This window comes from Miniopterus schreibersii (genome assembly GCF_964146895.1).
Source record: "Miniopterus schreibersii genome assembly, chromosome: 18".
NCBI lineage: Eukaryota > Metazoa > Chordata > Mammalia > Chiroptera > Miniopteridae > Miniopterus > Miniopterus schreibersii.
Window position 1 is genome coordinate 38,640,379 of NC_138121.1, and position 53,645 is coordinate 38,694,023.

The 53,645-nt window shown below is 57.1% G+C and overlaps 2 protein-coding genes across 4 annotated transcripts; both read left to right on the plus strand.

Moving 5' to 3' along the window:
- The first annotated feature begins 14,929 nt into the window (after positions 1-14,929).
- Positions 14,930-31,213, plus strand: VSTM2B (V-set and transmembrane domain containing 2B). Its single transcript, XM_081117702.1, has 5 exons — positions 14,930-15,523; positions 15,990-16,174; positions 17,099-17,128; positions 18,264-18,741; positions 30,529-31,213. Exons 1-5 carry the CDS (start codon positions 15,442-15,444, stop codon positions 30,615-30,617), a joined length of 864 nt encoding a protein of 287 aa, XP_080973828.1. The 5' UTR covers positions 14,930-15,441; the 3' UTR covers positions 30,618-31,213.
- An 11,137-nt stretch (positions 31,214-42,350) lies between these two features.
- On the plus strand, positions 42,351-51,138 carry POP4 (POP4 homolog, ribonuclease P/MRP subunit). 3 transcript variants are annotated; one of them, XM_081118068.1, is made up of 7 exons: positions 42,351-42,609; positions 44,833-44,885; positions 45,852-46,075; positions 47,418-47,495; positions 47,627-47,688; positions 49,147-49,248; positions 50,005-51,138. In XM_081118068.1, exons 1-7 carry the CDS (start codon positions 42,603-42,605, stop codon positions 50,139-50,141), a joined length of 663 nt encoding a protein of 220 aa, XP_080974194.1. In that variant the 5' UTR covers positions 42,351-42,602; the 3' UTR covers positions 50,142-51,138. The 3 variants fall into 3 exon arrangements, with proteins under 3 accessions (XP_080974194.1, XP_080974195.1, XP_080974193.1); XM_081118069.1 differs by having other exon boundaries at positions 42,366-42,609; positions 45,474-46,075; positions 50,005-50,494; XM_081118067.1 differs by having other exon boundaries at positions 42,600-43,159; positions 50,005-50,494.
- The last annotated feature ends 2,507 nt before the right edge of the window (positions 51,139-53,645 follow it).

Below are 53,645 nucleotides of genomic sequence, written 5' to 3' on the forward strand. Positions count from 1 at the left end.
CACCATTTCCTCCAACCGCAGGCTCCTGACCGCCTGCCGTGAGTGTGAGAAGCTACCTGCCAACGGAGGCTGCTCAAAAGTAACACTTGCCCCAGAGCAGATTCCCTCCCTGCAGGGCAGAGACACCGACTCCATCCACCGTGTGAAATCAAGTCCCTCGTCTGCAGCATAATTAACTTTCTCCAGAGGGGCCCATCACCACAAAGGCTGGAGACTTCTTTTCTCAAAGAAAAGCCATTTTCCTCACTCATATTATTTTTAATGAGCTAAGTGGTATTAATTTTTAAATTGAGATAGAGCGAAGCGCGCGCACACACACACGGAGTGATCGACACTTAATTTTCAACAACTGTGATTGTGAGCACTGCTAAGAGCCTCCCCGGCCGTTCCTAGTCACTTGGCTAGAAGCCCCGCCCAGACTTCCACGCTGAAGAATCCAGGCCCTGCTGCCCAGTGTGTGCGCCCTGGGCCTCCCAGGGCCCGTTTCTGCACAGCATTCTGTGCTGTGCCCATTTCTCAGAATCTGGCATGGATTCTGGCCCCTTGCTGGGAAATTTAGGGAAAGAGGTTAAATTTAGACCCACTGTCTCAGGACCTGGATAGAATATCAGAGGCCATTCATGGCAAACGACTCTCACCACCAAGAAGACACGCTCCAACACGGAACATTCAAAGGGACAGCAGCAACCACCGGCTGCGGCTCCTTTCAAAACAAGGCCCATTGTTCCCCCAACCGCCTATTAATAGCCTGAAGAGACATCTGTTCCTAATTTGGTCTTCTCAAATCAAGAAATCTTCCCTCACTTCCCTCCAGGGCCGGAATGAAATCAATCAAGCTGTAAGACTTATCAAGCACTAGACGCAATCGCGCCCAGAGCTCAGAGCCAACTGTCCTCTGAGCCAAGCTACCCAAAGGCCCGGGTCTGCAGGGGCTTGCCCCTTTCTCCAGGACATTCTTCCACATTCAAGCCACACAGAGGCCACCAAGGGAGACAACGGAGTCAGCAAGTCCCACCCCCTTGGTACCTAAGACACCTCTGCTCCATCATCACCAAAGGTCAGCTGTCCCACCAGACTTGACTCCAAGCTTAGCTCCCCTTGGACTCTGCCAGTGACAGATGACTCACCACCTCACAGAGTGACCATTCTCATCCCTGAAGATCTATGACGTTAAACACACCTAAAACCCATCTCCCGATAGGTCTGATTCTGCTCCCCAGGGCCACATACAGCAAATCGAGTCTCTTCCCGTGACAGTCCTTCAGCTACTTGAGTAGAAATGTCGCCACAACTCCTCCAGCTTTGATACCTGGGTAGAAGAAGCTGTTACCCCAAGGTCCAGACAGGACAACTGAGTCTACCAATAAATTCACGTGGTGGATTCCCTCATTCCTGGGAAGCACCCAAGTGTACAGGTGTCCCCCATGCCACACCCACAGCCCACGTCTGGCAGCCATGCTCACTTATCCCAGGGCCTTTGCCCAGTCCTTCTCTTGAGCAGAGGCAGAGGAGCCTGGGCTGGGTATGGGGGATAGGAGGCTTCTGCCTGGTGACAGCACAGCAGGAGGGACGGTCCAGCCCCAGAGCTGAAGGTGTAAGAGCCAGAAATAAATGCCACCACCGAGGCCAGACTGGAACCGGCCCCACAGTACAGCCCTGAGCTCCAGGAGGCTGCTGGAGGGGAGGAACCCACAGCTCACATTCCCCTGGGGCCAGTAAAAGAGGTTCCTGCGGGCTCTTCCCCTGCAGCCTCCATTCAGCACCCCTTTCAGAGCGCCAGGGGGACCCCCTCCGGTAGCACAGGTCCCAGTCTGCAAGGCTGTGAAAGAAAAAGAGGCCCCGCCTCCAGCCTCACGTGCCCAACACCCCCCACTGCGCCTGGGCCCCAGCCAAGCTGCTTCCGTTGGCTCCTGGTTCCCCAGAACACAGCTGGGATTGTCCAGCCCACTGCAGGCTCCGGGCCACAGCTGAGGGGACAAGGCCCAGCTGTTCCTGGAGACAAGCATCAGCTTTCTACCCCCAATGAAAAGGGAACCTGTGTCACTGGGGGAGCAGGAGGGGAGGAGGCGGGGGAGGCCCAAGCTGGGCTATGAGCATCCCTCCTCCGGGTCCCCTGTGCCCTGGGGGGACCAGGTGGGGCCAGCAAATGGAAGGCTGAGGGATCCTGAACGAGCCTCCCAGGCCCTGCCCTGATGCAGCCAGAGGCCCGGCCTCTGCCCGTGACCGCTGTGCGACCCCTGTGCCACCCCGGGCAGCCCTTCCCCACTCTGGCTTAGGCTTCTCCACCGACCAGGAGGCAGTTGAAGAGTTTCCCCTGTGATCCTTTCAAGGGTGGGTGTGGGCTGTTTCCTAGAAAGTGGGGACCCTATGAAGAGGGAGCAGGACACAGGACAGCCCGGCTGCAGGACCATGTCTGCCTGCAAGGTCAGCCAGCAGGTCCAGGGAACAGTGTGGCCAGCCACCCCGCATGTGGTCCCCCGAAAGGAGGCCCTGATGGTAGGATTAAGATAAATTCTGCTCCTGGAACCCAAATGCATCATCACAGAATACAGGGCCTCGGAGCCCCCTGAAAACAGATGAAAAATATCCAAGGGGGGGTCTCTTTCTGTCTCCTCTTCCCCGGGCCTTATCGTTAACCCTGCATCTCACTCTTCGGGAGGGAATGCACGTATTTCTATCCCAGTCTTCCTGCCCTCCCCAGGGCGAGACAGGCCCTCCCCTTGGGCTCTGCCGCAGGTGCAGACTGGAGGGAGACAGGATGGCTTTGGAGACCCTCCCAGGACGGCACAGTCTGTGTCACCACGAGGGACCGATGACATGCCAACACAGCTGGAAGATGAAACCATGCACACATCAGCAAGGGCTTCTAGAAGGAGGGCTCCTGCAAGCTGAGCCTATTAGAAACGGCAGTGGCTGCTATCTGACACAGGAGTTTTAATCTGGGATAAAGACCAGCACAGATACTGCCGGCAGAAAACTGAGCTCCCACTGGAGAGTAAAAGGTTGGGTACTGGAGCTGGGGAGTCTGGGGTGCACCTCCCTGCAGGCCTGATGCACAGGGGCACATGGAGGGCCATCTGTCTCAGCACTGGCTTCTCCCCAGGTGGTGCCAGGACAGCCCAGGCTGTCCTTACAGCCCATCATCCTGGGGACTGAAGAGTGTGCCTTCCTGGTGACTCTGGCCAGACTCATTATGCCTGGACATCATGTCCAGCCAGGACCCTGAGCAGCCCTGGACCTACTTCTGTGGTCGGGAGCCAGGGCATCCCGGTGGGCAAGCTCTGAAGCTGGGAGGAAGGACGTGGTGTGAAGGGAGGGTCATCTCCATATCAGAAGACCCGCAGGCTTTTTCCTTTAAAAACAGCCGTTCCTTGTGAATGTGAACAGCATGCCCGTATCAGCCTTCCCCACAAAGTGGGGATGCGTGGGGGGGACACAACCTGAAAGAGTAGAGATGAGCCTAGGGAAAGAGACAGACAGGACAAGGGTCCTGATGGATTCGCTGGAGTCCCTAAATCAAGCTCTGCCTGAAACTTACTCCACATGAGACAGCAGATTTCTTTTTTCTCTGTTCATTTTAGATTGCGTAAATTGTTTTTCTGTCACTTGCAACCAAAATAAAGACATGTTTAAAGTCTGTCCCTCCCCCCTAGGTGGTGAAGTCCAAGGATTGGAAACTTGACCTTTGCCGTCTCCGCACACCTGGCCTGTGAATGGATATAAATACTGACAATGAGCAGATGCAGCTTCTGCTCTGGGGCCTCTGCAAACTCGAGAGAGCTCAGAGCACATCCATGCCTCAGGCACCTGCACTCACCACAGCTTCCCAACAGCCCTGGGATGGGGGGGGGGGGCTGGCCCCACTCTGCAGGAAGACCGAGGGCTGAGGAAATTGTCACCCAGGCTCCTTTACTCAGAGGCTGTCATCTGTTACACATTGATGAAGATGTTTTTGAGTGACTGGTTCACGGAACGAGAGAGCCCCCTTTTGGACAGGTGGTGTCTGCACCTCCTCAGAGGGCATCCCCTCTCCAGGGTGCCCCTACAGAGCGGCTGATGCAGCTGGGCTCCCCTGTAGAGCAGGGCAGGCTGAGCCTCGAGCCTCGGACACATTGAAGGAGTGAGATGCGAGTCGTTAGCTCTCGTAATTTAACAAGCCCAATTTTATAAATAAGAGTGAATTTTCCCAGGCTATTATTTCTAATTATGCATTTACATCAATTCACATTATGTGGCTGATGAAATGTTAATACCAAAGGCAATTTTCTGCTGACGGGTGGCATGGAGAAGAGCTTTCTCTCTACTACAAGTCAATATTTTTGGAAATAATTAGCTAGTTACTCGGCAGAGTCTGCGCTGACTACCCACTGGCTGTGTCTACGCAGCCTCCATCCTGGGACCCTCTGACAGGGAACCCTGGATACGAAAGACGGTAGAGGGGACCAGGGCTCAGGAACTGAAGAGGGACCCTAGACGGCCCGGGCTGGCGACCTCGCTGGCTGGTGGAACAGGTTTCACCTTGGCTCCACCTAGCACCAGTCCTGAGTCCTGGGATTCTGTTAGGAAACCGCTCCAGCCCCCAGACTTGTCTTCTACAAGATGAGAGTGATGACAGCCAGTCTCTCGTAGGAAGCCAATGCATTCATGCCTTCAATCATTTAGGTGTTTAAGAAATGGTTTCTGGCCCAGCTGGTGTGGCTCAGTGGTTGAGCATCGACCCACAGACCAAGAGGTCACCGGTTCGATTCCCGGTCAGGGCACATGCCCTGGTTGCCAGCTTGATCTCCAGTAGGGGGCGTGCAGGAGGCAGCGAATCGATGTTTCTCTCTCACCATCTCTCTCCCTCCCTCTCTAAAATCAGTAAAAACATATTTTAAAATACAGAAAGATATGGTTCCTGCAGGCCTGCTCTCTGTTGGGCACACAGTGGACATTCAGTAAATGTGGTGATGGCGAGGAGGAAGCGAGGGAGCGGACGGGAGGGGGGCAGTCTCCTCCCTGTTCGCCCATAAGAGCCGCAGGGCTGCCTCCTGCCCGTCTTTGTGGGTACCACTCACGCCTGCACACACGCCTCGGGCGGGCGCCCCATCCTCGCACACACACATTTCCACACACCTCTGCTGTCTGCTCACCCACTGGTCAGGCGCGCACACACTGGCACGCCCTCTGCACACGGAGATGCTGCCTGCACGCACACGTGCACATAAACACACCCCATAGCTGCCCACCACCCATGTCCTGAGGGCTCACCCCCGGAACTCCAGCCCCAGGAAGAAAGGGTCGGGGTCGGAGTCTGGGGCCAGTTTGAACAGGTGCTCACGCCAGACCGTCTCTGAGGAGACAATACACAAGAGCAAGCAGCAGGGTTGGCACAGCAAGGCGGGGCTGGCGCAGCCATCCTCCGAGTCCCTGCCCAGGCCCAGAGGCGGCGGGCAGGTGTGGGAGAGCTGCATCCCTCGGCCGACCCTCCAGTTCACCCAGGTGCGTGCTGCCACTCTTTCCATGAAGCTCGCCCAGCTCTGCCCCCTAAGCTCTGTCATCTTCTACGATGGCGCCATCCCTCACCTGGCCACCCTGGTCTCCCTCTACCCACCCTCAGCTGGCTGTACCCCAGGCCTCTCCCAGGGCTCAATATGCCAAGGGCCCCCACCAGAGCTGCCCCTGGTCCAGGCTTGCCCCCAGAGCCACCCACACAGCAGGCGCCCCCTGAAGCTTGCCAAGCCAGGCTGAGTCTCTGCATATTACCTTTTTAAAAGCCAGGGGGCAAGATGGAAACCTGACAAAGCTTCGTGCACCCACCCTCCACCCTCGGCACCCTGGGCCTGAATAAGCAGGGCAGGTGCTCACTCTCTGGGGAGAGCAGAGGGCCAAACCCCAGAGAGCACGAGGCACACAGCCCAGCATGGCCGCTGCCTGGGCTTTCCCCAACCTCAGGCCTGACCAACCAGAATTTCACTCAACAGCTTTTTTTTCTGAAAGGGAAAGACGACATTTAGAAACCATTTAGAAACATTACTGTGAAAAATTAACTTAGGTCTGAAGCATCAAAAACATTTTGCAAACAAAACCAGGGCATTTTGTGGCTGGTGATTGCCCAGTTTAAACCCCTGGTGCCTCCGCCCAGCCAGCAGGCCCCCGGGGTCAATGCCCGCACCCAGCTGGAACTGTTGTCCCTGGAAGAAGCAAGGCCCGACTCCAGGCCCCCCGGCGGCCGAGGAATCACACACGGGCAGAGCCACGGCCTCCCCTGGCTCCCCAGGCATGGTGACCTTCTGTCAACTTCAATGGGAACAGAAATCTACCGTCACTCTGGATTGGCCTTGATTGGATTAAATCCCATTGGAAAGGGGGAGGGAGGCCATAAAACCTCCAGAATTGATATTAAGCCACTGACATTTCACAAGCCGAGCAGTGCTGGCAGCTGCCAGTCTATCGGCAGGAGAAACTCTAAAGGGGCAAGTGAGGCGTGAAGGTCATGGAAAGGCCGAGATGCCGCTCCCAGGACCAGCGTCAGCCCGAGGGCCAGGAGCCTAGACGCTAGGGCCCAGCTTGCCCAGGCCGGGGATGAAAGCCCCTGCATGGCAACCCTGTCCCTCCCGGGCCCTGCCATGCATGTGCCAGGTGCCCCATCAGGGGAGATGAGCTGACCTCCAGGGCCTCCCAGGAGCTCTGGGGTCTGAAGCCAAAGAAGATGTTAAACCCAGAGCTTGGGCCTGTCCCCTCCCCCTCCACGCTGCACTTACTGTAGCTCCACAGTGGAGACAGGCCACCATCCAGGATGAAGCCAGAAAAGACAGAGGTCCTCTGAAAACAACCTGGACTGGAAACTCACCAGGTGCCCCATCTTCCTGCCAAGGCACCCATCGAACACTAGCCAGGTGCCAGGCAAGGTGTCCAGCAGGTACGAACCACTGCAGGTAACCTCACCTGGGCAGAAGGAGGGAGGCAGACCCCCACCCCCAGGCACCTGTCCCTGCTACCAAGTGTGGACAGTGAGGGGAACCACAGAGCTCTCCTGTTCACCCCCGGACTTGGCCAAGCCCAGGCACAGACCCATGCATGGTGGCCTCAAGAGGAGAGTGAGAGGAGGAAGCTCTGTCCGGAGCCCAGAGAGCTGGGAAGCCAATCCAGAAGTGACTGGTCCTGCTGCCTCCGTGTCGGCCCCCGCCCCCGGGCCAACGGCGGGTGTCACTAATCCATGACAAAACACTGGCTGCTGAGCCAGACTGTGGCCTCAGGGCACTTGTCCACACTGAGCCCCTGGCGTCACCAGCACTGCACGGAGTCAATCTGTGAGATGAAAGCAGGTTGGGGCCTTTGGGCAATGAGAGCTTGGCCCAGGCATGAGGACAACACACAAGAGCAACCAAACGTGGACGAAGGGACCGTGAGGAAGGCTTCCTGGAGGAAGAAGGTGCAACAGGAGGGTGGGGTGGACATGCAGGGGAGCAAACCCACCCTGGAGCCGGGCTGGGGGGCAGGACCAGGGGAAGCCATGAGATGGAACTCAAGTCTGCACCCTTAAACCAGCCCTGGGTGGACACCTAGGTGAGCCTGCCTCAGGCCCAGTAGATGGAGCCCTTGCCACTGCCCTCACTGGTCAGAGCCAATCACAAGTCCCGCACTACTTGGGGTGCCCAAGAGTGCCAGGGAGCCTCCTGTGGGCCACAGTGCCTCCCACTGGCCCCGGGCCCCTGTGGGGATGCTGTGCTCAGAAATTTCTAGGTGGTGACCCAGAAAGATGTGGAAGGGTGCTAAATCTTGGGGTCCTAGAAATGGAGCCATCTGTCAGCCCTACTGGCATTTCCCGAGTGGCTCCTGGGACTAAGTAATGCAAGGACTCAGCACCATTAGTATGAATTCACCCCTCAAGAACTCACAAAACTACTTCCTGGCCAACAGCTCATGTGACTCCACAAGCGGCCCTGGAAGTAAGGGTCCCAGTGCCCTCTGACGGGGGAGCTGAGGCTCAGCTCGACGTGGTGGAGAAATTCACGAGTCCCAGGCTTGGACCACCCTGGCACTGCCTGCACCCACAGTGCCAGCGCCTCAGTGCCCTGCACTCACTTTGGTTCTCTGACCAATGAGGCAACTCTTCAGAAGGCTGGCTGTTCAGATGCCTCTGCCCCGCACGCATCTCCACTGGGACCCTCCAGTGACATCGCGTCATGGGGAGACCTCTCCTGGTGTCTGGAGGAAGCCTGGGAGAGAGACCGGACCCTCTAGCTGACCCTGGTCGGTCTCAGCCAGCCCCTGCTTTCTAATCACCATCCTCACCATCAAGGTGAAGAAAGCACATAGAGAAATGACAGAATTTTATTTCAAACGGATCGATCCACTCCGATCCGTCAGCTCCAGCCTCTTAATTCTCCATAATGTCAAAGCAATTTTTGGTTAAGTACACAGTCTGTCCTCTACTAAATTAAACGAAAGATCTAGTGGGAAATAAACCCCTGAGTATATTGAGAATATTAAAAATTAAAAAATAAACTCTCCATGGGTCTGTAAGATTTACTCTGGCAAATGATTAAATAAATCACACACACAGAGGCAGTAATAAAATCCATTAGGGGACACTCAGCTCCACTGGTCACCTCCCGCCAATCACATTCCTTCCCAAGCACTCAGATTCAATGATGATGGCCAGACAACATCCTGAAGTCCCCCCACAGCCTCACGACAGCAAGGCCAGCAGGGCTCACGCCTCAGCATGTGGCGTTGCTGTTATTGCAACGCCCCTGGTGATCTCAAAACCAAGCCTCCCATTCACCCTCTGCATGGGCACAGCTGGTACCCTGTTTACAGATGTGAAAACTGAGGCTACCTGAGGCCAAGGCAAGACCAGGGTCTGAACCAGAGCCCATCTGACTCCACAGCCCTGGACACCACCTGCACCGCTTAGCTGTTTCCATTGAGCCATGGACGAGGCACGAGACAGGGTCTTGCTCTGACAAGCCTCATCGGGGATGGCGTCTGGCCAGCTGCTGTTTCTGCCAACCCTGGCCCGGCCTCTTTGAGTGTCTCCACGGGAGGTGGGGGAGGGAAAAAAGGGGCAAGGCAGGAACTAAAGTCCCACATTACAGCTGGAGAAACTGAGGCTCAGGGCTTTCTCAATGAAACCCAGAAGTCCAAGGCACCTCAGGCAGGTTGGGGAACCAGGAAGGGTGGCAGGATGAGGCACTCTGCCCGAGACTCAGGGCCCATGGGGCCAGCCCTGAAACCCTCACCCCTTCCTTGTGCAAAGCATCTGCTGTTTGTCAGGGCCAATGTCACAGACAAGCCAGTGGGGAGGAGAGAAAGGCGGGAGGTGAGGACACATCAGAAGACCTCTGCTCAGAGCTGGGTCCAAATAAGGAGGGTCTGGGGCAACAGCCTGGCTCCTGCACTGGGCTCCCAGCCCAGGCCCCCCGACAGACCCCCAGGTTCCCTGCTCCCACTCCTACCTTACGCTGCTATCGGGGTCAGACCTCCTCCTTGTCACCTTCAAGTACAAAGCCTTAGCTTTTCCTGTCCCTCACCTCATCCAATGACCCTGTCACTCTGGACTCCTGTGTCCCAGTCAAGTCCCCACCTCTCCTGCCTCTACACAGGCGCACAAGGGGCTGCTCACCTGGGATGCTGGTACACCCTGACCCCACCCACCACAGTCAGTCCAGATTCCGCTCTGCGCTCAGAGCTGAAAGATGTCATGTGAGGAAGTCTTCCAGCTGGGACTCGCCTCCTTGAAGGCCCTGGCCGGGGCCGGGATCGCTCTCTGCCTGATTAGCTTCCCGAGGCTTCAAGCCCCCCTGTTCCGTGCACAGAAACCCAGAGTAGCCATGAGGCGCCATGTGCCTTCGCCTGCTGCCCTGACTCCCTATTGCCACCATGCACCCCTCACTCAGGACACTCTGCCGCCTTCTACCCTCTGAAACCCCACCTTACTCACACTTGGCCTTGGCCTTCTGCCTGAAGCACGCTTCCTCTCTGGGTCTTCCCATGGCCCCCAGGACTCCCACTACTTGCATTTGTGTGTGTGCACGTGTGTCTGTGTGTGAGTGAACATGTGTCTGTGTGCATGTGTGTGCATGTCTGTGCACACATGCATGTCTGTATGCATGTGTGCATGTGTATGTCTGGACGTGTGCATGCTGCATGTCAGTATCACTGCCTGAGATCAGGCTTGGTCTTTGCTTTCTCTTTGCAGGTGTGTCCCTGCCCCTCTGGGCTGAAATGCAGGTGCCCTGCGGGCAGGATGCTGCGGGTCCCCAGCACCAGGTACACGGTGAATCGTGTCCACAGACGTCTGCTGGACTAATTAATGAATGATCAGGTTCTCCGGACATGTGGCTAAATAAATGTTTGAGGTGAAACAAGCTCTGCCAGGAGTTTCTCCCCCCTGCAGACAGTCTCCAAGCCCAATCAATACTGTCTCTGACAAGCAAGCAAACAGCCCCAGGCTGAGGGGACTCAGCCTGGTGACACCAACACAGCAGTGATGGGCAGATCCTGGGGCCTGACACCTGTGGGTCCTTAACTGCTGCCAGCCTGACACAGGCTGACTGCCACCCAGGCCTGTTCTGTGGGTGCACACGCAGGGAGGCCGGCCTCCTGATGGCCCTGAGACAGGGGCCTTCTTTTGTTTCCTGCGATTCGGGGGCAGGAGCCCTCTGTCCTCTTCGGATGGAAGGGAGGGCAGAAGACAGCGACAGGAACCCAAACTGTGAGCTTTTCCACTTGCCTCCCTCACGCCTTAGGGGCGGTCAGCCATCAGCTCCATGTCTATCATTCAGGGCACAGACAGGGCCATGCCTCTGCCACCCCGGGCCCCAAGCTGGAGCAGCCAACCTGCCGTGGACCAGGGAGGGGCATCTTCCCGGGGCCAACGTCAGGCCTTTATCCTGACACTGACGGCTAGCGAATGACTAAACTGGCCAAAAATGAAAGATCTCATAAATCTGGTATTTTCCTTTAAGCTGTCGAGTACACAGAGTGAGCCGAGATTACTGATAGAAAAGTTTATGGATGGATGGTCTGCATCTTAAAATCAAAATACATTACCCCAAATCAATGTTCCTGTACGAGGCACAGAAAAGACAAGAAAGGTCACCAAGGAAAGAACATGGAAACCAACACTCTGAGAGGACCTGAGCATTACAACAAATACATTTTGAAAGTGAGCTCCAGGAAAAACATTCACGTAGGTGCACTCACAAGAGGCGGTCTTTTTAAGGGGCACTTTGGATGTGCCTTTGAGAGTTCAGTAAATCTGTCCACAAAATGGTATCTCCAATCGGTGAAGATCCCAACTCTCAGCCCGATCACGGCACACAGTAACGGCCAGTGAGAGGGAGAGGGCTGAGGGTGGGCACAGCCCAATGGGAGGGTCAGGTAGACTGCGGCCTGTGATGGAGTTACAGGAGTTCCCCCCTCCTCCCACCAGGTCCGTGCAAAGCTGTGCAGAGCGGTCCTACAAGCATTTCATAGTCTGTGGGTGGAGAGGAGGGAAAACCCTGTAGCCCTAAGGTTGTCTGAACTACCTCCGCTGAACACTAGGGACTGGACACAAAAGTCCTGAAATGTTCAAACTGGCTTCGCTCTAAACAGGCCATTGTTGAGGGAGCCCAAGGGACACAGGCAGCGGTTAGGGCCAAGTGGCTGTGGCCCCAGAGAGAAGTCTTCTTTTGGGGAAGCCACACACATGCTCCATCACAGGCGCCTCTTTTGCAGCCTCCTGTTGAGTCCCCACCCCAGCAGGATACAGGGACCCTGAAGGAGGGGCCGGCCAGGCACTGGCGAGGACTGCAGTCTGGTTTCAGCTCACCAATCCTCCAGCTGGCCAAAGGGCTGGTCAAAGAGGCAGAAGTCCCTGCCCTGCCCACCAGGAAACCCCAGCAACAGAGAGGCAAAGTGCCCCTTTCCAACACCCCCAAAGTGCTCCCAGTTCCAACTCTCACTGAGGCCTAAGGATGGGTCAGGCCCAGCGGGGAGTTAAAGACACAGAGAAGAAATTCAGAGCAGCTGCTGCCCTCACAGTCCACAGTGGGGACAGCAGAGCAAGCAGATCCCGCCCATACAGAGGTGCTGGGACACCAGCTCACAAGCAGGGAAGCTACCAGGCTAGGTCAGGCTGCCTCGGGCTGCCACTAGTCAAAGGGGGAGGAGCCTTGCTCTCTACACATGCTCCAGGTACAGCGACCAGAGTCTCATCCAGAGTGGGGGAAATAGGGTGTTGGATTAAGAATTAGGACACAGGAGTAAGACAGACCTGGACGCAGGGTAACCAGCTGTGTGGCCTTGGGCAAGCTTCTTAACCTCTCAGAGCTTTAGCCACCTCCTCTCTGGAATGGGGTGAAATACTGCGTCTACTCACAGGGTTGTTGTAGGGGTTAAATGGGCTCATTCATTCACTCCACAAGTATTTACTGAAGTTCCTACTCTATGCCTGGCCCTGTCCTCGGTGCCGGAGACATGAGTGAGCAAAGCAGTCAAAAAGGCCCATCCCACAAATAGAAAGCCCATACACAATGATGTTGTTCTACACATGTGAAAAGACAGTTAGTGCTAAGGACAGGAGAAAAGGGGGGGGGGGGGTAAACAGCAGTAGTAGAATGGAGGTCCCTGGGCCTCGTGGAGGAGTGTGATGGAGTCATCGATCCGGAGGAGCAGCCCGGCAAGGTGATAAAGCTGGTGCAAAGACCCGGGGGTAGGAGCACACCTGCTGCCCTGTCTTATAGGAAGGAGGCCAGGGTGGCCAGAGGAACGTGGGCAGAGGAAGGACAGAAAACACAGATGAGGAGAGAGCAGCTGGAGGGAAGGCAGAGGGTTTGACCTTGTCAGCCACTGCAAGGCCGCTGGGGTTAGTCCTGAGTGGAAGGGAGCCGCTGCAGGGTCTGAGTGAGGAAAAGGGATCTGATTTCTGTGCGAGAAAAAGGCTTGCTCAGTGGTCATGCTGAGAACTAACTTGTGGAGAGTGTGTAGCAGCGCCTGGTAAGTGGAAAGCATGCAGGGAAGCATAGCTATTCTTAGTCATAGGAACCCCAACTCGTGTAGTGGGCGAGAAACACCTTACCCCACAAGGCGGTTCAGGTTTAGAAGATTCGCTGACCTTAAAGGTAATCGAGGTGTGGCTCCCTCTAGTGCAGGAATTCCCCGACGTGCACCCCTATCCCTGGCCATTCACCCCGGGTTCAAGACCGGAGACCACACTGGGCCAGCTCTTGCCATCAGGGCCTGCTTGGAACCAGTCCCCAGTGACTCCCCTGGGGGCCTGCTCCTGGGAAGCACAGTGCAAGTCTGTCCTCCCTTCAGAAGCCAAGGACAGCAACGGCCCAGCCGGGTCTTGCAGTCACAATCCAAGGGAGTTTCTAGAGGAAGGTGGGATTTCTAAAGGAAGGATCCTGGCCCAGGGGGATGAAAAGAAAGACAGCAGCTTGCCACTGCCTCCTTGGGCCCCCTAGAGAGAAACTGCAGAAGAGAAGGCCCTGGACATTCCTCCCGGTCCTGGCCAGAGATCAGGGCAAACAGGGGCTCAATTGATGGCCTGAGGGCATGGGAGTGACTCCTCGGCCACAGGTGAGAATCCTGAAACCCAGGCCTGGGAGGGGTAACGAGCACTGTCCCGGGCCACCCCGGGGAAGGACAAAGCTTCCAGAGGGCCTGTAGCTTCCTCTCTGAGGCCTGGGCAGGTGGGCTGCTGGGCAGTACATGCCTCCAGGCTTCCTTCTGGGCTGGCTCTTGGGCGCCCGACGGCGGTGCCTCCGGAGGGCTGGTGAGCCGGGCAAACAGACTGCGAATCCACAGGGTCTTTTCACCCGGCCTCAGGTCCGAGCTGAGGGGTCAGGGGCAGCGGGATGAAGGGCAGAGCCACTGAAATGCGCTGACTGGGGATTCCCGTGGGGAACGGAAGCCGAGCTGTGGGACTCGCCCCCTCCGACTGGGTGCCAGGCCGAACCACACGCCCGCCGCACGCTCCCCTCTGGGGACCAGCGGCACTCCCGCAGGGGGCTGGGGAGGGGTCCAGGCTCCGGGACGCGGGGCGCGGGGGTGCGGGCGCGGGGGATGGGCCCCGGAACGCGATGTGGACGCCACCTTCGCCTCTCCGCGCGCCCTCCCCCGCCTCCCAGGGAATCCCCCTTACACCCAGTCAGCAGTAAGCGCGGGGCGCAGACCGGCGAGAAACGATTAGGGGCGCAGGGGCCTGAGCCCGAGGCGCGGGAGCCCCGCCCCGCCCGAGACCGCCGGGCCCCGCGCCGCGCGGGCCCCCCCCGCCCCCGCCGCCCCCGCAGGCACTCACGGCCTCCGCTCGCCGGCTCCCGTGCGCTCCGCGCCGCGGGCACCTGCCCGGGCCGTCCGCGCTCCCTTCTCGCTCGCACACCGCGGCCTCCCGGTGTCGCCACCGTCACCCAGCCTCGTCCCCGGGCCGGCAGAGCGCACTCCCCCGTCCTCCCGGACCCAGGGCGCCCACCGGCCGCCATGGCCTGGGCCTGGGACAAAGAGCGGTGCGGCTCCTCGCCCAGACCCGGGTAAGGAGTTACGGGCGGGGGTCTGCGGAGACGGCCGCCGGACCCCCGGCGTTCGGGCACAGGCGGTGGAGATTGGGAAGGAGCCAGGGAGAGTTTGGGCGGGAGGACCCCCAGCCGAAGCGGGGGCGGGGCGGGGCTGCGCTCCAGCCCGAGAGACTGTGGTTCCAGCCGGCGCCCCCCGCGGGGGAGGGGCGCCCGGGGCGGCGGTGCGCGCGGTGCAGGGGCGGGGAGGGCGGGTGGTGCAGCCCCGAGGCAGCTCCGCTCTCCGTCACTGACCGCCCCCTCCCCCCTCCCCTCCCCCCCTCCCCTCCCCCCTCCCCCCTCCCCTCCCCTCCCCCGCCTCTCCCCCTCCCCCCGTCTCTCTCGGGCTCCGGGTCCGCCGCGCCGGGCCCGCTCTCCCCGCGCTCCGCTGGGTCCGACGCCAGGGCTGCGCGCCGCGGCTGAGCGCGCACTCGCCCTGCGGAAAGAGCCGCGGAGGCACCGGCGGGGGCGGCGACGGGGCAGCTCGGCCGCAGCCGGAGGAGGGGCAGTCGGGAGCCACACCAGGAGGAGACCGGGAGGCAGAATTCCGCTCGCGGCTCCGAGGCGCGCGCTCCCTTGGCCGGGGATGGGTCCGGGCGCGGCCCAGCCCCTGCCTGGCCCGCCGGGCACAGACTGACCTGCGGTTCCCCATCGTCCAGTGGGCGCCGGGAGGAAGGGAGGCGCTGGCCGGTGGTCAGCAGCCTCCGGGCGGGACCTCGCTTTCTGGAGCCGCGCCGGGCGAGCGGGCGAGCGGGCGAGGGAGCGGGGCTGATTGGCGGCCGCTGCCGCCGGGAAGGGGCGCCGCGCGGGGCCATGGCCGGGTCGGAGGCGTCCTAGCGCGAACCCCGGCAGAAACCGAGCCCACGCTGCCGCCGCGTCTCCGCGCCCGGGCCCCGCCGCCGCGCCCCCGCGGGAGATGGAACAGCGGAGCCAGCTCGGCGCCCTCGGACACCTGCCGCCGCTGCTGCTGCACGCCCTGCTGCTCTTCGCGGCCGACGGTGAGCGCGGGAACTTTGCTGCGTGGGCGCTGGGGGTCCGCGCCCGGGTCGCCGCGGAGGACGGGGGGCTCGCGGGCTCCGGCGCCCCGGCGGGCGGCCCGGGCCCCGGGGGGTAGGCGGAGGGAGCAGCGAGGGGTCGCGGCCGCGGCGCCGCCGGGGCGTTCGCAGTGGGGCCGGGGCTCCGGCTTCGGAGAGGCGGGGCGCGGGAGTTGGGGGCCCCGGCTGGCGCGGGGTGCGGCCGCGCGGGGGAGAAGCGTGAGCCTCTCTCGGTGCCCCGACCGGAGGGAAGCCGCCTGCGGCGTGGCCGGTCTCTCGGCGGCCGGCACCTGCTCCAGCGAACTTTGCCGGCGTCTGGGCCGCGCGGAGCCGCAGGGTGGGAAGCGCCCCGCCAGCGAGCCGGGGCTGAGCGTTTTGCCCCAGGCTTCCGCCCCACAATTGGTCACGCCTCTCTCTTCCCCGCCCCTAGCTACATTTACCGAAGTCCCCAAAGATGTGACTGTACGGGAGGGCGACGACATCGAAATGCCCTGTGCATTCCGGGCTAGCGGAGCCACCTCGTATTCCCTGGAGATTCAGTGGTGGTACCTGAAGGAACCATCTGGGGAGCTGCTGCACGAGCTGGCCCTCAGCGTGCCCGGCGCCCAGAGCAAGGTAACCCGGCTGCCCCATCAGGGCCTGGGTGGCAGGGGTCACAGGCAGGAAAGCAGAGAGACACCCTGTGGCACAGCCCATCTCCCACCCTCTCCATCCCCATGGCATCTTCAACAGCAGTTGTTACCCCAAAATCCCATACTTCCATTCATTCTCCTGAAACCTCCGGGAAGTCCCCACCTTGCCCCTAAAAAGCCACACCTCATCCAGTTTGCCTGCTCTTGCTTGCTGGCTTCGGGCCCAGAGTCTGATGGGTGCTGGCTGGTGAAAGGCCACTTGGTCCACTCAGCTTTCCTTGCCCTCTGCCACTCAGTTCCCCAGTGCACTGGGACAGAGTTAAGCTCTTCTGGGCCTGGATTTCAGAGGCTAGCGGAGCACCGTGTATAGGGAAGTCCTCAGGTCACCTCCAATCCCCACAGGATCAGAGGGAGGGTGCCCAGGGCCCCTATGCCTCTGAACCCAGTAGCACATGCAGCATCGCCCGCTTACAGACACATTCGCACACACCTCCCCTGTGTCTAGCGTCCCACCTGGAGAAACTGTTCGCTGATCCCCAACCAGATACACTGGCCCTTCCGTCTAGTTTCACAAGCTTTAGAAAAACACAGCAGGGACAGGGATGCTCCAAGGGGCGAAGACGGGCCTTCCTTCCCACCCGGTGGCATTCTGGCCTCCCGTCTTTGGCTGGCAGGTGTACTAGGGCAGCCCTTCCTTGGCCAGGCACCATGCTTATCTGCAGACCCGCTTCCTTCCAGCAACACTCCTAGAAATCCCACATCCTCTGTGCACTCAGTCCCGGCCACATCCGAGAGGTTTCCAGTCCCAGCCCACCTGCGGAAGGTCCCTTGTCAGAGGCTTATCTGAGTTCCCCAAGCCTGAAGGCCGAGAGCCTAATGTCTCCCTCTCTCCCTCTTTGCATTTTAGGTAACAAATAAGGATGCAACTAAAATCAGCGTAAGTGTGGAGCCCAGCGCGGGCTGCGGGAGACCCCTTCTGGCCGCTTCTCACCCCGCAGCTTCCTTCCTCCCTGTTAGGCTCAGCCCGATGTAGGGACTTTCTCGCAGCCTCAGCCTCACATTGGCGGCTGCTGTATCCCGGCGCCATCTGTCGCCAGTAGCAGGATTAGTTTCTCCTTGGTATAAATAGAGGGTTCCAGGCTTGACTCTCCTTCCTCCCCTCGGCGCTCACCTGTAAAACTCTCCTTCATCCACCCCCGCTCAGGCCCAGCATGTCGCTTGCATCTCCTCTGCTGGCATTTCTCCGAGCAACTGGGGGGGGGCTGCACCTCACCCTGGCCAAGAAGACCCTGTTCTGGCTAGTGGACCCCACTTGGCGCCTTCGCCTACAGTCCTCTCCTCTGGCTGGTCTCAGTGCCAAGTGTTGTTTTGGGGGGACAGTCTTGCCAGGCTTCGAGGGGTTTGTGACTCAGGGAGGAGGTGCGCCCAAGCTTTCCCAGATGGACTGTGCAAATATCAGGGCCTCAAGACTGCCAGGGCCTCCTCTTGGGCTAGGTTCACAGGTGAGGGTTCCCTGGGTGCAAGATGAGGGCCACAAATCTGGTGCTTCCTCAAGTCCCCACCAGGCCATGTGGTGGGGTGAGCACTTTGTTGTTGGGAGCATCAGGCTGACCTGGAGAAGGGCAGTTTCCTAAGAAGCAGGGGCCGGGGGGCCAGCAGCAGCCTCAGTGTCTCCTGCCTCCTTGGGAGGGTGGAGGGGTTGCTATGTAGGGCTCAGGGACGGGAGCAGATATATGTATGTCCTCTGAGGGCAGGATAGTGTGCCTGCATTCTACGCCCTCCAGGTTCTAGAATAAATGTTAGTCGGGACTAAAGGCCAGACCTCAGAGCCCATGCTGTCTGTTGAACTCCAGCGTTAGGTTAAGGCGGTGGGAACTGGGCAGGGCCATTCTGTGTCCAATCAGAGTTGGGAGGCCCATGTCACTGGGGAGACAAGGGCAGAAGGAAACCTGGCTCTTGGTGGTGGACACACCCCATGGGGAAGTGTTGGGGTGCTGTGGCATGGTCACGCATTGGGGTTGTGGGGCTGCCTGCCCACCGTGGCCTCTGGCCCCAGCCCCTCTCTCTTGCAGACCGTGCGCGTCCAGGGCAATGATATCTCGCACCGCCTGCGGCTGTCGGCTGTGCGGCGGCAGGACCAGGGTGTGTACGAGTGCCGGGTGTCCGACTATGGCGACGACGACACGCAGGAGCACAAGGCCCAGGCGCTGCTGCGAGTGCTCTCACGCTTCACTCCGCCCAACATGCAGGCTGCCGAGGCCGTGTCCCACATTCAGAGCAGTGGTCCCCGTCGCCATGGCCCTGCCAGCACCTCCAACGCCAACCACTTGGGCGCCACCGGCACCCCGGGCCACCCCACATCGGAGCCCAGCCGCGGAGACAAGAGCCTGCCTCTTGGGAGCCCTCCTGCGGCACTGGGTCCCAGAGTCCCCGAGGCTGCCGCTTCCTCCACAGCCGGTGCAGCCACCACCACGGTCGCTGCTGCAGCCGCTCCTTCATCCGCTTCACCACCCGGCCAGGTGGTCCTTCTGCGCCAGAGGCATGGTTCCGGTAAGGGTGTGCACCCCGAGGGGGCGCACGGGCAGGGCTGTGGGGTGACATCCAGCTTGGTGCTGAGCCCAGGATGGCCCCGATGGGGTCATTTGCGCATGCATCCTCATGGTAGTTGGTAACGGGCAGCCTCACTGGGGTTCTCTTCGCTGTTTTCCTGTCTTTACTGTTGGCTGCTAGAAGTGTTCATGCCATGTATTTGTGGGTGTGGGGACTGGAGTGTGGGGGGCCCTCTCTAAGGTGCAAGCTGTGTGTCTGGATGCTGCCTGACTCTATTGACCACACTGTCCGCGCAGCATGGATGGGCCTGGCTAGGTAGCCTGTGCTGTCTTTGTGGAGGTCCAGGGTGGTCCTAGACACAGGCCATGCTATAAATCATCACTCTGGTACCGTTGGGTCCTCATGGCGGGGGGCGGGGGGGGCGGTAAGGATGGAGCTCTGCCATTGTTGGGAGGGCACCCAGAGTTTGAGGACTGCTCTCCTAGGGAGCTGAGAGGGGAGTCAGAGCAGGTCAGGAAAATGGATTGACTGCAGGGTAGAAGGGGTTGCTGGCAGCTCTGGGGAGGAGAGGCTGCTGGCAGCAGTGGAGATTATGGAGGCTGGGCACATGGCTTCCCAGTGTGACTCTCCTCCCAAAGCATCCCCCATTCCCCCACCCCTCAAAGACAGGTCTCAGAGCTGTGCCCAGCTCCAGTGCTCACTCCCTAAGTCTGATTTCAGGCCAGCCATACCCTCTCTGAACCCACCGCTCAGTTTTGTTTGGTACCTAGTTGTGTTTGCAGGGAGCATCTCACTGGCCTTGCTCCGGGCAGCACGTGAACCTTCCCGGTACATGGACTACCCTGTCCTGCTCTCCTGGTTCTAAGGGTGCTGTGCACCTGCCGCCAGCCAGCATCAGTGCTTGATAAGGAAGTAGGCTCTGGGCTCCCCTGCGGGGTCTGTGGTGATAGACATCCTAGTCTACCTCCCTGGCTGATTCTTCAGCTTTCCAACAGTTGAGACCCTCCCGGTCTGTCTTCCACATCAGTTTGGTTGGTCCTCACATTACACCCTGGTGGGGACCTCTACATGTGGGTCAGGCTGCTGGCTGGATGGGGAGGAACCACACAGACCCATCTCAGAAAGAAGCCCAGGCTTTTCTCAGCTCCTGTCCAGGAGGCCAGGAAGGCAGGCCTGCAGCTGAGAGTAGAATGCCTGTGTCTTCTGCTCTCCAGATGATGCTCGTGAGAGAGCACTGTGCTACGGCACCTCTGTGTCCCGCCCTGGGCATGCAGACATGGGTGAGGTGACTTCTTCTGTGTCCCACCCTGGGCATGCAGAGGTAGGTGAGGTGACTTCCTCTGTGTCCCACCCTGGGCATGCAGAGGTAGGTGAGGTGACTTCCTCTGTGTCCCACCCTGGGCATGCAGAGGTAGGTGAGGTGACTTCCTCTGTGTCCCACCGTGGGCATCCAGAGGTAGGTTAGGTGACTTCCTGTGTCCCGCCCTGGGCATGCAGAGGTGGGCGAGATGACTTCTAGTCCACAAACATACCAAAATGGCTATGATCCCTCGGAGAGAACAGTGCCATCTTGAGTGTCCCAGTTCCCCCCACTCCCAAAGGCCACTGAGGTGTAGGCTCTAGATGGGTGGAGCTTGCACACCGTATCCGGGTGGCAGGCATGGATAAACTTCCTGCGGAGCGTCCCTGGGATGCAGCAGGCCAGCTGATCGCTCAGAGCCACCAGCAGCATGAGCCAGAGAGGGAGCTCAAGGCAGCGACCTCTGACTTGGCCTCCTGAGCTCACAGTTCTGAGCAGCTGAGAGGAGAGGGGACCAGGAAGGGCTATTGCCACTTGGTTTACAGGCAAGAGTGTTTGCAGAGTGTTTCTGTCAGGGTGCTGGCAAAGCAGATGACACATTCGAACAGGGTCACAGAGAAATAGCTATGAACGAGGTTTTTAAAGGTGTAGACAAAGGTAGGGTGGCCAAGGAAGGAAGAGCATGTCCCCAGGGCCAGCAGCAGGGGGTCCCTGGAGTAAGGGGAGAAGGCAGTTAGCAGAACCCAGAAAGGCCAGCCTGATAGGAGCTGTGCCTTGGTAGAGGGACACAGCCAACCCCTGGTGGCCCAGCAAGGGGCTCACTGTCCTCCTGCCCTCCAGTCTCCTGTCAGGGCCTCCCACTGGGAGCTGGGGGCAAGGGTGCCCTGGGGGTACAGCCTGTGGGGGCAGCCTCCAGGGCTCAGGACAGAGTGGAGGAAAGGAGATGGTAGATCTGGGGGCAGAAAGAGAATACCCCAGCTCTCAGAAGGAGGGGGAGGGATTCCAGCCCCACCCCCTAGGCTTCAGGACAAGCCCAGAGCTGAGTTTCCAATTAACAAGGTGGTCCAGGCCTGGGTAAGGTGGACACACGGGCTTTTTCAGATTGGCAACTTCAGGGATGGTCCCAGGCCACCTCCCCAGACAGTCCTCCATTAAGCAATTGCTCCTAAAGGGAAGTCAGAAGTCCCGGACACGGTTGTGTTGGTGTGTCTTTAAGTGATCTGCTTTGTCAGTGTGGGGTCTGGGGATGGGGTTCGCTTGCATGAATCCCCACCCTTTGGGTACTGCACAGCCGGCCAGAAAACCCTTCTTGCACCCCCTGTGTGCCCAAAGCATCCAAAGGCATATTTTGCACTAAATATTTATGTGCAAAAACTCATTCATTTCACATCTCATTTGTCAAGAAACAGTTTGATATTTGTGCTTAAAAATAACATGAGCTGGATTCGCACAGCAGCATCAGCTCAGGAGATGGGGTCCCGCCTTAGCTGTGTTCTTAAATCTGACTCCTAATTAACCTGAATGCCGACCCATTTTTTTGTGTGAGCACTTTGTTGCTAGTTGCTGTTTCTAGGAAAAAAGAAAATAAAACAGAGTGCCTTCCAGACAAGCCCTTTAAACCCGGAAAGGCGCCTAGGTGGAGCTAAGCTCAGCCTCAGAAGAATACCATTTGCAACCGAATGGCTTGTATGTTGGCAAGAGGTTCCCCTCTGCAAGGAACCTGGGGACCAGATCTGTGGAGTGTGACCCTCTAATTAGCTTTGGGGCTCTGGCTGCAAGGAGAGGTGCTTGGATGTGGCACACAGCTGCCTGGTGCCCACACAGAGAGCTGGCTCTCAGTATTTCAATTAACAATGACAGAAAGACAGCCAAGGCCATGGGTGTGACTGCGTTAGAGAGGCTGTTGCTTCTGGGAGCCATCCAGGGAAGTGTCCTTGGGTGTCACCATGGCAACCGTAAACCATGAGCAGAGGGGGCTCTGGGCAAGGTGAAGGCACTCACTCTGACCCATGTCCTCAGTGGGTGACAGTGCTTGCAGAAATGGTGCTGCAGGGCCAGGTGCAGTCCCCTGGTCTTCCCATCTCCCTGGACACACGAGGACCTGAAAACCATCACCTTAAATCAACAATCTACCCTTCCCTCAAGCTCTGATGTGACTGGAGGGTCCTAAGGAAAGAGAAAGTAAATCTGGTGGAAGTTGCCCCAGAGAAGAGAAGGCGAGGTTCTCTGAGCATCTGAAAGAGGAAAGGAAAGGATTCTGTAAAGGGCATGGCTGGGCCTCACAGCTCGCAAGAGATGCCGGCATCTTCCTGACAGCGGCCAACGTGGGTGGTTGTCAGCCACATGCCATCTTCTCATCAGCCAGTCACGTGGCAGCCACAGACCCAGCTCAAGAGCAGCAGGCTACCCATGGAACTCCAGGACAGAGCCGTCTGTGTCAGTAGGAGTCCCAAACAGGGATCGCCCGTATCCGGGTGAGGCAATCAGAGGAGGCTTCCTGTAGGTGGTGTGTGTCTTCAGAGGTTTGGTCTTCTAGCTTAGGAAAACTTCCGAAGACCTCCCCTTCCCTCCCCACCCTGCACTCCATGGAATGAGAGTCACACCAAATGCAGTGAGTGGCCTTTGTCCGTCACTGAGTGGCCAGTCAGCTCACTGCAGAGCCTTTCTCTCAGCAGCAGGGAGACCCCCAACTTAAGGGCAAAACAGCTGCACTGTGGATTAGGGGTTTCCCTCCTCTGTAGTTTTGCCTAACTCCCCCTGGCTCAGTTCATCAAACACTTCCTTCCCTGGAGTCCATACCCCTTCCCCAGCTGAGTGGCAGCCTCCATGAGACTAGATGAGTGGAGCACCAGCCTTTCTAAATGTCACCAGGAGCCAAACCCAGCAAGAAGCTTCTCATCAAATCCACCAGGTGCACCTTTTTGAAGCTCTGGATATAGAGGCTTCCCCAGGCCTCCGCGGGGATGCCTGAGGTCAAGTGCTTTTGTAGTGTGACATCAATTAGTTCTGCCCTGAGTGGGTGGGCAAGGGCTTGGCTGTGGCCTAAACCCCTGGGCTGTATGGGGGATGCCAGCTTGGTTTTAAGACGCCTTTGCAGCACAGGGGAAAGTATCATCTTCTCTGCCAGCCCCGCCCCCGTGCTTTGCTGACTATTACCAGGCACCTCTTGGAAACTCATTCAAAGCAGTGAGGAGCTTCCCTCTGTCCTACAGAAGGCCCGCGGGCAAGTATAGGGTGACCGGCAGACAGGCCAGCCCAGGAACTCCGATCCCTTCCTGTTCCTGCTTATCCTTGGTGTTGGTGCTCTCAGGGAAGGTGCGTTGTTGCACCACAAGGGGTACCCAGTTTGGCTCCTCCAGGTCAGGGTTGAGCTGCTGTTGAGCAGTGAGCATGGAAGGGGCTCAGGAGGGGCCCAGCAAGAGCATGAGGCCTACACGTTTCAAAGCTTTTCCCCACTCGTCCCCACGCCCGTGGGCCCTGCTCTACGCAACTCAGATGTGACGGCTTTGCCAGAAGGGCTGGCATGCCCATGAAGGCCGACTCAGCAGGGCACCGCCTGAGTGCACCCGGCAGGACGCTCAGTGCCCACTAAGGGATGAGGCCCAGGGAAGTGACCGAGGCAGGGCCAGTCCCCCTGGGGGCCGTCCACTGAGGTGGAAGAGACGGAGTATAAACCCGGGAGTGGCCAAGTCCACAGGAAGCTTGACTTCTGACCGTCTCATTCTGACTTTTCAGAGCTTCCTTTCTGCTCAGCTGGTCAGCTCCGAGGCCGCCTCTGCCCAGCACAGGAAGCCGAGTCTCCCAGGAGGAGGCCTCGGGGGCAAGGGCCCAGTGGCGGCTGGCACAGCCCTTCTTTGCCCAGATTCCAAGGCAGCCATTTCTGCCTGCAGTCCCTGAGCCTCGGGAGGGATGGTGGCACTAGAGAGCACAGCCAGTCGCCAGCCTGCCCCAGCTCCCCTCCTCCACCTTCAGGGGGCCCCCACCCACCACCTCTCCCGTGAGGCAGGAGCCGCGGGCCCTGCCCTGCTGGACACCAGGCTTTCTGGGAGGGGACGGGTGGTGGAGATGTGGCCAGGCCATTCTGATGGTTATTATCCATGTCAGAGTTCGGGTAGATGTGTATTTTTTCAAGCATTTAACAAATTAAATCTCCAGGTGTGCAGATGAATCACTGTATCGCATTAAAGACTAATGTTAGGAAAATACACAAGGCAGTAATTCATCCTGGAGCCTGCTCTACGGTCGTGTTGCAGTGCGTGGCAGGTCCCTGGCAGCTTCTCTGCGCTAACTTTATTTCATGAGCACGTTACAGAATTTTCAGTGCAGTATCCCTGGGCAATTAAAATGTGATAACCTTTTCAGTTAAACTGTATTTCTAAAGATAAGTCCTCTGTGTGAAACAGAAAGACAGACCCAGGCACCCTCGGGGCAGAAGCTGGAGGAAAGCGCTGTTGTGTCCTGGCCGCTGGCCAGCTGTCCGTGCTCACCTCGAGGACTGGGCCCTTCCCTCCTGCCCTTCCTTCCCGCCTTTGCGTGGCGGGGCCCAGCTGTGCTGAATGGGACAAGGAGTCCGAGGCCTGGGCCTGCACACTGAGCAGGCGTTCACTGGGTGCCCACTGTTTGCCTAGCCAGAGGGCTCTGCGTCACATCCCACCATGAGGGACACAAAGGCCATGGAGGGGATGAGTTGGATTTAAATACGGCTATTTCACCCCAAGGAGGGGTAGGGCCCAGTCATGTGAAAGCCTGCAGGTCTCCCATTCCCCATCTGTGAAGTGGGCATACTGGCACTGCAGCATCCACTAGTCCAGGAGTTTTAGCCTAGGGCCTGACCAGGGAGCCAAGCAAAGGCCCCTGCAAGAAAGGAGCCCGGACTGCATTTGTAGGAGCCAGGGCATCGCACCCTACCACCACGCTCATCACCTCTCCAGGCCGAGGAGCATGTCCTCTCCTCCCCTGGAGCCTCCGCCTGCCCCTCGCCCAGGCTGCTTCCAAGAGAGAAAGCGAGGGTGAGATTTTATTCATGTTTTAACATTCCTAATGACTTTTTAATCTCCCACCTTCATTGCTAGCTCCTTTCCAGCTCCTGTGTTTTTTTTAAATGAAGTCTTGCCCCAAATGATCCTTTAATGGTATCACTTAATGAAAATGGTGACCAGGTGGCTGGTGTCGGCAGGGCTGGGGCAGCCCTGACCATAGTGAGACCTTCTGGCACATGGGCCACCACCATGGCTGCAGAGGTAGGACTTGAGGTGAGAAAGGTGTTTGTGGGGTGGGGGGAGAAGGAGGCAGAAGCAAGGGCCACATGAACAGCACATATATTCCTTAGAGCCCAGTCCTGTGTGTCTGGGTGCTTACAGAGGGCTTCCTGGAGGAGGCAGCAGTTCTGGGCTTGAGGCTCGGGTCAGACCTGGACACGGGAAAACAGGTGGGTTAGTGGTTCTGCAGGGTGAGCCTGGAGCCCGAGGTGCTCACAGGGAAAGGAGGGCTGGAACGCAGGGCTGGTGGAGGTGAGCAGTGGGGGGTGTTGGAGAGGATGTGTGGCCCTGAGACAATGGTTCTTTCTCCTGTGGGCGGAAGGAACCCATAAAGTTTCCGTACCTTAGGTGAGTTCTCCAAGAGTGTGTGAGGCAGGAGGTGGGCACGAGGGCAGGGAAATGCTTCAGAAGGTCACTGCTGAACTCGGGCCATGCGAGTGGAGAACACAGGCAGCGATCGCTAAAACCTGTGCAGCAGGAGCCTCTGCCCTGCTCCCCGGCCTCTCCCACTGCTTCCCTGAGGCTGTCGTGGGCCTCACCCCTGTGGACACCTCCTACCAAGAGGTTTGTCTTCAAACCCAGGGGCCAGCTGCCTAAGGTTGGGGTGGGACGGGCCAGGAGGGTGGAGCCGCATAGCATTGAGGGACCCACATCTCACCCGCTGTCCTGCACCCCTGCCTCTCCATTCAACTTTTCTGTCAAATATCTGTTTCCTCTAAAACCGATAGCATTTGTTGTTCCCAGTCTTTGCCCTAGTTACCAGCTCACATTAATTTTACAGCAGAAATTCTACCCAATTTTGTTAGCTCCACTATTCCTCGCTGACTCCCTCTGAATAAATATCCACGAAGAGGCTTTAATTAAAACGCCAGCAAGGGAAGCAGCCTCCTCCCAAGGTGACATCTTTCCACTCAGCTGCGGCTGGGCCACCTGGCCCGCCCAGCACAGCGTCTGGGGACGTCAGAGAGCCAGGGCAGGGTGGGCATGGGTAGCCATCAGGAATGTCAGGGTGAGGAGAGCCAGCCCCCCGTCGTCATCACAGCAGCGTAGGGGCAAAGGTGGGACGAAAGCCTGGCCTCCTGGATCCTGCACCAGAGCTGGCTCCGAGATGGCAAACTCAGCCAGCCACCAAGGGCCAGGCTGGGGGTGGAGACAAGTGAGCGGCTGGGCAAAGGGAGGCCAACTGCATGGGGGCCAGGGCAATACCTGGCAGCCACCCTGGGCCCAAGTTGGGGTCAAGGGAGCAGCAAGTGGGGAATCTTTTCTAAGAAGAGCAGAGGCTGTTGGTTGTGTAGCTCAGGGGGAAGACAGGCCCAGGGTGCTGGGTTTGGGGCCTCCTGGTCAACACTGAATCTGTGCTTTTATGTAAATGCCTCCTTCTGCATAATGTTGGATTATAATTTACAATTCTTAAGACTGTGTGCACTAAGCCGAACCCCTCTGCAGGCTAGTCTGAATCCTCGCTTGGCCACCTGGTCCTGGGCTCTGTAGGAGATGCCAGCCAACCTCAGTGTTGCCACTTGGGGTTGGCCCTCTCAGACACGGCAAAAGGGGAACTGATCAGCATGCTGAAAGGGCTCACCAGGTTTGCTAAATGCTCTAGCCAAGAAGCCCTTACTCAAAAGACGTGTTGTGACAGCAAGTGGCCTTGCTCTGGGACACTGGATGGGCCTGCACTGGAGACCCTTGTCATTGTCCTGTGTTAGGACAGCTATGCTTACTGGGGCAGCCGCTCTGTCCTGAGGCTGGTACTTGCACAAGTGTGTGGGTATTGCAGCGCAGTGCTGGATGGGGCAAGGCCAAGCTCCCACCCGGCCCGGACTGCCAGCGCCAGAGCCGGCCTGTTGAGCAGAGCCAGGCCTCAATTGTATTTGAATTTTGCTCACTCATCTCAAACTTGAAATAAATCTTAGTTGTTAAGCTATCACAACAACAACAAAAAGCAGCCTCTGAGCAATCCCAGACTGAGGGGTACTGTCTCCTGGCTGCAGTTCCTGGGCCACCAGCAGGCCTGAAATGGTGATAGAACCAGCCAGGTCTGGGGCTGCAGCTCGGTCCTGTCCACAGCCAGTGTGACAGGCTGCAGACCACAGCAGAGGCCGAGGGGACCGTCCATGGTCCTGGAACGGCGGGCAGGACAGGTGGTGGGAGAGGAGCCCTGGCAGGCTGTCCCCAGTGGTCATCAGAGCAGCCCACTGTGATCCAGATGCCCATAGGGTGGGGGTCGCCCATTCAGTGCCCCATGTCTGTGGGAGTCCAGGTCAGAGGGCGTGACCAGCTGCCACCCTTGCACCCCCCAGAGCCTGGCTCAGGTCTGGCCTGAGGATAGTGTGGTCAGAGAGAGGGTCCCAGAGGATGGCCTAGGCAAAGCCTCCTCCCTCACTTACATCCCGAGATGCTGAGTGACCTCAGAGGTTCCTGGATCTGATGGGGCCTTTGGAATTCTGCTCTGGCTGAATGGAAACGCCTTTGCTCTCGGTGGGGGCTGGGCGCTATGCTCTTCCCAGATGAGTGCAAAAGGCCACTTACCCTGCTCACCATCCAAACGATAGAAGTCCATATTCACAGGGCTTTCATTTCTTTAAGATGATTAGCAAACTAGTGATACTTGTGTAGTGTAAAGAATGAGCCCAACCGAGCGTAGCTCAGCAGTTGAGCGTCGACCTAGGATCCAGGCGATCAGGGTTCGATTCCCGGTCAGGGCACATGCCTGCGTTGCGGGCTAAGCAGCCGATCAATGACTCTCATCATTGATGTTTCTATCTCTCTCTCCCCCTCTCCTTTCCTCTCTCTGAAATCAATAAAGATATATTTAAAAAAGAAAAAAAGATTGAATCAGCACCCAGCCCTTCAGAGGCCTCCCTGACTCTCGAGCAGCCTGATGGTGCAGTGTAATCCTGAGAGATGACCTCGGTGCCCCAGGTCTATTCTTGGTGCCTCTTAGGAAAAGATGAAGTGGAGAAAGATGAAGTGCATCCAGCCAGCATGCAGCCCCCACGCCCCCTGTCCCCAGGAACACAGACACATCATAAAAGAGGCCAGGACAGGAGACTCCCTCAGCTGAGCCCAGGGTACCCTCCACCCTGCCTTGAGGGGCCAGGTGAGCCCCAGGCAGCAGGGGGCAGCCCAGGCTTACTCCAGGAAACAGGGACTGGGGGCCCAGCAGCCAAGTGCCAGACAATTGTCCCTGTCCCTCCAAGGAGACAGCACGTGGGGAGAGGAGATACTGAGCTGCCAGACTCCTGAATTCTAACCCATTCAGCTGTCAAGACCCGTCTTTCAGGGCCACCCCTCCAGCCCCAGCTGCTCCTGCCCTGGCCCAGCACAGAGCAGCAGGCCTGCTGTTTCCATCCAGGGTCTTTCGAAAGCTTTCTGCAGCTTTGAAACTTTTATTAGAGGTGAGACTATAATAATGGGAAAGACCCGTCTGCAGTATTTGCAGGTAAATTAAAATGTGTCCTTCCTGTGCTGCGCCCACGGCTCCCCAGGCCGTGTCCACCTGCCTCTCAGCCCATTTGCCGTCCTGTCCCCTGCACACCTGGAGGGTCCAGAGCTCACACATGTACTTCTAAACTCCTCCTGTGGCTACTGTGTCTCAGCTGCACCGCCTGAGTGTCAGGGTTTTTGGGGCATAAAGACCTGAGCCAGGAGATCTGGGTGCCGGTAAGCCCTGTGTGCCCAGAAGGCATCTCTCTGCCGGCCACACCCCTGTTTTCTGAGCACCTGATCCCAGGCGAATTCCACCAGGCACCTGGCCATCCATCAACTCATCCGTCCCCACGTCCACCCTCATCCGTCCCAATGATAGGCCACAGTGAATGCAGCAAAGGAGGACCCGTGTTTGGGGGGCAACACTGCACCCCTGTGCTTCCCGCTGGTGAATGGCATCGAGCAAGTGTCGACTTGAGGCAGGTTTCGGGGAAAGCCAGGGTCACGACTATCTGAATATCCAGCGGGGAGTGTGAGCGCATTTGGATGCATCCTGTCCTGTGCTGCTCAGGGGACGCAGAACTGTGTTTGGAAATGAGATGGGCACGGTGGGCAGGTCTGCCCCCCTTTCATTGAGATTATTGAGCATACCCTTGTTTCCCAAAATGAGATATGGAGCCCTGGCATCACAAGGACGCAGGTCATTGGTCTGACCCCTCCTTTTACAGGGGAGACTGGGGCCTGGGGAGCAAACCCTGGGACAAGGACAGTTACCACCAGAGCAAGGATGATTAGGGATTGGGGGGAACGCCTTGGTTAGAAAGACTAATGGCTCTTGCACATGGAGAAAGGAGTTGTGGGTTCAGGAAAGCCACAGGGCAGCAGCTCCCATGGGCAGCTAAGCGGAGGCGGTTCTACATCTGCTCCGCACAGGAAGGGCCTCCTGCGCCGCCTCCTGGAGGTGGAGCTCCAGCCTGGCGAGGGGGGGGGGTCTCATGGGCCAGGTGAGTTGCAGCGGTTTCCATGGATGCGGCCAGCTCAGCGGGCTAGCACTGCTGTCTGGGTTTGGGCAGCTTCAGCACCCCTCCTCTCAATAACCCTGGGGGAAGCACCCTGCCTTCCAGGTGAGAAGCCTGGGGTTCCTGGGCAGGCTTTCCTCTACTTCCAGTGAATGAAGACCCCAGTGACTGACAGATGGGGAGCTGGGCAGGCAGCTCTGGTGCGGCAGGAGGAAGGCACATGTGACCATCCCAGTGGCAGGCCAAGGGCCCGAGTTAATGACTGCATTGGAGACCAGGTGGCAGTGACCTCCCACCCGAATGTGCTAGGACCACTCCTCAGGGACCCTAACCCACCCACCACCAACTAGTGATTTCTGAGCTCCCTACTTTGACCCCAAGCGCTGGACTGGCATGGAAACATCGGGATGCTTGAGACAGCGTTAGCAAGCATCTAGGCAGTTCAGACGAGTTGGAGGGGCTGAAGTTATGTGCAATCCTGGAGTCTTCCTGGAGGAGGGGAAGTTGGGCCTTAAATGCAGAAGTTGGGAACTTTGCAGCATAGTATTAGGGACGGGTTGGAAAGGGAGCATACTGTCTCTCTATTCAATGAAAATAATGACTTGGACTTGATTTTTAATCTAGCACACCTGCCTGAAGCCAGGTGCCAGTGTCCAGCAGGCTCCTGAAACAGCAGTCAGTCCAGAGGCCCAGCCTGTGGGAAGTTTCATGAGCCTGTCTGCTCCCCCGCTAGGTTCTCGTGAATCAGGTGCTAACCGTGATGTTTTCTCGTCCTCTGCAGGCACCGGCCCCACCTACACCACAGACCCGCTCCTGTCCCTGCTCCTGTTAGCTCTGCATAAGTTCCTTGGCCTGCTGGTGGGGCACTGACATCCACTGCATCCTGCATCCTGGGCGCCTCGGCGGGGCCACACCACCGCCCAGACCCCAGGTGAGGACCATGTTGCCGGATAAACACAGAGCCTGAGAAGCATGACAGAGTCCACGTGGAAATCAAATAAATCATATTGGGGGAGTTGCACAAATGTAGAACACCTGGGGAGCGCATCCAGTTTCCGAGGAAGTGGAGGCTGGCCGTGCCCTGCGCCAGGGCCCGTGACTCCCGTGCCGTGTACTTTTCTTTTTTCAACTTCGCCTCCACGTCTTCATTTTGCACGAACTGTTGAGCGATTATGTCTAGGATATGATATGAAAATGTTGGGCCACAGCCTTTCTGACAAAGCAGAATATTTTTAGTAGGTTATTGTGTTTAGGAATTTTTTTAATTTTTTTTCCTTTGGGGGCTTACCTTTTTTATTAAATTATTTCTTTTGAGACATTTGATTAAAAAAAGATACATCTTATCATAATTAAAATTCACTGTCAATAATATTTATTTTTAAATAAACATTGGAAACAAAGTCAGACACTTGTTTATACACTGTATTGTATATTGCTGAATAACAGTTGAATAAAAAACGACTTTGAAATAAGCTTTCTACAGGCATGTATGAATGTTGAGCCTCGGGGCCTGGTGCAGCCCCGATTTCGTGGCCTCCTATTCCCTGACGCCGGCTCTGCCCTCTGCGGAGGACAGCCCAGGACACCTGGCTGAGGCCACACAGCAGACAGGAGCGCTCATCCAGCTCCCATAGGGGCCGGGGACCTCAGGGAGCAGGAGTCACAGGAGCACCCAGCCCGAGTCCTGAGGAGAGGGGTTCTCTGGGAAGAGGTATGATAGTAATCGAGTCAGCCTTTCTCCTTTTGACTGAAACTAACCACCCAGCCCATTTGCCCGCCTGGAGATTACACACCCAGGCGGTTCAGTGTTACCGGAGTCACTGCCAGTGGAGGGGAAGTTTGGGGACGAGATGGGGCCTTCCACACTCTCTTGGCGCATCTAGAGATTGCTTTGAGCCTCTGAAACGCGTGTGTTTGGGGCAGGTCACACACGTCTTAAAGAAATAGACACGCCTCGGGGGCTGTTTTTCTTTAATCCCCGACAGGATTGCACTAAATAGCCGATCTCTTGGATTTGTCCGAGACCCAGCCGGTTCTTACACCAGCGTGTTTTGCACTGATGCTGCTCACCGGCGCCTGCAGCTCTCCGCCGACGGCTCGGGGTCCGGGCTCCGTTCCTGGTGGCCACGTAAGGAGCTCCGCCAGCGAGCTGTGCGTGGAAGGGCGGCGTGACTTGAGCCCAGGCGTTTGGTTGCTGGTCTGAAGCACGACCCGCAAGACCAGCAACGACCCGCACAGCAAACGCCGGGCGGCCAGTCCCGCGTTCCCGCGGCGCAGAGCCCCTGCTGGCCAGCCCTGGGCCTGCAGCACCATGCGCCAGCCTGAGCCGCGGGGGCGCGTTCCTGCGGCACAGTCCAGCCCCCTGGGCGGCCTGGGCAAGGACATCCTGCTTGTGCGGGGAAAGGGAAAAGAGCAGTGCACCTGGACCATCCCACACTTGCAGAGCTCCCCCTGTGGAGCTGAGGGGCTGGGCTGCTGAGGAGGGGACCCGGGGCCTGCTGTTTCCGGTGATGGAGACATTAAATTGTCTCACATTTCATTTCTATTGATCAGCACCATTTGAGCTGTACATGTAATCATTTTGCCTGGTGGGTAGTGTTCTGTCCAGGAGGATAACCGCTCTTTACAGCTAATGCTGCGGCGGGCTAACCTCAGCTCAGATACGGGCCCTCTGAGCTGAAACCAGCAAGGCGCTTCCCTGACGCAGGTGCAGTGGAGAGGACCAGTCAGCGATGGGCTGGGCTGGTGCCGGATCACTCTAGGGACCGGGAGTTGGGGAGCCATCTCCCATCACACGAACCAGCCCCTCTGCAGGTGCGCCTCGTCAGCCAGGCCCCTGGGGGAAGCCACTGGCCCCGTGTGATGCCGCAGGGAGAGGAGGCAGGTGTGCTCTGGGGAGCTGCTCTCCGGGCCGCCCTGTGCTCTGCATCCACAGGCAGCACTTCACACACAGAGGAACAAGCCTAGGTCTCCTCCTGGGGACCAGGGATTTAGGGGAAGTCGTAGATGAGGTTGGGCAAGTTCCCTAATGTGGGAGCATAGACCCCCCCGAACAGAAGTGAATGGAAGTCAGACTGAGGCTGAGGAGGAAGTTGGGTCCACAGGAGGCCAGAGCAAACCCCTCTGGTCCCTGCTGGTTCAGTGCCCTGGACTTGAGGGAGGGGGCAGTCAGGTGTGCACCTGCGGGTCCACAAGCAGATGGATGGCACCTGGGTGCGAGCTCTCTGGGGTCCCGCACCAGCACTCCCAGGACAGAGTGGGCAGCCTGCATGGAATGTAAGGGGTACATGCAAACCAGGAGGGACAAGTACCCACCAAAAACAAAAGCCATGGGTTCAAACTCACCACCCAAAGGACCTTTTCCTTGGGATTTTGTTCTCAGCCCAGAGCAGACGAGTTCAAGGACAAGATGGTTTATTTCAGTTTAGGATGAATGCAGGGTGGTTGGCAATGCAGCCGCTCTGGTCCCAGCCTGTGAGGACCGCCCGTCAGCTTGAAGGGACTGCAAAACTATGGGTCAGCGTCATGCCTAACACCGAAAGGAGAGCAGGGGGGTAGGGAGGGCAGGAGGTCAAACGCCACCCCTGCTGCAGGCTGAGCAAGAGGCAGGCGAGGAGAACATGCTGGGGAGAGTGAGCCCGGCCCCACGCCCACGGAAGGAGCCCCTGCATTCGACAGGGTGATACCCGGTGCCTGGTTACGGCACCTCATGTTGCTGACCCACGCGGGCCTTCAGGCAGCATGCAGCAGCTGTCCCCTGTGAGGCAGCAGTCCCCACACTGCCCTCCAAGCCCAAGCACTCCTGCCCCCTGCCATTCTGTGCCCTCAGGCACACAGTCTGTGAGCGCCTGTGGGCAACTCCGTGCGCACTCAGGTAGCCTTTGCTGCCCCATCCTGCCCTGCCCCACGCTGACAGCGTGGTCACTTGGCTGGCCCTACGGGGCCAGGAGGCAGCGCAGCCATCCAGAATGCAGAGGCCTGGAGCAAAGAAGGCTGGAGGCTAACCAGACTCCCATTCCCAAAGCGAGTAACTGATGTTTCAAACAACCGTATCCAGTCTCCTATTTAAGAACATGGCAAAGATATAAAATTGGATTGTAGATAACCTGAGTTTTCTTTTCCTTGCAAATGTTGATTTTTTTCTGTGTTGTTGTTTTTTTTTAGTAAATGGGAGTATTCAAAATTTTCTGTTTTGCTTTTGAAAGTCTGTAGTGTGTCTATAGTGCAATCTACCAACATACTCGTATCTACATAACCAACTAATTCCCCGTTCAGCTGTTGCAGCTGAACATATTCTTATGCCCTAAATGCCAAAAGGCGCCCGCTGGGCGTGGCTTAGAGGTTGAGCATTGCCCTGGGATCCAGGCGATCGGGGTTCGATTCCCGGTCAGGGCACATGCCCTGGTTGTGGGCTCGATCAATGACCCTCTCTCTCATCATTGATGTTTCTATCTCTCTCTCTCTCCCCCTCCTTTCCTCAAGATATATTTTTAAAAAATAAAATAAAATAAATACCAAAAGGCGTGGGGTTGATGCCCTAACCCCCCTCCGCTGACCCAGCACTACGACCCTCGAGGGTAAAAATGACCCTCCCACAGCTTGTCCACACGGGGCCCCAGTGAATGGGTGCTCTCCACTCCGGCAGACACAGCCTCTCTTCAGAACGCTAATGCCCATTAAACGGACTGTCGGCTTCGCAGGGAAGGCTCTCCTTTATCAGCAGAAACTCATTCCATTTGAGTGATTAACTGTCTTTAGAGCTGCAAAAGGCTTCCTGACCAGAGGTGACTGCTGGGGAGGCGGCAGCCACGCAGTGTTTCAATGCAGGGCACTCTTCCTGGGCAGGAGAAGCCAGATTACAAATGCACAAATAATTAATTCAAATCAATACAGTGAGGGGTTCAGGCTGAGAGACATTCAATTATGTTGTTCAAAGAGAAGATGCTGATCTTCAGCCAGTCTGCTCTGTGCTGCACGTAATGGAGCGATTTTAATTTGTGCGGCAGGGAGGGAGGTCCCCCGGGCCCTCTGACCCAGCCCTGGGGGAACGCCATGAGTATGCAGCCTGGGTGCGTGGCTCCCGCCGAGGGCACCCCCCAAGCCACCCGCTCCCCTGCGCTTCTCTCTCACTCTCCACGCTGAATGGGAGATCCATGACAGGCCAGCGGATGGGTGGATGGACGGCTGGACGGGAGATGGGCAGGTGTACCGATACGGAGGCAGAGAGAGAGGAATTTTCAGATTGTCAGGCTCACACCCGCCCAGCCATAAATACTTTATGACTTCCAGATTTTGCCTGAGCCAGTACCACAAAAAATCCCAGGGGAATTATTCACATCCCAAAGGAATCATTTCAGAATTCTCTTAAGTAGCAAGCTCCCGCAGCACGTTTAAATAGGGTTTGAGTCCGATTTTATACAAGGAGGAAGAGAAGCGGGCGTGCATGTACACACGCGCACACATGCACACGTGCACATACACTCACGCACACACTCGCACATGCGCACACACGCACACACGGGCACCAAGGTTTAGAAGGTTGTGCACCGGGGTGTTGAAAGTTTGTCTCCGCGACAGGTGGGGTTGTGTGCACTTTAATGACTGTGAGGTTTGACTTTTCTGTGATGAACATTTATTACTTCTGTAATAAGCTAAAAGCGATAAAATATTCTTTAATTAAAGAAAAGGCAATCTACCAAAAAAAGGGAAAATTCAATTTATAAAGATGTAACTTCCCAGCGTTTTTCAGAAGAACATTTATTCTGTGGAAAGAGGCTCTCAGGGCGCTCGATGCTTCTCAAAACTGGCCCCAGGGCGGCTGGGGTGGAGGCATGGAGCAGGTGAGGCGGGAGCCCGCACATCTGAGTGGGCAACCTGCACACCCACGGCCCCAAAAGATGGCACAAAGGAGTTGGCTCTGTTTGGCCCAAACACTGGAGGGGTGGCAAGCAGGACTCAGGGGAAAAGGGGGCTGGGGATGTGGGACGTCTGCAAAGCTTGGTCATTAGCTACTTTTATTCATTCAACAGATACACATTGATGATTGCTCGGGAAACAGCCCTGTGTAATTATTGCCCTGAAACAGCCCTGTGTAATTAGTGCCCTGAAACAGCCCTGTGTAGCAGGGATAAATGACTGCAAGCCCCCCACCCTAAAGGAGCAGGTGGCCCAGCAGGAGGCTGAGCACAGGCACTGGGATTCAGATTTGACCGAGATCAGCCCAGTAATGCAGTAGAAAGGCACCTGGAGGGAGGAATAACTAACTGTGACAGAGCGTGGGGAGGGGTGGCAGCAGCCCATCAAATGCCCCAAAATGAGTTGAAGTGGCACTTGAGCTGGGCCTTCTGAGGCCTCCGCCCTGTCCCTGGCGCTTGGAGGGTCACCGTGAGCCAGACACAGCTGGGTGTCTTCACTCCGGAGCTGCTGCTGTGTGCACCAGGCTCAGGGTTCTCACGAGCTGCTGTCACCACAAGGGGTGGCCTCCTTGCATCTTCTCGTGGGATGTGTTGGGCTGTGGGAACAGGACCCCGTGGGTCTCAGGGTGTCTGTGCAAAGGCAGCCTGTGTGGCGTCTCAGCCCATGCGTCTCTGGGAAGCGCTGTGGCACGCGGCGTCCTCGCAGGGAGTGACACCTGGGGGACAGTGCCTCGCCACGCGATCAGAGGGCACCTGCCATGATGGAGCCAGATGCGAGGGAGCCCGGCACACAAATCAAAAATAACAAGGAAAACTCACTCAGCCGTCAGAGCTGGGGTTCTGCGTACACTCGCCGGGACACAGGCAGGACCGCGCCAATACTTGGCAAATGAAAAGGCGGGCCCGGGTCCAAAGGAGGCATTTGTTGACAGCCTGGAAGAGGGAAATCGGGCAAGTAGGTGAGCAATGTGCCACTGCTCCCCCCTGACGCTATGAGGCAGGGGCTGAGGCCACGACCTAGCAGGGGTGAAAGATCTTAGCAATCGGCTTTATTTATTGAAGAGATGCGTGCGCTTGGATGCTGCCACGAGCACGTTCTACACAATAGGAACCGTTAGCCCAGAGGCGAGCTCCGAGGCTCTGTCCTTGCTGTTCCCGTAAGTGACGCACCCAGTTCCCCAGTGTGTGCCGCTGGGGAGGGCGGAAGGGGAGTTTGTACTAGAAGCTCCTTTGCAAACACACTGGGAACCGTTATTCAGCCACTCCAGTTTGCTAATTCCCACATCGGGTTACTCAGGCGCAGGGATGAGATGTGACCTGTTGTTTGTTGTGACTGCAGCAGACACTGTTTGTGCCACGCAGGACATTCCTTCCACCCTATGTGACTTCGTATCCACGGTGGGCGCTCTGGATGCTGACTGAGGCCCCAGCTCAGGTGCAGCAGAGGCCAACAAGGGGATCCTCAGGGAACCCAAGGGCGACTGAAGCTGAGCTTCACGACAGGGCTGGAACCAGGCTGAGAGCCACCACTGCCCATTGTCACACGCGCTTCAGTCTTCTCCCCCTCACCAACCCCTCCCTCTGCTTAGGGCCCTGCAGCTGGGGAAAGGTGGTCCCAGGTAAACAAGTTATACATCCAGGTGCTCAAGGAGAAGGTGTGTGAGACTGATCCTGTGGGGGGCTCTCAGTTACCCCCCGACAGGGTAAAGGAGCTGGGCGTTTCCACACCAGCCAGAGTGTCCTTGAGAACCTCTCCCGGCAGCCTTAGCATGGTGACTGGGTGCAGAGGAGCCCTCAGCAAAGAGGTGCAGGTGCCGGGTGCTGGAAGTGGGGCTGACACACACCAAAGTAGGAAGGGGACAGGACCTGGGCAGGCACCAAACACAGCTGCCATTTCCAAAGACTGATGAGACTGTCGAAGGCATACCTTCAAGAAGCTAAAACACAAAGAATCGTGACATTTAGAAGGAGGCAACAGTCAACAAACCAAAACCCTAGAACCTTCGCTGTGGGCAATTTCTGGCTTTCTCGGCATTTGAGGCAGGTGATTGTCACCTTTCAGCCTAAGGTTTTCTCACAATGCTGACAAGATCTGGGGTTTAGGGAAGGAAATGTGTGCTGGAGGGAAGAGGGGGGCTTGGATCCGGGCACGAGGCAAGGGGGCCGCTCACACTCTGCTCAGCCACCTCTCCCTCTCAGGAGGGAGGCCCAGCATTTGAGCCAGAGGGAAAAAAAAGAGTCTGTCTATGGCGATTTCCCTTTTTGTAATCTGTCACATAGGCTGGTGAAATCAAGTCTCCTGGAGCCCCTTTGAGGGCACAGCTGTCCTGGGTCCCACCCGGAGACACCCTGCACAGCTTTATCCCTTCCACTGAGTGCCCGAGGCAGAAACTGATAGACTGAAAATTAACATCATTGACCTTCATCCGAGAATATGGTCAGCCAGGCATTTTTTCTGATCAATGCTGCTGATCAATTACCTAATTAAAGAAAAAAGAGGAAGGACCTCCTGGCACTTGGATGAATTGACGTACCTCCCCCGGGCTTTCATGTATGTCAGGACTGGTTCTCTGTTTGGATTTTGCGTTCATAACAGACCACCTTTCAGGCAGAGTGAGGAGCTGGGGCAGCAGCTGTGTCTTGGGGAGGGAGGGGAAGTCAGGCTCCTCCCAAAGCGCCCAGCCTGGGGCACGCAGAGCATGGGCCTGCCCGGGAACAAGGCGGGTGTCGGGCATCCATGGGCTCCCCCACTGGCCCCTGAGTAGTTGGTGCAGATCCTCAGCCTAGGGGGAACCACGGAGTAAGAAAGAAGGAAAACAATTTCCTTCCCCCCGTTATGCCCAACAGAGAGAAGTTGAGCTCCCAGGACTTGTCCACATCCAGGTTTCCACTGTGGAGCCAAAGGGTAAAATCAATAAAGTGTGTGGCCAGTCCCATCTCCCCCCTTATGTCACCCCCTGGCCCCGGCTCCACCCCAGGGGCTCCCGGCAGGCGATGGCTGCCAGGTGAGCAGCCCACCTTGTCACTGGGCAGGCTTTATTTATTACCTTCAATGGGGGTACCCGCATTTCCAAATGAAACTGGAGAGACCAACCTCCTTTTGAAAGACTCTCCTTTGTTGGAATTCCAGGCACCCTGGACCCCTGGGGCCAGAGCTGGTCTGTGGCTATACACAGGGTTGGGACAGGCCATGGGGGCTGGTGATGGTGACTCTGGAATGCAGCGCTGAGGGAGGCCCCACTCCTGGCCCGCAGGAGGCAGCCCTCCGCCTTCCAAGGGGTCTCAGGCATTCGTCTCTGTGAGTCCCAGTGTCCAAGCGCTGAGGTCGGGATTATGACAGGCAGTGGGTGCTCACCATTCCTTGGTCCTCTCAGCCTCGACTTCTGCCACAAGCACTTCCTCTCCCTTGAGAAGGAGGAGAGAAAATTGCAATTAAGAGGTTCCTAACCCTGATGTCACAAATAAATGTCACCACATTCTCTCTAAAGTCGAAAAAGTAAATAAAGCTTAATTGGTAGCAATTTTGCTAAGTAACTTCAGCTTCCTCTGTCTCAATTCCTACCTCTGTAAACACAGAAAAAAGGACACTTATCACATGAAATTCGTGAGCTCGTGTCAATACATCGCTGCCCAGTGTTGCATTACTCAGTGGTGCAACCGTCTCTTTCCCTGGTAATAAGGTCACTGGGTAGAAAATCATTTCATAGTAAAAGGGGAAAGGGCACCTCCAAAGCAAACACAGCGGCACGCCCCACTTGAAACAGGAGCGGTCCCCGCTCCTCCACCTCGGTCACTCGCCATCCATTTCTGAATGTCACTGACAGTCACGCCTCCTCCCCAGGCTCTCACAATCCCTCTCTCCTTTAGCCTCTTATTTCAACCCCTCGACTCTGTAACTGTTCCTTCTGGCAGGAAGGGTATTGATCAAAACCCAGCTTCATCGTTTAGAGCAACAACCCGCCCCCGATGGCCGATGGCCGTGGTTTTAGTGCCGCGGGCTGTGATTCTTTGAGGCGAGGGGTTTGACAGGCTGGAGGGGAAATGCTGCCAGACGGGAACCCGGCCGACTCAGCCCTTGGAATAGGCTGCCATCTCCTGCAGACTCGGAGTTCCTGCTGCGACCGCGGCAGCTTCCGTGTCCGAGGCTCCAAGACCTCCCCAGGGACAGAAGCAAACCAATAAATAATAAAGGTCAGTAGAACCTGCCAGAGTCCAAATGTCCAGATTAATATTGAAGCCTGTTCTCTGGGCATCAAAAAGCCTCATTATATAGAAAAATAAGTTTCGCAGCAGACTCGACCTTCATCAAAAATCTGAAGTGTGCCCCCGGGTTGGTACCTCCACCATCTTCTTCCTCCACCCCCCCCACCCCGCCTCTCGGCTCCCATGGGGAAGGTGTGGGGCGACCCTCACAGGCAGCACTGCTCCAAAGGTGACCAACAACAGGCCCCCAGGCTTGTGCTGGAGACACCTGCTCCATCCATGGCGCATGGCTCCCGGGGTCCCCACTGAGTCCAAGGACCTGAGACAAACAGAGGAGCTGCTCCAAGCTCACAGAGGGGGCTGCAGCCCACCCAGGCCATGACTGCTCTGCAGACCAGCACCGGAGAAACTGGGGCCAGTCCCGACGCCTCACTGATAGGCAGGGAGGAGCCTCACGAATGAGGACACATGCAGGCCCGGAGAAGATGGAAAATGATTCTGGAGCCAGCTTGGACATGGAGCCATTCTCCAGCTGGCAGCCTGCATGGCCCAGCTCTTCAACTGCCCAAGTCCCTCTGAGGGCTCCAGCCGCAGGAAGTGGCCCTCAGGACCCGACCACACAAAGCACCTTTCCCAGGACCTGACCCTTCCGGCACCAGGCAGTACAGGGGCTGTGGGGAAGCCAGAAGCATCCCCATGGCAGCCTCCTCTGGCTTCAAATATCTGCCCACTACCTCCAGCAGGGCTTTAGGAGTCCAACACCACAGAGAGGTCTCTTAGCTCCCAGCCCTGCCCCAGTGCCAAGTGCTGGGATGTACTATCAGCTCCTTTCTCCCTCCCCCTTTCCCATATTTGGGGCCAGAATGGACTCATACATATGCAAGCACGCAGCTCTTTCACTCAGAGCCAATGGCTGCTTCCCCAAAGTTGAGCACAGGTCAGAAGAAGCAAGGGTACGTGTGAGCATGCGGCCTGCAGTGACTTCCCTAAAAACCCTCCCAGGTCCTCGGGAACTACCCCAAACATCCAGGGAAGGAGATCTCTTAGGACCCCAAAAAGCCCCCTGTTCATTCAGACACTCTGTCATGAAACCAAAACCAAGCTTTCCTCATTGGGCTCAGTTCAGAGTAAAACCTCTTTGGGGAGCCAGAGGATTCTGTTGCAGTTGTGTTTCAGACACTTGGGATCAAGAAAGCCTCCCAGAGTGACTTGTGGAGGTTGAATGGCAGAGAAACCTGGATTCCAGAAACTGGTGTTTGGCCACGCACGCCAAGTGTGACAGCCCCTGCTGTCCGGAATTCCAAATGGCTGGTCTTGAACTAATCTAGAGCATGGAGCTGCCTCTTGAGCAGAAGGGTTGCCAGCCCGTCCTCCTGTAAGCATCAGTTCTTCAATCCTTGCGGCCTAAGCACCCAATTAACAAGCAGGAGAGCGTCTGCCCAGCAGGAATGCCCCACGTTAGCACTGGCCCCTTGCAGCCCAGTCTCTTCACTCTATCAGAATGGGCATTCTCCAGCCGCGTCACTGAGCCTGACAAATGCCTGCTGGGGCCACTGTGTCCACCCCCCACCCCAACAGCACCCCCCTGGCTCCCCTGTGAGGACACCAGCCTGGACCAGCACACAGAGCAAGGGCAAAGCAGGGCCAGGGAAGCCCATAATCTTGAGCCTGGGGGACTGTTTCAGCTTTGTGAGCGTGCAGACGATGGTACTCGGTGCCAGGCCTGTTTCGACGTGGGCACCAGCTCGCTGAGTGCTCCAAGCCCCAGGAAGCAGGCGCTGCTGGGGTCCCACAGCACCGGCCGGCCGCCCCGTCTGGAAAACAAGCCCAGGTCGCATCCTCCAAACACGCCGGCTTAGTCATTTAAAAGAAACAAAGGAAGAAAAAGTGCCCTACGGATACATACGGACCTACGTCTGACACAGGTGTGCATGTGCGCGTATGCGTGTGTGTACATGTACATGCATGCACACGCGAAACACACAAAATCCTACACCGGCTTTTTTTTAACTTGGAGGATTACAACTTTCACTAGAACGAAGCCCTCCAGGTCGTCGTTACGGGCTCGCAGGCACTTCCTCAGCCTGAAGGGAGGGGAGGGCGCAAGGGCGCTGGCTCCGGGCGCGGGCCCACGCGCGGGCTCGCTCCTGCGGTCTCAGGGCGGCGGCGGAGACCCGCGCCCCGCAAAGGCGCGGGGCCAGGGGCGCGGGCGCGCCCTGGGGACCCCCGTCCCGCTGGACGGCGGCGGCCGCAGAGCCCGGGGCGCCCGCGAGGCACCGCCCGCCCGCCGGAGCCCAGCGGATCCCTACGGGGAAGCGCCTGAGCCGGTCTGAAAGTTTCCCTTCGGAGCTGGTGAAAAAAAGGGAAAACTAAGCCTGCGCGGCCCCGCCGCGCCCGCGCCCGCCCGCGAAGCCCCGGGAGGAAGGGCCCACGCGGACCCACCGCCCACCGCCCGCCGCGCCAGGCGCATGCGCCACCCTCCGTCGGCGCGCTGGGTGACGTCACGGGCGGCGCCACCGCGAGCTGCGGGCGCCCGTGACCCGGGCTGCGGGCCGCAGCCTGTCTGTCTGCTGGCTCCGCGGGCGTGCCGCGCGAGCTCCGCCGCGGGGAACCTCGCCACCGCCGGCTCTGACGACAGGGGCCGCGGTGGCCGAGGGCGGCTGAAGAAGGTGGAGGAGGGACCGCGGGAGCGGCGCCTGCGGAGACGTCATCAGAGCGCGCCGGAAGCGGCCCCAGAATGAAGAGTGAGCGGGCCGGGGCCACGGGGTCGGGGGAGAGGGTTGGCCTGGGCGCTGGCGGGGGGGCGCTGTGGGTGCGAATGGAACTGCCGTGGACTTGCCCCAGCTCACGTCGGGGCACTGAGGTCCAGAGGCGCGGCTGCCCGGTCCCGCGTCTGAGGCGGGGCTGGTGTCAGCCGGAGGCCTCCTCTCGGGCTGGTCGGGGCGCGTGTGCTCCAGGCGGCCCCGCGCCTTCGCCCGGCCTGAGCGCTGCTCCCTGGGTGAGCCTGGTCGGCGCCTGCCCAGCCTGCTGCTCCGTTAAGTACCCTGGTCCGGCGAAGGCTCTGGGAGCTCGCTGGGCAGTGACCGGCCCACGCACGGCGCGGGCGCGGAGCGGAGAGCGGCGCGGGGAGGGGGCGGGGCGCAGCCCCCGCGGACGGCGGCTTCGCCTCGGGATTTGGGCTCCGCCTGCGAAGGCCCACCTGTGTGGTCAGGATAGGCATCTCAGCATGTCCGAGCTTCAGTCTTCTCATGCGCATAAGAGGAACAATAACCACGTTAAATGATTGTCCGGAAGGTATAATGAGAGAAAATACGTGTAGCTTTTAATGAGGTGCTTGGCAAGTAATGAGTGCTCAATAAACGCTAGATGTGTATTGTTACAGAAAAGACTTCTAAGTTAGGGGCCGGTGACAGGTGAAGCAGTCATTCCCGGGCCGAGCCTTGCAAATTGCTCTCTACAAACAGGTTATAATCTCCATCTTTCTTTTGAGGGAGAACTAGACTCCATATATAAACTTCTAACCACTTTGGTTTGTTTTATCAAATGTAAAAGGGATGCACAAGGGGATTGGGATGAAATTTATAAGAGTGTAGTGTGAACTGAGGTTTCTAATTTTTGGGTGCTTAAACCAGGCCTTTGTGTTGTCCTTGTTCTGTTCACACCCATACGCTGTCCCCAGGGCCACAGTTCTCTTCTTCAGACAAACTAAGTAAGAAACAGGAGTGTGGAAGTGTTGAGAGTTTCAAACCACATTGGTCAATATTTTGAGCTTGAAGAAAGACCTACTGTATTGTCAGTTTAGGACACCATCAATTGTATGATACATTCCAGTTTCATAGATATTAAACTGAAAAATATTTTTTAACAAAAGGTAATAGTCACAACCATCTGTATCACATGACTTTTAAATGAGTTACTTCTTTTTAAATTGAACAACTCCTCGGGCTTCTAACCTGTGGTATTGTCAACGTAAGAAACATTCAAGCCTGTAGAGAGAATTTCTGTGAGTTTATTTGAGCCACACTGATGATGACAATTGCTGGGAAGCAAAATCTCAACGGTTTGAGAAAATGCTCTTGAAAAATGGCAGTTTTGCACCCTATTTTATACATTACAATCAAGAGGAGATGTAAGTGGATTACGTGAAACCCACTGGTGAAAGATTAGGGAGATGGGAGAAAGCAAAGCGGGGAAACCTCTGGAATCGGATGAAAAGTAAAATGATAGACATATACTTCTTTTACATAGGTGAGCACAGGACAGTTAGTCAACAATTAGCACAATAACAGTAACAATGAGGGATTTTGTGGCCTCCACTCTGGTGCAGTACCTATACTTTGAGGGGCCTGGAAAAAGGAATTTACTTTGACATTCCAAAGGTATGTTATTGTAGATGTGAAAAAGACAATAGGCTCAATTAGGGTAAAGATTAACTTTTGTCAGGGGAGATTCCAGCCTAGGACATGATTACCCACCATAAACTGCTTTTAGTTAAAAAGTTTTAATTTCAGACCATCCTATGTGGTTACTTTAAGTCTCTGAGTTTGTAAGGCTACCACACAGGCCTCCCCTGAACTTGTCAGTTTTAGTATGTAGCCCCTTTTCATTCACAGTGTTTTAAACCAGTGCAACTCCCAATGTGGTCTGCTGACCTGCAGTTTTACCTGAGAACTTGCTAGAAGTGCAGGATATGAGAATGGGGCCCAAGAATTTACATTTTAATAATTCCCAGAGGTTCTTACACACACTGGTGTTTGAGAAGCACTATTTTGAAGCCCACCCTTGGGATTTCTATGATGGATGTGGCTGGAAGGTAGGATAAGAAGCTTCCAAGAAAGGTTTGAAACTCTGCTCTCTGTACCATTCAGTTTTCTCCTGTCTCTGAATAAGCATTGTTATTTTAACAGTTTAAAAAGACTTGGGTCTTATACTCAACAGGAATCTGTGTCTGTTTTTTTAACCCCCAGGTATAATCTATCACGCCCTCTCTCAGAAAGAGGCAGAAGAGCTTGATGTTCAGGTAGGTGCTTGGCAGGGAATGATGGAGGTGATGGCAGAGATGGCTTGGTGGCTTCAAAGCCTTTTGTGCTCCTTTCACCCGAGAATATTTTTTCCATTGATTTTTAGAGAGAGTGTAAGAGGGAGAGGGGGAGAGAGAGAGAAACATAGATGTGAGAGAGACACATTGGTTGTCTCCCTCACGTGCCCCAACTGAGGCCAGGGATTGAACCTGCAACCCAGGTATGTGCCCTTGACCAGAAATCGAACCTGCAACCCTCTAGTGCACAGGGCAACACTAACCACTGAGCAACACCAGCCAGGGCCCTTTCGTGCTGCTTTAGGTGTTCTTTCCCATGTCTCTCTCCTCATCTGCCCAGTACATGTGTTAGGCTCTGCCAAGGCCTATTGTTCTGATGGCCTGTTCCATATGCTTGTCCCCTTTCCCTTCATGCCAAAGTCAGGCTTGGTTACCTGGGACTTCCTGATTTGTGTCATCTCCCACTGTGTGGGGACACAATGAATAGGTGTCCACCAGGGCAGGTTTCAGGTGGACATAGCCTGGTGTCCCCTTCACCTCCAAAGAGGGCAAGCAAACCACATTTCGTAGGTGAGATTTGTGGATTATGTCTGGTGGCTGCCGCCATGAGTTGCCCATGTGGTGGAAGCTGTGCCGGCGACTCATGAGGAGGGAGACACCTTGGAATCAAGATCTTGAAAGACTGATATTCCAGAGGTTTGGTTTTTTATCATCAGAATAACCTCAGAGAAGCAAGAAGTCAGCCAGAATCTGGCCTGGCTGTCGTTTGACAGCCACAGACTGGCATTTGAATGTGACTTTTGCATCTGGACAGCCCTGGGTGGGGGACACCTGACACGTGAGAGGTTGTGGCAGCCTCTGTTGGCGGAGGCAGCCTGCCGGTGGGAGGGCATGGGGTCCTGGCTGTGCCTGGCAGAGCAGTGAACCCCCCCCCCCCGCCCCACACAGCGCCCAGGAGCCCCACGGGCCGAGGCCTTCGTGCAGGCCTTCCTGAAGCGCAGCACGCCCCACATGAGCCCCGAGGCCCGCAAGGACCAGCTGCAGCGCAAGGCCGTGGTGCTGGAGTACTTCCCTCGCCGGAAACAGAAGGAAAAGAAGAAGAAACCCAGGGGCCTCTCTGCCCGGCAGAGGAGGGAGCTGCGGCTCTTTGACATTAAGCCAGAGCAGCAGAGGTACCTGGCTTCCTGCTTCCTGCCACCTTCCCCAGGGGTCTGAGTGCCCAGTCTGGGTGTGAACTTGGGAAGCCTCTCCCACTTCTGCCACCAGGGGGCAGCCTGCCTTTACCAATGGGCCTGGGTTTGGATTTGGGTTTGGCTTTTAATAGTGAGGCTGGTGAGACTGGCTGGCTTCTATCCCAGCCCTAACTAATAAGACCGATGCCCATAGTGAGTCTGTTGCCTAGGGCAACAGGCCGTTTGTCTTTCAGCTTTTTTAGAAAAAGAGCAGCTGAGATTTCTTAACATATATCTCTTTATAGCCTTTAATAGCACTAGGCAGAATCACCCCCTGGGGTTTTATTGCCAAAGAGCTGCCATGTGTTTTGGAAGCCTCCAAGAGGGACACGGTGCTCTGTGGGAGGGCACGCTCCTTCCTCCTGCTGACACTACACCCTCCTTGGCCACAGCTCTGTGTGCGAGCCTTAGGACTGTTTGTAGACTTTCACTTCAAGATCTGTAGCCAGTAGCTTCCCACATTCGCTAGACAAAGTGTGACTGTCCATGGCCCCTCTTGAGAAATCAGCTGGGCTCTGGGTGCAGGAGAGGCTACTCCCTGCCCAGATGGACTTCGTGGTGTCCCCACCGCCAGAACCCACTTCAGGTCTGAGCCTAAGGTTCTCAGTTCTCTCACCCACAGTTCCATGTAAATGGATTCCCCACGAGGTGCCAGGACATGTGACAGTGGCCCCAGAGGAAAGCTGTTGAGGTCCTCTCATCTGCTCCCTCCCATCTGTCCCACCGCTCTCCCACTCCCCTTCCAGGCAGACCTGTCACCTTACCCGGGGTCCTGTATGATGACCAGCATCTCCTGTTTAATGCGGGCTCACCTAGTGCAGCTTCCTGAAATGCAGAGCCTCAGAGTAACAGGATTAAACAAGACTGAAGTTTGTTTCTCTCATGAAAAGAAGTTCAGATGAGCAATGTGCTGGGCTGGTGTGGCAGGTGGATCTGCAGCCCTCTGGGACCCATGCAGTGTGGCCCTCAGTGTGTCCTGGCTGCTCCAGCATCTCTAGATATTGCCTCGTGGTCTCAGATGGCTGCCTAAGCTCCAGCTGTCACAGCAGTGTCCAGCTGGCAGTGAGGATGAAGGGCAAAGGAAGGAGTACTTTCCTCCTCTCATGAGCAGAAACATAGCCTCTAGAGGGTTCTACCAGTGAGGAAACAGGTTTGAAAGGTGGAAGCACCTGAACTGAGACAGGTGACCCCAGGTTGTCCTTGGCATAAAGCCAAGCTCAGTACTTTTATAATCCCAAGTTCTTGATGCCTCACTTTTTACCCCTTTCTGACTTTGTCACAGATACAATCTCTTTCTCCCTCTGCATGAACTCTGGAAACAGTACATCCGGGACTTGTGCAACGGCCTCAAGCCAGACACGTGAGTTGCATTTCTGAAGCCTTGCCCTTTGGGAGAACATAGGCCTTAGGATTGATCACTATAGATGCGGCCTGGGGGCCGGCTTCAGAACTTTGTTGTGTAGACAGTAAGGGCTTTTGTTTGCTCTACAGGCAGCCCCAGACCATCCAGGCCAAGCTGTTAAAGGCAGATCTTCACGGCGCTATTGTTTCAGGTAACATGCCCGAGAGCACATGGCACCCGATGCCCGGTCGTCACTCTAGGGCAGCGTTGCATGGTCAGGATATTAGAATGTCCCTTCCATGTGGATGTGCCCAGATCAGCAGGGGGACAGAGATGGCTGTAGCTATCCTGGCCAACACTAGTTACCGAACACCCTGTAGACGGTCTTGGTACCCTCTCCACACGGGACCCGACTACTGTCCTGGAGGGCACAGAGGTTGCTGGCATTCACCCACCACTGGCATCCTGAACAGAAAGTCTCTCATCCAGTGCTGTGGTTTCAGATGTCAGCTTTGAGTTGACATCCCCAGGTTGTCAAATCGAGTGCCCACCTTTCCACAGAATGTGGCCTCCTGCATGTCCGAAAGGTCACACATCCAGACAGAGCCCGGGCCCCTCCTCGGGTCAGCACCCCCCCAGTTGTCCCCACCACCGCTCATAGTGCACTGTTCACCCTGGCTGTTCAGGCAAAAGCCTGGGAGGTGTCCACCTGTCTTCTTTCCTAACCCCCCCTCCCCCAGTCCTCCAGCATGTGCTAGCACCTGAATCTGAGCCACCACCATCCCCTGGACCACGCAGAAGCTGCCGACCCCCTTCCTGCTGACACACTGTTCCCCCGACTGCTCTGAGGGCTCCTCAGAGGCCCTTGGGCCCCAGGTCTGGCCACACTGGCCTGCGCTCTGCCTCTCACACAAGCAGGCTCAGGGCTGCACGGGGGCCTTTCCCTCTGCTCCTCCCCTCTGCCCGGCGACTTCTGTGTTCATGGAGTGACTCCTCATTCAGGTCCCTTTCAGATGTCACTTCCCCAAGGTCTGCCATCACCACAGGTGCCCCCATTACCCTGACCTTACTTTCTCCATCCACTGTCATGACCAGAAAACAGCTATCTTGTGTGGTGGACCTTCCCCGCCCTCCTCCTCCCCCCGATTAGGACATCAGCTCTGTGAGAGCAGCAGCCAGGACTGTCCTGTTCACTGCCGTGCCCAGCACCTGCGTAGGGCACACAGCAGGTGCTCAGTGAATGTCTGTTGCTATGCTGGGGTGGGGTCAAATGAGGAGCCTGCTGCTGGTAGTGACGCTCATGTCACTCATGGCCAGGCAGCCTGTAGCAGGATCCCATTCTAGCCAGAGCTGGGCAGTCATGGGAAGACATGAGGGATGGTGTTCATTCAGATCCTAGATGTGGCACGGCCCTGTCCAAACCTGACTGTCGGCCTTGGTGCAGGACACACGTGTGACCTCTTGCCTCCCAAATCCTGCCTAAACCCCCGGCCTGTGGGTCCCCAGAGGACATGCTGTTGGGCTGTGCAAAGGCACCGGTGTGGGCTGGGTGCGGAGTCCTCGTGCTGCTGGTGGCTGCCCTCGTGATCCTTCCTCCGTGGCTCAGCCGGGCTGGCTGCAGCCCCAGCACCGTGGAGGCCTGAGCTGGAACTGCCTTCTTCCTTTGCAGTTACAAAATCTAAATGCCCCTCCTACGTGGGTGTCACAGGGATCCTTCTACAGGAAACCAAGCACGTTTTCAAAATCATCACCAAAGAAGACCGCCTGAAAGGTTCGTGACTATCTCTAAGGGTGCTGTGGGGTGTGGCCTTCCCCGGCCCTGTCACCAGCCTTCCCTCGTGTGTCTAAGGGCCTTGAGCAGCACAGGTTCCAGGGACCAGTAGAGACCAGAGCTGCCCTGTGGCTCAGCCAGCGCCTCCCGGAGGAATGCAGCTGAACACATAACAGGCAGGAAGCCGAGGCAGCACCTGCCTCTGGCCGAGGAACTGCACCCTTGGCCTTGAGCCTCTCACTTCCCAGAGGCCTGTGAGCTCCCCGCCCACCTGCTGGGGCTCCTGCTCAGCGGATGGATGGGCGGGCGGGCGTGAGCAGCTCATGGACTCGGGAAGTTCAAAACCACGCCTGGAGGCCTGGTTCCTCTCAGTTCTGAGCTGCTCTGGCTGCTGCTGCCCGTCTCCTTGCAGATTCTTTCGCTCTGGTTTTAACCTCAGAGCGTGGTCACAGGTTTCCCACTGAGCGCGAGCCGGGAGCCCCTCTGGGCTGTGTAGGAAGACCTGGCTCTGCATTTTCCCGGGAGTTCCCAGTTCTGAGAGGTTGGCTCTTAGCCTTTAGCCCTGAAAGTCAGGTGCTGAGTTATATTTAGGATGTGACTAACTGGCCTGCGGCAGAGTGACCCCTGCAAGCCCTGCTGGTGCCCGCGGGCCCTATTTTCCTGTGAGTTTATTTCTACTGGCACCATGGGAACGACACTTTGTGGAGTGAGCCTGCCAGGATTTTTCCTCTCCCTGTCCCTCCTGCTTGCTTTCAGTGATCCCCAAGCTGAACTGCGTGTTCTCCATGGAAACCGATGGCTTCATTTCCTACATTTACGGGAGCAAATTCCAGCTTCGGTCAAGTGAGCGGTCTGCAAAGAAGTTCAAAGCGAAAGGAACCATTGACCTGTGAGCGTTTGCTGCCCAAGGCAGCACCGATGAAGCGGAAACACAGGCCCCTGACACCCAGCTCGTGGAGAGAGGGGCAGGCAGTTCTGTACACACCACCCCAGCCAGGGAGCCAGGGTGGGAACAGTTCATCGCTTGGGAAGAGGCACCTGGCTGAGCGGAGTCCGGGGGGTAGGGCATAGTTCTGGGGGGCGAGTGCTCATCACTCCCAGGGGGAGAAGGGATGGGCAGGAAACACCAGAGCAGCGCTGGTCGAATGGTGGGTGCTGGGTCTTCACTTCTCTTCCTGTGTCTGCATGTTCTGTGAATACTCGGCTGTTTATCTGATAATAAAACCACGTGGAACTTGGGCTCCAGACTGGAGGTGGTTCCTGCAGTGCAGCCAGGTGGGAGGGACAGGCTGTGCTGAGTCAGGCTGTGCTGGGTCAGTGGTGCAGAGTGTCTGTGATACATTCCTTTAAATCATATGCTGCCCAGCTCTGACCTTCCGGCCTCAGAGCCAGAGAAGAGTTAATGGGGATATGGCTGCAGGAGTTAGAATTCAGAGGGGCCACAGGGGAGGGCGCAGGTCTAGCTCTGCTTAGTGAGGTTCAAGAACAGGGAGCCTAAACCAGCAGCATTCTCACTCCCAAGTCTGTTTGCTCCAGAGGAAGGCAGGCCACACAGAATGTAGGTCAGGGTTTCTGGAGAGGGGCCTGGGTTCCCACACTGGAACCAACATGGGGCACATGACCACAGCCAGGTCCTGGACTGCAGGTGGACCCTGGGGCTGGGTCCCAGAGAGCTTCATGGTCCTCCGAGACCCCAGCTGGTCCTCTAATCACTGGTGTTTGGGGACCATGGACTCCAGATGGTGTCTACCCTCCTCTAGCTCTGGCATCTGGACTGTGGTCTAAGACTGTGGCCTCTTGGGATGCGCTTTCTGGAAGCCAGGAAAGATTGTCAGATGGCTCGTCTCTCAGGTTCTGAAGAATAAACATGAAGATCCCTGCAAATGCCATAAATTGATGGTAAAAAGCTCTCTTTCTGGACAGCGGCTTTAGTTCTAATTTAGTTTGCATTTCTTAGCTCTAATGCCTAATTAAGACATCTGTTAAATGTCTATAATATTAATTTAATCAAGGGGTTCTAATAGAACTGTATTGGAATTGTCCATTTAATTAACCTCACGGGCCTTTAATGGATGTCTTAAATAGACGTCATTAACAAGAGTGGTAGACAAATTAAAATTAGAGTCAATAACATTCTTGGTAATTTTTCCTGAGCTGTGAAGGGCGAGCATTGCTAAGTAAGCAGATGCAGAGATGGGCTGGAGTGTCAGAGCTGGTGTCCCCAGCGGGCTCAGCCCTGCTGTGTCCTGGTCACTTTACACATAGACAGTGCTGCTCCAGCCAGGAGTGCAGACCTGCCCCTCCATGCCTCCCAGGGAAAGTTTGCCGGCCTGCCCCCTGGACTAAGCTCTGGATGAGGTAAGGAGGCAGTGAGAGGAAGATGGAGGAGACAGCTCCTCACGCAGAGGTGCTCACTACTTACCAGCAGATGTGCGGGGTCCTGGGTTCACAGCCCCACCCGATCTTCCACTGAGTCCTGGTGGTTCCCCTCTACCCTTCTCGTCTCCCTGGCTCCAGTTCTCGTCCGCCCACCCCATCTCCTCGGCCGCAGCCCCTCACCTGCCTCCTGCCCCACTCATGGCACAGCCCGGCCAAGGCCGCCTTGGAGACCCGTAACTCAGGCTGTGCCACGCGCTCTTTTGCCCACACCCACACGTGACTTCCCAGGACCCTTAGAAGTATGGCCAGCTCCTGCCCCAGCCTGCCTCTGTGACCCTGTCTCGCACCCTACCCCAGACCCGTGTCCTGCCACTTCTGCACACCTCTGTTCCACCAGCCAGTCCTGCTCGGCCTCTCCCCTGGACCTCCAGCCACAGGCAGCCCCTCCTGGCACCCAGCCCCCCGCCCCAGCTCATCAGCCCCATGCAGTCCCTCAGACTGGGCCCTCCTGCACTTTCTGCACCACTTAGTACTGAACGGCTGCACCTCCTGTCTGCTGTCCCCCTTCCACGGAGCGTAAGCTCCATGGACACTGGGGCGTGTCTGTCTCGTCACCATCATAACCATGGTAACCTCGGTGTAATCTAGACACAGGCTTGCACACAGTGAGTGTTCAGTTAAATATTTGTTGTCTGACTAGAAAAAAGCATTGAGCCCAGGGTGTGGCCTTAGTGGTGGATAAAGGTTGGCACTCACAGCAGCCCTCAAGCTGGCCGGTGACCCCATCCGTTGCAGGCAACCTCCCGCCCCCAGTGGCCCGTGACTGCAGGGCCACACCCTACCCTGAGACCCAGGATGCCTGCCCTCCCCTCCACGCTGCAGGCAGCTAGGCGGCTGTCCCAGGCGCCCTGCAGCCCGTGTCACCAGGCCCTTCCCTCCCTCCAGTGCCAGCTTGCCATGCAGCTGTGAGACGGAGAGCCTCCATAGTTGTCCTCTGTGTGACCTTGATGCCGTCTAAGGACATTGGCCCTCAGCCAGGCTGTGCTCGGGGGCTGGTACCTGCTTAGGAGGCTGTGCATGGCTCTTCCTGACACACCACTCACGGCAGCTCCAGGTACTCCACGGTGGGAGGACTCGGCCCCTGAAAGCTACACCGCTCAGCGGAGCCGCAGCTCCTCCCTCAACACGGCGGCCAGCCCTGTGCGCGGGAACGGGACTGTCTCAGCAAAGCCTTCCCACAGGGGCTGTGACTTGAGCTTAAAGGGTTGCCTTTGCCACCTAGGACGGAGGTGACGTCACAGAAGACGTGCTCCATGGCCCGGGAGCCGGGAACGCTACGGTATTTGCTGGCCAGCAGCTGGAAGAATTAACCAGGATGCATTCTTTCTGTGTGCGAGCCCAGCATGGGGAGCCCATTACCTGAAAGTTAAGCATGTCCCCTGCAATCTGACTTCCTAACACAGTGTTGGGTAGCCTAATTCCTGTTTCCCAAGAATCGTGGATTTAAAGCAAAGAAACCCGAAGTCCTAAGAAATGAGTGTGTCGCTAACTCATCATGTTAACATCTCAGCCTCTCAAAATCTCGGCTTCTTCTCTGCTCTGGACCTCCAGACACCAAAAGGCCAGCAATACTGTCACTAGGGTGTGGTCACCACAGACCTGGTCCCCACCCATGTGAGCTCACAATCTAGTGGACTGTGAGGGTGGGGACAAGGTTGTGAGGGCTGCAGGGTGGGCAGGGAGGGTCTGGAGGTGGAGCAGGCTTCCCGGGGGACCTGGGCTGAGGGACTTCAAACTGGAGGCAGGAGGTAAGGCCCAGAGGGGCAGCTTCCAACATCGGGCAGGCCAGCAGGGAGCCAAGGTGGGCCGGGGCTGAGCGAGGGGCTAGAGCCACAGCTGCGAGACCAGCGAGGAGGCCGTGGCCTGGCTGGGTGTTGGCATTAGGGGTGCACAAAACAGGCTTGAGGGGTGCACACAGCTTCCCACAAGCAAGGCTGGCGGGGCCAAGGAGGCAGGAG

Bases quoted from the DNA above. Each gene is read 5' to 3' on its own strand.
- VSTM2B (XM_081117702.1), top strand. From the start codon at position 15,442: ATGGAACAGCGGAGCCAGCTCGGCGCCCTCGGACACCTGCCGCCGCTG. The intron at 16,175-17,098 runs GTAACCCGGCTG...TTTGCATTTTAG, and splicing joins TGCCCGGCGCCCAGAGCAAG to GTAACAAATAAGGATGCAAC. The intron at 18,742-30,528 runs GTAAGGGTGTGC...CGTCCTCTGCAG, and splicing joins GCGCCAGAGGCATGGTTCCG to GCACCGGCCCCACCTACACC.
- POP4 (XM_081118067.1), top strand. From the start codon at position 43,114: ATGCGCATAAGAGGAACAATAACCACGTTAAATGATTGTCCGGAAG. The intron at 47,496-47,626 runs GTGAGTTGCATT...TTTGCTCTACAG, and splicing joins AACGGCCTCAAGCCAGACAC to GCAGCCCCAGACCATCCAGG. The intron at 47,689-49,146 runs GTAACATGCCCG...CTTCCTTTGCAG, and splicing joins TCACGGCGCTATTGTTTCAG to TTACAAAATCTAAATGCCCC.